We start from the raw sequence: 68,776 nt of genomic DNA, 5'->3' as shown, positions 1-68,776 counted from the left end.
CAGAACCTGCGTGGCTTTCTGGGTCAGCTGGGGACGCATCCTCCTGATGTTGTAAAGCGTGTATCTGCAGCAGCGGGTTGTAGCAGCGATGTTTGCAGTGAAGGACAGGTTGTTATCCAGGATCACACCCAGATTCCTTGCAGTCTGGGTCGGGGAGACAGCAGAGGTGCCGATGTTGATGGTCAGGTCAAGAGTGGGACAATCTTTTCCCGGAAGGAAAAGCACTTCAGTTTTGTCAAGGTTGAGCTTGAGATGATGAGCGGACATCCACTGAGAGATGTCAGCTAAACAAGAAGAAATGCGTGCGACCACCTGGGTCTCTGAGCGGGGAAAGGTCAGAATTAGTTGGGTGTCGTCAGCGTAGCAGTGGTATGAAAAACCATGCGGGCTAATGACAGATCCGAGCGAGTTTGTGTACAGGGAGAAGAGGAGGGGACCAAGAACAGAGCCCTGAGGGACCCCTGTAGTTAATTGACAAGGGTCGGACTCGGACCCTCTCCAAGTTACTCTGTAGGTGCGGTCTTTGAGGTATGAGGTGAGGAGGGAAAGTGCAGAGCCTGAAACTCCAAGTTCTTGGAGAGTGCGAAGGAGGATCTGATGGTTCACCGTGTCGAATGCAGCAGACAGGTCCAACAGGATGATGACAGAGGAGAGGGAGGCTGCTTTAGCAGTGTGCAGTTCCTCAGTGACAGCAATGAGGGCAGTTTCTGTGGAGTGACCTGCCTTGAAACCAGACTGGTGCGGATCCAGAAGGTTGTTCTGATGGAGATAACAGGAGAGTTGTTTAAAGACAGCGCGTTCAAGTGTTTTAGACAGGAACGGGAGGAGAGAGACAGGCCTGTAGTTTATAACATCAGACGGGTTGAGAGTGGGTTTCTTCAGGAGAGGGTTTACTCTTGCCTCCTGGAGACTGTTTGGAAAGTGACCAGAAGTTAGAGAAGTGTTGATGAAATGGGAGAGAAACGGTAGAATATCAGGAGCGATAGTCTGAAGGAGGTTTGAAGGGATAGGGTCCAGAGGACAGGTGGTAGGGCGGGCAGAGGTAATGAGGGTAAGAACCTCACTTGGCGAGAGAGGGGAAAAAGTAGTTAGTGTGCCGATTGACCGTCGGTCAGGTGATCCAGCGGTGAGTAGAGGTGAGTCAGAAAAAGACGAGCGAATATCGTCAACCTTTTTTTCAAAGTAGTTAACAAAGTCGCTTGACAGAAGGGAGGAGGGGGGAGGGGCTTTGGGAGGGTCCAAGAGGGTGGAGAAGATGGAAAATTGTTTTTTAGGATTGGAATAGGAAGATTGGATCTTGTCTTGAAAGAAAGTGCTTTTTGAGTGAGAGATCGAAGAAGAGAAAGAGGAGAGGAGAGCCTGATAGTTTAGGAGGTTGTCGCAATGTTTGGATTTCCACCGTTTCCGCTCTGCTGCCCGAAGAACGGTTCTATTAGCACGCAGTGCGTCATTTAGCCAGGGAGCAGGAGGGGACTGACGAGCCTGCCGAGATGTGAGAGGACAGAGAGAGTCCAGAGAGGATGAGAGAGTAGAGAGGAGAGTTTCTGCAGCAGAGTTTGGAGGCAGGAGTTGGAAGGAGTCAGAGGAAGGGAGGGCTGAGAGCACCGAGGAGGCAAAGGTAGAGGGGGAGAGGGAACGGAGGTTACGGCGGACAAGTACAGGATGCGAAGAGATTAGTTTGTTATGTTTGGAAAGGGGTAGAGAGAATGAAATGAAGAAGTGATCGGAGGTGTGGAGCGGGTTTACAGAGAGGTTAGAAGTAGCGCAGTTCCTTGAGAATATGAGATCAAGGACATTGCCAGCTTTATGAGTTGGTGGAGACGGAGACAGTGAGAAAGCAAAGGCGGTTAACAGAGATGTTAGTTCGTCTATCTTCCCCGTCTGGAGGTTGAAGTCTCCGAGAAGTACAGCGGGAGGGCCGATTTCAGGGATGTGTGAGAGGAGATGATCTAATTCCTCCAAGAAGTCCCCCAAGGCGCCTGGTGGACGGTAGAGAACAACAATGGTTAATTGTATAGGATGGGTCACTGTGACGGCATGGAATTCAAAGGTGGAAGAAGTGAAGTTAGGTAGCTTGAAGAGGGAAAAGCTCCATTTGGGAGAGAGCAGGAGACCAGTGCCACCTCCTCTGCCAGTGGGTCTGGGTGTATGGGAGAAGGAATATGATCCTGTCAAACGCTTCAGGGTAACTTAGCTATTCTTCTCTGGACATTATTTTGTGTTAATACTTGATGCAATGATGTCAATGGCTCTTTTATGAAATGATGAATGGCACCGAAAACACAGGAAAAACTGACACAAACTGACATATAAATGCACGTGGCGAATGGCAAAGGTGAATTCAGTCTGAATAAAACACGAAATTTAGATATAATACAACAAATATAAAAAACATCTATGTATAAATATAAACAATCACGACAGAGAAACTTAAAATCTGTGGAGGAGGAGGGGGGGTAACAATACAGTACAGTGAGTGTTGAGAGCAGTGCATTCAAACTGAAAAACACACATAGGTATGTAGAGGATATCCAGGTAGAAATATCTATCTGACCAACAGTGGTAATACAAGTCGTCTATAACAGAAATGTGTAATAGAACAGTAACTCACAAACACTGACTCCCAAACCAAATTACGTGGAATGAACAAAAGCTGAATTTTTTTGTCGTTTTTGTGTTTTTCGCTCACACACACAAATCACTGCCAGTGTCCCGGGTCAGCAGGGGGTCCTCGGGGTGCTGCCCTCTTCTCTCTCCTCCCCCTCAGGGTGAGCCACAGTGGGTGAGGGGGTCCATGTCAGGACGTCTTCCAGCGCCGGCAGGAAACCCATCTCCGTCATGTGAGCCTTCAGGGAGTTGGAAATGTGGAACAGGATGACGAGGTGCCATTTGTGTTCACCCTCCCGAGGGGCTGGGTGTTCACGTTCCCGGAGGAGGAAGACGACGAGGACGCCTCGGGACTCCCGCCTCAGTAAGGGAGCGATTATCCGGACCGCTGCATTGGTCAGATGCATAGTCTGATCCATGGGTGATGTCCTTGGCCACAGTGGCGTCGCGTCACGTGTGGCTAGGACTCACAGCCCTATCCAAGAAGGACCGAGAGGATCTTCTTGGAGCCCCCGTGTCCACGGAGGGGCTCTTCGGGTCACCCAGCGCTTCAGCCGCCAAGAGGACGAGAGGGTGCAGCTTAGCCGCATGCTACCGCTGGCTCTTCCTTAGGTGCCGCAGCAGACTCCTCCACGGGCTTCCCTGCAGGCGAGGGAGCGCAGCGCGACGGTGAGACGAAGGGAGAGTTCGGCTTCCGATCAATTGGAAAAAGAGCACTCCCATACCTCACCAACAGGTGTTTTATTTGGGAGTGATGCTCGATGCAGGGGTGCTGCGCGCCACCCTGTCAGAGAGCAGACACGCGTCCCTGCTTCGGGCAGTTCGCAGGCTGCGACACGGGGCAACAGTGACAGCTTTGACTATCATGCAGACTATGGTATATGTCTCTGTATTGTATACTGTTGTACAATACACATACATGAACGTACAAATTAAAGTGCATAATGTCCAACTAATGTACTTTACCCAGGATTCAAACACCTTTCCTGGCTTCTAAATTGCTGTGATGTGCCCTGGAAGTATCAGACTATTTAAACAATGTTTACCCAGGATTCAAACACCTTACCTGGCTTGTCAAGTGCTGTGATGTGCCCTGGAAGTTTGACACTATTTAATACACTTTCTCCAACATTTCAAACAATTTTCCTGCCTATTTAAACCAAATGTTAGACTGTCCAATTGGAGGACATGTTTTGTATTGAAAATGTTCCTGCATTGTACAAATCATGTCCAATACACGGATAATTGGCTGTATATAGTGAATTCCATCAATTGGACTAATGAATTATGCAAAAAATCCCGAAACATTTAATATTTTCTATATTTGAGGGAAAAGCTCGTCTGACCCCAATTTACTTTCCATGTGGAAGCCCCCAGCGGTGCCTATGCGTGGATCACCCAGCTTGTTTTAGGTGTACTCTGGGGAAAAGATAAGGGTACATTTTGGTCTGTCGAATTGGGCACCCGATGTAAAAGTCCACAGAATGTACATGAGACTTTTTCACTTCCCTAATACGAGGGATCATTCCGCAGGCGTTGCAGGCCAGCAACTGGCTTAGGCCATCCTCGGAGTGCTCCGGCCCCAGGCACAGGAAACAATAGCGGTGTGGATCAGCTCCCAAGTTCCTGATTATTGCAACGCTCTCAAGTTCCTGTTTATTGCAACGCTCTCAAGTTCAAGTTTTTCTGCATCGTTTTGAGGCAAGATATGCCTGATTTTTGCAATGTTACTTAGATGAAAGAAGGCGGTCCTTGGAATTGATTTTATGTGGGTGTTAAAGGACAAATCCTGATCAAATATAACACCAAGAAGATTCCTTACAGTCTCACTGGAGGCCAAATTAATGCCATCCATAGTTAATATATCTTTAGATAATTTGTTTCGTAGATTCTTTGGGCCGAGTACAATCATTTTAGTTTTGGCCGTGTTTAACATCAAAAAGTTTAAAGTCATCCACGTATTTAAGTCCTTGAGGCAGTCTTGAATTTTATTTAGATGATTAATTTCATCAGGCTTGATTGATAAATATAGTTGAGTATCATCCGCATAACAATGAACATTTAAAGAATGATTCCTTATAATATTGCGGAAGCATATATACAACCTGATCTCACCAGAATGCGTGACTCCACCACGACTCCTTAACACCACAATGCGTGGTGGAGTCACGAACTTTGTTACATTTGCGTGTCGGCACCATGCAAACAACCCCAATGTAAAGTGAATGAGGCTCCTTTGTCGTGGTGCACACACGCATTTCTACAACGGCCTGCAGTGAGCTTTTATTCTATACAACGTTTTTAAAATCTACTATAAGCTTGTAGTAACTCACGGGAGGCTTCTTATATTTTATTTGTATTCATAATAATTTTTATTTTTCGTCAGAATGTAAAAATTACATTAGTTACGAATTTGTGTTCTCAAAAAACAGTGCATTGTGTGTAATGCAACTGTGATTTTTATTAAATTAGTTAGTTTTTAAGGAAGGCCAGAGCTTCAGCTGTGTCAAATAGATTGTTCCCTTCAGTTAACGTTATTTAAAAGATAATGATCATGTCCTCTGTATTGTATTACGAGCGTCCATTCCCATTGGATAACGGAGAATTTTACACCCGGAAGTAAGTAGCCTATTCTCCTTACTGTCGATTGATTTTACAGTGATATCTGCACTACTCATCGACTAAAAAACACCAAATTGTCCTTGTTAATTACACAACATTGATTGGTTTGAATTGTGTGCAATGCTTTTGTATTTTCCCCCTTCGATTCGGAGAAACAAATATTTGTTCGGAGTTTTAGGATGGCCGAAGACACTACACTACCCAGAATCCTCAGCTATCGTTTGGGACTACACCATGTGCTTAGCTTGACAAACCCCGTGATCAGTCCTCAACCTCTGTGATTGGATGCGCGACGTTTACACAGAGCGTCCAAAAGGACTTTGAAATGGAATGAAACCCATCGACGGCACACTATTCAAAACAGGAATCGAACGTGTCCTACCCCCTCCCCCCCTTAGGTCACAGGCTCCTCCAACAGTGCTACGCAATAAAACAGATACACAGAAAAAATAGTGAAATAGTGCAATAAGAGTCTATATACAAGTGATTGGAATATGATATATTAGATAAATAATTTCTAAGTAGCAGCCAGATGAATGTTATTTCTAAGTTCAGGTGTCTTCTGGCCTGTGGGATGAAGCTGTCTCTGAGTCTGGTGGTTTTAGTCCGGATGCTGTACCGCCTGCCAGACTGCAGCAGACAGAACAGTTTGTGGCTGGGGTGATGGGGGTCTTTTATAATCCTGAGGGCTTTCTTTATGGTTAACCTGGTATTTTTACTCCACTACATTTATTTTAGTTACTTTACAGATTTGAATTAATGATGTGAAATATAAACAACCCTTAAATCAGACTTTAGTTACACCTGAGTGAAATTCAGTGAAGGTGATTGTCAAGTGCCAACAATCAGGCGAGATATTTGATAGTTGGTGCTTGAGAAGACTAAATATTTATCTGCAGATCCGTTTAAAGCATATTCATTACTCGTTATTCTCTAATAGTTCATTAAAGACTGTATATAATTGCTATTTTGCACATCCCTTTCAAGATTTCAAGATTTTCTAAGGTTTATTGACATATCATATACACAATAGCGTAGTTATGCAATGAATGACAATCTTGGGTCACAGGTTCATCAACAGTGCATTACAAGACATCTATCAATGTGTGTATACTTCCACCATTACACTGTCGTATTCTGCACATTTCTTTAAATAAAGCCTTATTAGTTAGCACATCCTCCTATCAGGCACTACACTGTTTTACTCTAGATATCATTTGAGTATCTTCTTGATATTTTCTATTCTATATTTATATCATTGACCTTCTACTTTCCCACTATTTTGTATGTACTCTTAATATTTGAATGTTTTCATAAAATATAACACATTCAAAAGTGCGTTACAAAAATGAAAGACATTAAGAAAAAGGCATTTTAAACAGTCATTAAAAAGCAACACAATCTTCCTGCATTGCAATTACTCTAAACGTGTAATAACGTGCTTTAAACCAGTAGGTGGTTTGGGTTAAAAGCATAGGTTAAAAGGCTGTCAAGTTTACAGTGTTAACAAAATAAAATATACTGCTGTTTCCGGTTTAGTTTACGACGAATATTATTTTGTTATTGTTTTGATATTTGTAACACAAAAGCGATGGAAAAAACTAGGGCTGTCAAACGATTACAATTTAATCAGATTAATCACAGTTTAATTAATCATGATTAATCACCATTCGAACTATGTCCAAAATATGCCATTTATTTATGTATATTGTTGTGGGAATGGAAAGATATATCCATTTAACATACAGTATCTATGTTTATTATAATATTTTTCTGCATGTCAAAATGAAAGACAACCCACACGCCTATCAATCATCAAACCGTGGGGTCTTAATTCATTACGTGTTGATTTCTATCAACGGGGGAGTACTTCAGGAAAGTCGACAGAGGGGGGGGGGCTAGTGGAGTACTTCGTGACCACAGAGTGTGAACGTTGTGATCAGCTGTTTTAGCGCAGTTCTCCAGTGATGGGAGGAGTCTCCCTCCGCAGCCGGTTGGCGTAGTTTTGGCACAGTTCCGTTGTACAGACCGACGTTAACAGCAGCCCTGTCTGTGCACACGGAGACCGACTCTGTCGTCCGGTGATCTAACCGCCTTCTGGAAAAGCTTCACAAGTACGTCGGTACGCAAATGCGCTTTGTGACACAAGTGACGGTACGCATTTCAGATTACGCACATAACCTGCGTACCAGTTATGTGCACCCCTGTACCAGAGCCATATTATTACTATTATATGGCTCTGCCCTGTAGCTACTACAGCAAGAGTATTCTCCGTCGGGACTTCCTGCAACAACACCACGCCGTTAATAAAGATGTTCTATTGAGAAGACGATCACTACGTGACAAAAGTTTTCAAAACCGTGGCTACTGAAATCAGTCTTACTAACTGCTGTCTGTGCAATTTACTCCGCGCGAGTTGGCAGACTTTATTTTGCTTACTTTAACATCATTTTTCATGGTGGGGCTAAGCCATTTCTTGGTATGGGTGTAGCCTACCCCAGCCATACCCTGGCGCTGCCACTGGTGGCACGTATGGGGCGGGCCATTCTGCACATGCGTTAAATGCGTTAAATATTTTAACGCAATTAATTCAAAAAATTAATTATCGCCGTTAACGCGATAATTTTGACAGCACTAGAAAAAACCCATAGCAACCAAAAAAAGATGGTCTTAACATGACCCAGTCGTCTAGTAGTTAATAAAAAACAATAATATCAAAACAAAATATTACTACTAACTTTATTGTGAAATTAAAACAGAACGGTAAAAGAATAGTTTCCAGTCTATTCTGATGCCCGATCTCTGTAGATAAATAAAGAACTAAGACAGATGTGTAATATTTAATGCAGCCAAACCATTTATTACAATGCATTCATGTGATGACTATCAAAGAGTAAAGCAAGCAAGCACTGCTGAATAAAGTATGATTTTCTCTTTTACGAAACGTTTTTTTTCATATGGAATGCAGTTGGAGGTCAACCAATCAAAGAGCTTGAGGGCTGATCATGGGGTTCATGGTGTAGTCCCAAACGATAGCTGAGGATTCTGGGTAGTGTAGTGTCTTCTGCCGTCCAAAAACTCCGAAAAAATATTTGTTTCTCCGAATCGAAGGGGGAAAATACAAAAGCATTGCACACAATTCAAACCAATCAATGTTGTGTAATTAACAAGGACAATTTGGTGTTTTTTAGTCGATGAGTAGTGCAGATATCACTGTAAAATCAATCGACAGTAAGGAGAATAGGCTACTTACTTCCGGGTGTAAAATTCTCCGTTATCCAATGGGAATGGACGCTCGTAATACAAGACATGATCATTATCTTTTAAATAACGTTAACTAAAGGGAACAATCTATTTGACACAGCTGAAGCTCTGGCCTTCCTTAAAAACAAACTAATTTAATAAAATTAACAGTTGCATTACACACAATGCACTGTTTTTTGAGAACACAAATTCGTAACTAATGTAATTTTTACATTCTGACGAAAAATACAAATAATTATGAATACAAATAAAATAAAAGAAGCCTCCCGTGAGTTACTACACGCTATAAAGTAGATTTAAAAAACGTTGTATAGAATAAAAGCTCACTGCGGGACGTTGTAGAAATGCGTGTGTGCACCACGACAAAGGAGCCTCATTCACTTTACATTGGGGTTGTTTGCGTGATGCCGACACGCAAATGTAACAAAGTTCGTGACTCCACCACGCATTGTGGTGTTAAGGAGTCGTGGTGGAGTCACGCATTCTGTTGAGATCAGGTTGCATATATAATGTGAACAAAATAGGTCCAAGCACTGAGCCCTGTGTCACTCCATGGCTAATTTTGGTTTGCATGGAAGATTCATCGTTGACACACACAAACTGAGAGCGTTCAGATAGATAAGACCTAAACCAGCCTAAAGCAGTTCCCTGTCTGCCAACTAAGTGCTCTAGTCTTTGCAATATGATAACATAGTCGATCGTATCAAATGCAGCTGTGACGCTGACAATTGAGCGGCCCAGACCAAGCAAGGAGGCAGAGGCAGAACGTCCAAAAATATAACCCGACGTGGGCATTTATTAAAATCATGGGCACAAAGTTCACAGCCTCAATCCTGCTGTCCTCCTTGCACACATCCTGCAGCCACAAGGATCTCACACACACACCCAGCCTTTCCAAAAGACAGGGAAACAGAGCCTAAATACACACAGTCTTATCAGTACAACAAGACACAGGTGAGGGGGGAGGAGACAACACAGGACACCAGGTGCACACAATCATCAGCCACAGACAACATATACAGTGCAATCACGCTAATAAAGTGCCATATTACCCGGCCTGAAGCCGTCAGTCCATAGTGATGAAGGTACCTTCGTCCCAGCAGCACTAAGATCGAGCAAGACAAGAATAGAGACAAGTCCTTTGTCTGAGGCTATTAGAAGGTCATTTGTGACTTTAACCAGAGCTGTCTCTGTGCTATGATGTGTTCTAAAGCCAGACTGAAAATCTTCAAATAAATCATTATTTTTTAAGTAATCACACAACTGTTTTGCGACTGCTTTCTCAAGAATTTTTGAGAGGAACGGAAGGTTAGAAATAGGTCTAGAATTGGTTAAAACCTCTGGATCGAGGTTGTGCTTTATAAGAAGCGGTTTTATCACTGCTACTTTGAATGATTGTGGAACATAGCCTGATAATAAAGACATATTCATAATATTTAATAAACAAGTGTTAATTAATGGAAAAACTTCCTTTAACAGCTTAGTTGGAATCGGGTCTAAGATACACGTTGATGATTTAGAAGAAAGTATCATTGAATTCAATTGTTCAAGGTTTATGGCTGAAAAGCATTCTGGTTTACTATCTAGTGTAATATTAGAACGTACGTTTCCGGGAACTGTTGATAACACTATACTGATCAAAGGCAAGAGGTCATTAATTTTGTTTCTAAGAGTAAGAATTGTATCATTAAAAAAGCACATCAAATCATTACTACTGAGTGCTATGGGAATAGAAGGCTCAATAGAGCTGTGGCTCTCTGTCAGCCTGGCAACAGTGCTGAAAAGATATCTTGCATTGTTCTTATTCTCATCTATTAATGAAGAGTAGTAGGCTGCTCTCGCTTTACGCAGTGCTTTCTTATATTCATTGAGTAATATGTGAAATTAAACGAGATTCTTCAAGTTTAGTGGAACGCTATATCCTTTCAAGTTGTCTCGACTTTTGCTTTATTTTGCGTGTTTCGGCATTATGCCATGGAGCTAATCTATGTTGTTTTATTTTCTTCTTTTTCAAAGGAGCAACAGAGTCTAATTTTATTCGCAGCACATCTGTAGCACCATCAACAACAAGATCAATTTGGGGTGGTGTACATTTTGTATAAGTTTCCTTCCTTACATACAGACATGCTATCGACTTAAGTATTGATGGAATCTCTTCCTTAAATGTGGCTATAGCGCTAACATATAGGTTTCTGCTGCAGGAACCTTTGACTAATGGTTTGTAGTCTAGTAACAGTCAGTGGCGACTGGTCATTAGGGGCAGAGCCCCATCTAGTGTCAGCAGAAAGTATTACAAACAATGATTACAAAAACATATATATGTAAAATATATTTTAAGATCATGTTTAATCATCTGATTTGTCTGTACATTGCTGTTTTAGTCTGTGTTCTTCTAATTAGTGTCTACAGTGTGTGCCTATTGAGCTGCTGAGAGCCATGTGGGACAAAACCCGATCATGCCCCTCCCTCTCACTGTCTAAGTGAATAGTGACTGTAAAAACTACACTGCGCATGCTCAGAGTATTTTTCTATATAATGTGTGTGCCAAAACAATTATTACCATAGGGGCACTGAGCTGCCATCCCCACCATACGTCATCTCACATAATTCAGAACTGATTGGGTGTAAGTACGTGTTCCGCGAAAAGTGTGGTGTGTGAAGAGGAGACGAGAGAGCTGCAGTGACGCGTCCTAAAACCCGGAAGTAAGCTGCGCATTGGGTTCCCTCGACAAAAAAGCAATGAGATTTCTCCATAGGATTTTAGAAAATAGCTCGAAATAAGATCTGTGGGAAACGTACCTGTTAGATAAATGCACATTTTGTTCAGCCGAATAATATCCACATGTCTACCCTACTTTTATAATGTATGATTCGACTTTTGCAACTACAAGAACATAAGGACGACTTTTACAAAAAAGTAATAGAGATTTTTGTCCAGAGGGATAGGCAAATGGACTTCATCTTCAAGTCAAGGTAATACCACAATTTTATTGAAAATGGGGTCTTAGAAAACAATTCAATATTTAAATGATAAAATTACATTTTTTTGGGAATCCTTTTGTTGAACTGTCTGTTTAAAATGAATCAAAGCATCAGACTAAAAAAGCTATTGAAAATAATATTATGATTTGATTTAGGTCAACATATAATATTTGTAAACCTGAAGAGTCAGTGCCTCACCAGCCATGAACCTCACTGCACGTCACTGCAGAAGCTTATATAAATATCTACGTTTGTTGTGCCCCACCACTTTTGTACATGTAAAAACGCCACTGGTAACAGTACTTCAAAAGTTACTAAGAAATGGTCAGATAAAGCAGGATTATGGGTTTCGACTAATAGTTGCTCAATTTCAATACCATAAATCAGAACAAGGTCGAGTGTGATTATAGCAGTGGGTTGGTTTATTTACACTCTGACAGAAACCAACATAATCTAATACAGAGTTAAATGCAACAGTAAGTAAGTCAAAGATGGCTGCAACTCAACCTCCTCCGCCTGTACCTCGAGCAATATGAGTATTGATATGGCTGGGTGGAGTGGCCTCATTTATGCTGATATATTCTTCATGTCTCAACCAAGTTGCAGTGAGACAGCATATATCAATATTATAATCTGATATTAAATCATTTACCAATATTGCTTTAGATGCTCGAGATCTTATGTTTAGAGAAGAGAGAAGAGAAGATGGACCTTTATTAATCCCCCGAGGGGGAAATTCAGTTTCCACTCTGTCGTACACACACACATTCGTTTTTATATGGGTCATGCAGTACACACTTTATAGAACATGCACATACATATACAAATACTCACACAGTTATATGCACACATGCACATGCAGTTGAGAGATTAGAGTGGAGGCAGCCAGTCTAGCCGGCACCAGTGAGCAGTTGGGGGTTAGGTGCCTTGCTCAATGGCACTTCGGCAGTGGCCCAGTAGGTGAACTGGCCCCTCTCCATTACCAGTCCACACTCCGTATTTTTTGGTCCTGGCTATCTTCTAGCTCTATTCAGGTTTTTTCTTTTTTTTCTAGCTCTATCCCTTCGAATCATAAATCTATCGATTAGATTTATGATTCAAAAATTATAAAAGTAGGGTAGACATGTGAATATTATCCGACTGAACAAAATGTGATCCGTCTCTTAAATGTGTGTCAACCACAGACCTTATTTCGAGCTATTTTCAAAAATCCTATGAAGAAATTGCATTGCTTTTTTGTCAAGGGATCCAGAAGGTACCCATGCGCAGCTTACTTCTGGGTTTTAGGACACGTCACTGCACCACTCAATATGGAAACTTGGAGCCCTCAATCCAAAATAAAATGGTTCATCAACAGTCAACTTATAGATCAGAAAATCAGTATGACGAAAACATTAAACATATTGTCCACTTATGTTGATAAAGATGGAGTTCATTTAAGTCTTATACGAATGTTGTGCAACAATGTTAATACAGTCAGGCAGTTTTTTCTCATGTGTGAAGTGGCATAATACTTATTCATTGTCCTCTCCATCAGCTTCTGTTCCCATGTGTTCAGCTGAGCTGCTGACTGGAGGCTCTGCCTCTCTGTTATCCTCAGTTTGAATTACATTAAGCTGTGAGGACTGACGACCAACACACTTGTGCCTTTTGAAATAACCATGCCATTTAAATCTTTTGTCACAAACATTGCAGCTGTATATTTCCTCTCCTGTGTGGACTCTCATGTGTGTCTTTAAATTTCCACTGTGTGAAAAAGCTTTCTTACAGAGTGAGCAGCTGTGTGGTTTCTCTCCTGTGTGGATTGTCATGTGTTCCTTTAAATGTATATTCTGTGAAAAAGCTTTCTTACAGACTGAGCAGCTGTGTGGTTTCTCTCCTGTGTGGATTATCATGTGTTCCTTTAAATGTACATTCTGTGAAAAAGCTTTCTTACAGACTGAGCAGCTGTGTGGTTTCTCTCCTGTGTGGATTATCATGTGTAGCTTTAAACTTCCACTCTGTGAAAAAGCTTTCTTACAGACTGAGCAGCTGTGTGGTTTCTCTCCTGTGTGGACTCTCATGTGTAGCTTTAAACTTCCACTCTGTGAAAAAGCTTTCTTACAGACTGAGCAGCTGTGTGGTTTCTCTCCTGTGTGGATTCTCATGTGTAGCTCTAATTTTCCACTCGATACAAAATATTTTGTACACACAGAGCAGCCAAATGGTTTCTTTACAGCAATACATCGTGAATCACTGACAGATTCATGTATATTTTGCAGTGAGTTTGAGCCTGACGCAGGTTCTCTGGTCTCTTTCCAATCAGCACTGTGTTCAGTGTCAGGTTCAGAAGAATCTCCAGCGTCAGGTTCAGAAGAGTCTCCAGTGTCGTCCTCAGTCTTTGGTTGTAAACTGCTCTCTGGATCTGAGTTCCTGGCTGGTTCTGGTCCTCGACAGTCATCTCCATCAGCTTCTGTTTCCATGTGTTCAGTTTGTCTTTGATGAGGCGGTGAGGACTGACGTTTCTCTTCATCATCTTCACTCTTCACAGGGTCAGGAGTGAAAGTGGACTTGGTGATATCAGCCTTCTCTCCCTCCTGAAGCTGCTCTCCCTCCTGACTGATCCTGAGTTCCTCCTGTTCCTGCTTAATGTATGGGGGGGACTCTGGATCCTCCTGGTCCAGACGGGTGCCCCACTCCTGCTGGTCAGGGAGAAGCTCTTCTTTAACCACCACCAGCTGCTGGACATCTGCAGGAATACAGGAAGCACAAAGTCAGAACAAACTATTAAGTGTTAGCATTTAAAAATCTAATCACCATTAACCTGTTAAGCCCCAAGCCTGTTTTTCAGGTCTCAGGCTCGAAAATGACATTCTCAGAACAAATGACAATAAATTCCCTTCTAAAAAGGGGTAAATTAATAATCTTTTTTCTCAAAGCAATGATAAACCTGTGAGTTGGATGTAGAAAAGTCAGAATCAATATAGATTTTTTTTATTTTAAAGTAAATTCAGATTGAACATAGTAAAAACATGTAAATTATAGTGTCACTGCTGTGTGTGCGTGTGCGATAGTTTGGGACGTGTCACGTGTGCCACATTTCACCAATGACGTCATCGGAGCCAAATTCTGGATCTGCTCGCTTGCACCATAGATATATATATAAACACTAGATGACTCACCCACGCTGCTGGCCAATGGAGACCGCCGTTGCCACATGGCGGCCATCTTGCCACAGGCAGCTCGCTTATTCATAGCATTATTTCTATGGTGCACTTCTGAAATAACCATAGCTTGCTCAATTTTCAACCAATTTTCAAACGGTTTGGTTTGTTATAAACATCAAAGATGTAGTTATGATACTGCATACTTATAATTATAATCTTGGACTTTTTTTCAACATGTCTCGTTGTCTCCTGTATCATAGCCATGATAATAACATTTATAATAAACCAAACCGTTTGTAAATCAGTCAAGATTTCAGCGAGTTAAGAGTATCTTTGTGCAGATCACTAACCTTAGTTGTTGACTGTGGCAAGATGGCAACCGGTGAGCTACGGTGGAGACTCCCCCTTGAGCCATTTAGCCTTTATATATATCCATGGTTTGCACCCCCCCCATTTTTCTTTTATAGATGTGGGTAAGGAGGAAAAAAGAGAGGGTTGGATTTGTTGGTTGGAGTCTCCTTACTCACAGTACACACATATTTATGTATAAAAGACATCAAACAGTGCATTTTGCATACATAACAAATATAAAAAACAGGAAATCTAATATAAAACACAAAATCTTGTATACCGCAATAGTATAAAATACAGTTAAATAGCAATTCAAATTAAATAAAGCAGTACTTTACATGGAAATAGAATGCTATGAATGCATTTTAGAATATAAACTATGAAATAAGAATATGTGCAGAAAGGAGTATAAACATTGTGTGCATTAATGTAATGCATATAGTCTATGATGTGGACTCGATGATGGAGGTGTAGAAGTTCACCATCATCGTCTTTGGCAGATTGAATTTCTTAAAAAAAAACGGTGCTGATGGTCCGGGGGTCAGAGACGTGTTTCCCCAGCCTCACGTGCTGCTTCCTGTCAGACAGGAAGTCTGTGATCCACCTGCAGGTGGAGTCGGGCACGTGCAGTTGGGAGAGCTTGTCCTGCATGATGGTGTTGAAGGCGGAGCTGAAGTCCACAAACAGGATCCTGGCGTAGTTTCCTGCTGTGTCCAGGTGCTGGAGGAGGAAGTGAAGGGCCATGTTGACAGCGTCGTCCACAGACCTGTTGGCTCTGTAGGCGAACTGCAGGAGTCCAGGAGTGGGTCTGTGATGGATTTCAGGTGGGACAGGACAAGGCGCTCAAAGGACTTCATAACCACAGAGGTTCAATCTGAATTTACTTTAATATAAAAACATCTATATTGATTCCGATTTTGATTCTTTTCTACATTCAACTCACGGGTTTATCATTGCTTTGAGAAAAAAGATTATTAATTTACCCCTTTTAGAAGTGAAGATATAGTCATTTGTTCTGGGAATGTCATGTTAAGGGGGCTTAACAGGTTGATTAAAAGTACGCAAATATTCTCACAAAAATGTACATTCCTTATCACTGGACTCGGAGGCTTTATATAACAAACTAATTAAAACGTTAATGCCCTGGCAGTGGCAAATAGCTTTGGTTTTATATTTGATTACATTAATGTTTTTTGAGATGTAAAAGACATATTTGAAATGCTACTCTATAAAGGGAATAGACTACTGTTAAAAATAACCTCATTTGTTTAAAATAAAAGTAAGCAATACACTACTTTTTAATTCATTATTGAATTGTGTGCATCACAATGCAATTAATGGCAGAAAATCATTTGATTAAAATGTGTAATCGTTGCCCAGCACTAATAAACAGTCAGAAGTGTTACCAAAGACTTTAACGTGTTACCAAAGAGTTTAAAGCAGGGGTGTCCATACTTTTTTCACCAAGGGCCACATACAGAAAACATATACGAAGGGCTGGGCCACTCATAAAGGTGAGGTATATCGCCTCATCAGTTAAGTTGTAAGTTAGCAACATGTAGGTAAATTAGGCTCGATACATTAATATGCTTTAAGAAAAATGCCTATATCACAGCTCTCTATTAGGGCTTTCACACCAACGCGATTCCTGTTATAGCTCCGTGCTAGAGCTTTTCTGGTTCGGAACCGTTTTTCTTTTCAGCCCCCGTTTTGTTCACACCGTCCAGAGCCCGACTGGCGCTGCTGCTGCTGAGTCATGACGTCACCGTTTACGTCGCTGATTTTCTCCCCAACGGCGTTACAGCGCTCACTACAACAATGCAGGACTGTGTCGGGTCGATGATCGTGTTGCTTTTAATCACACGATGCCAGATTAAATAAAATAACGACTTCTCCAACTTTATACTTTTCTCCAGAGTACCGCGGTTCATGTGCTAATGTGTTTCAGCGGCATTTACCGACCGCTGCAGTGCTGCTCTTCCACGGGAGTTTATTCTCCTGTTAGCTCCGGGTTAGCTCACACGGCAGCGTCCACTGTAAAGTATTCACTGTCTGACTGTCACACAAGCAGCTGATACATATCCCCAATTCCCCATCAGTGAATGCGTGTCAGTCTGAATTGACGCTGTTTGGCATCATAACGCCGTTATTAAAGTTTCTCTGGTATAAAATGGGTGATGTTAGCATAGCAACCAAAGCTAAACTGACTACTTGTTGTTGCTATCCTATTGTGGCATAAGCCGTTTTCTACAGGCACATTTTACCGGCGTATTTTTCATTATGATTCCACTTGTGATAGTCGGACATGACAACCTGTGCAGCCCATGTATTGATTCCATCCCATAGCTGCTATAATACAACACAAAACGTCTGCCTGCTCTCCACAATGATCAATAACAGCGAACGGATGGTCAAAGTAAGGTACGAATAAACAGAATCACACGAAGCCTTGTTAGTGTTGCCTGACTTTATAAAGTGTGTTTTTTTTATAAGTGTGGTGGCGTTCTAGTCACTTTGCTCAGCACTACTGCTTGTTACAACTGTTATTTGCTGTACTCGCCATTAACTGTTAGCTCAGGTTAATCTTGCCCCCCTCCGACGTAAGCGTGACATGCGGTTCTTGCTTCTAGACCGACAATTTTTTCGTGCTTGAAACGAACCGGATTCCGGAGCTTAGAGGCGACGGTGGTGTGAACAGGAAAAAACGGTGCTTTTCAGACTCTAGCTCCGAAAACGGCCCTGGAACCGCGTTGGTGTGAAAGCCCCATATAGGGTTTCATTCATCTTGTTGGCAGCTCAGCCCTTAAAAACAGAAGTCTCAGAGTGATTCTAATAAGATGAAATATGAAGGGTCTATTTCAAGCTTCTGATGAAAATAAGTTATTAGGCTTTTTTGTATCAACTAAGATTTGTTAGAAAATGTTATCATCAATTAATGTATGCCAACCAAGCGGCAAACTCTGGGGAAGAGCCGGGACGCCAATACGGAAGTGCCACAGACTGCAGTTCATATATTGGCCGATAGGGACTGACTGCAGAAAGGAGCAATTTCCATAGACCCCATGTTAAAATGCCCAACATCTTAAAAACCCCAAGCTGTTGGAAACCCTCAGCTTAACATATCAGTTAAGCTGAGGGTTTTTTTTCATGCAAAAAGTTACATTTAGATGTTAACAAGCAATATGACTTTGTGAGCTTTCTAATTTAATGTATTGAAGGCAAAGATATTTAACACATAGTGAGAACTGCTACTATTTATCTCTCAATATTGTCTGTAAAAAACGTGGTAAAAGTGATTCTTTCAGTGAGACAACAGAGCAAGCTTCTACAGTTGCACTACGTTTTGATAACAGTTAAATATTATTTTGAAAATAACATATTTCAATGTTGATGAGCTTCATACTGTTCATTCTTAATCTGATTGTAGCTCACTGTTGAAATAAAAAAAACATTACAATTACAAAATAATTATATCTACAGCCCCTAAACACACCGCTTTCATAAATAACACACTTGTTCTGCAATAATATGTTTTATGTTTCCTGTCATTTTTGTTAGGAAAGGACATGCCTGAAAGACACAACATGTTCTCCTTCTCTGAGGGTCAAGAAGAACATCCAAGAGGAACATTAAAAGCTGATGTTATGAGATTGTAATACCAGTACACTAAGAAACTACTTTTATTGTGAAAACACAGTCAGCTGATCGAATGCAGCTATTTCCACATCTACACTCCATCAGCTGATTATTTCTATTTGCCTCACTTTATGAGCTTCACATCACTTGTGCCTTGTACCGCAGAGTTTGCAACGTCACAAATAAATGGGGCCAATCTTCAGTCAGATGTGAATGTGTAATCTAACATTTTCAGTAAGAATAATGGACGAAAAGAATATAAATACAAATACAATTTATTGAAATGTGAACCAAAACTTAATCAAAAATGTTTTAAATAGAAAGCACATATGGACAGGTGTAAAACTATTAAATGTATAAGTAAACACATGTAGTCAAATAAAGTGACAGACTAGGCCTGTGCAGTTGGTATCAGCTATGCCCAGCATGGGCTCCTCCATCAGGCCTGGTCCTCCTCGCAGAGGAAAGACCCTCAGTCGTCTCCAAACCAACAGACGGGACATCCATCACACGGAGGTTTCTCCCTGAAGTCTCTGCTGCTCTCTGGACACCACGCTGTCTCAATCCGTCCACACCGAATATGAGAAGGGAAAAATTAAAACAATAAATGCTTTGGACAATAAGAAATATAAAGTTGACTGTTGAGTTGCTCAGTTTTTTTAGATTGTCAATACTATTACTGTATAACTAATATCTCAGGTTAAGAGGCACATTCAAATAAAGATTGGTCTTTAAATACATTTTGTCTTTTGAATTGTTTGTCTAAAGCAGGGGTGGGGAACCTCCGGCCTCCGGGCCGTATACGGCCCGCGAGACAATTTGGTACGGCCCTCGAGGTAATTTATAAACACACGCAAAAAATTAAAAAATTTAAGAAATCTAGACCGTAAAAAAAATTAAACAAGCGAGTGCCTGTTTTTCCTGGCCAAGGTCAGGGTCCTTGAACACAACACGAGCCTAACGTGTCATCACGTGGTATATGTCTCGACTGACAGGGGTGCAGTTCTGACGGAGAGCACCAGAACGCCACTTCAGAAATTGCAGTACCGATAAGTCCATACACATGCCGCAGTTTCTGCGTGTCTGTGTCTTTAGTTGAAAGCCCAGTGGCGATCTGCTCATCTGTCATACTGATCAGACAGTCAATAACTGTGTTGTTATCATTAGCATCTGGTTAGCTAGCTATGCTAACGAATATAAGAAGCTTTTTCTACAACCAGTGAGGTAAAGGCACATCTTGATCATTATAGTTATAAAAAAAAATAAGAGAATAAAGTAAACAGGTATAAAATACTATATGACAGTTATTAATAAAGAAGAATATAGTTCGAAAGGGGAGTGATTTGTCAAATATCCATAAATTAAAAGAAAATCTGCTTACAGTTGTGTTTGGGTGTTGAGAGATGTGTCCATAGATCTCCTAAGGTTGCTCTCAAAGTGCACCAGATTGATGCTTTTAACTTCAACATTTAAAAAAAAATCTTCCCAGGGGAGCACGCCACACCCTGCACGTGCATGCATACGCGAGTCATGGTGAGATATCTGGATTAAGAGGTTGCTTTTTCTTTGCACAGAATGAAATGAATGGGCTGTGATTTTAGTTTTTTTAAGCAGAGGTCAATAACTTGTACGGCCATCTGAGGATATTGTAAAAATTGAAATGGCCCTTGATAGGAAAAAGGTTCCCCACCCCTGGTCTAAAGTCAAGGATCTAGAACTGGTACTTAGTTTGAATGATACAGTCTGGTTATTATGCTGTTTGGAGGAGGCCTCACAGGTAAGAGCACTAACTAGCTACCATCACAAGTACCTTAGTTTGACTTAAATGTATTAAAGGTATAATTAAGTGATATCAAAATATAAATAACTAATGTCATGCAAACATATTAATATTTGCTTGATTCCAGTGTTGAATTTAGCACAATTGCATACAAACATTAAGGGGTTTTAAGATTCTGAAGTATTATGCTAAAAACTAAATAACTTAGAATATTATTTATAGTTTTGCTGAATAGTTTCATGTCTGCTTACCTTAGAAACGTAAAATGCGACGGCGGTGTGCAGATGGGGAGCATGTTAGCTTAGCTTGGTAGTTTCAGCTAGCTCTGGAACTTCCAGCTCGGTGGCAGCAGGTCCAGCCTCGGCTCCGCCTCTTTGCCCTTATTTGGAGCAGGCTGGAACAGGCGGGAGTTGAACTCTGACATTACTGTCGAGCCGTTAGTGGCCGACTCCGCCTACTACGTCCAATTATATATACAGTGCGGCATATGTGCAAGCCCAGAATAGGTAATCAGAAGAAATGGAACCCTAGTACTTACATATATAAACCATGTATTTAACATATTGCATCATTTTATGCATTTTTCAGAAAAGTGGTAGTTTGGTAAACAGTGACAACAACGACATGTTTGTTCTGTAAAATGCCCCAAAAGTTAAATAATGGGAGATAAATATCCCAAATCTCCACATTTTATTATATTTTTAGTGTGTTTCTGGTCCTCTTTCAGTTGAGACAGTGTAGATCAGGGGTGCCCAACCAGTCGATCGCGATATTCCCAGTCGATCGCGAGATTCCCAGTCGATCGCGAGATGTGTCTAAAAATAGAACAACAACATTCTGTTTTATCGTTAATGTCCTGTAACATAATCTTCCTGTGCCAGAATAATGCACTTGAACGCATCAAAGCTTTGTGATTGGCCGGCGTGACCCCATGTGTCTGGGCGTGGCTGTTGGGCAGTGGGCACTAGTTTGCTGACGTTGTCCGTGTCAACAGGAGTGACAGTCCGCACACACACAAGACCGCAATTACGGCAGAAGCAAAAAAGCCCAAAATATATAATGTTCACTCCGAGTGGAAGGATGATTATTTTTGTATCTATTCCAATTCAAAGTCCATTTGTCTCACCTGCAATGCGAGCGTGGCTTTATCGAAGGAGGGTCATTTAGGAGCGGCATTTCAAAACAGTGCACAAACGCTACGAGACGGAATTCCTTCCTAATTCTGCCCTACGCTCCAAAAGGGGAGGGGCCTGAAAGGACAGCTAAATGCACAGCAGTCCATTTTCACCAGGCCCAACAACAAGAGCAAGGCTGCTACCATAGCATCTTATCGGGTCAGTCACGTTCTTGCGAAACACATGAAGTCTTTCAAAGACGGCGAAGTTGTGAAAGAAGCATTCCTGCAGGCTGCCGACGCGCTTTTGGGGGACAGTAAAAATAACAGTAGCATTTCAACAGGTTCTTCATATAATCAAAACTCAAGTTAGATACCGTTATTAATCAGCTGTAAGTTTGTTTGAACTTATTCATGATAATTATTGTACAAAATGGTATAAGAATGCAAACATTAAGATCTGTTCTGTTTAAATTGATTATAGTCTATTATCAATTCAGGTTAAGAAACTAGTGTTGCTATTTTAAAAAAGGCGTTTCTTTTTATACTCTAATAAAATGCTACAAAAAAGGGTTTGATTCTATTAATTTTGTCTTTTTTATTGAACTTTGGAAGCAGATTCCCGAGTAGCTTCTGATCTGAGTTGTCTTATTAGTGAGCCTAATTTATACTTTTGTAGCAACACTATTTGTATATAATGGCAAAGAAAGGGTTCAGAGTCTTTTATTTTTTCCCTGTGTCATATGTGGCAGCACTGTTCAATGTTTCTTGAAAACATGACCCACTGTAGTATGTGACGTGTGAATAAACTCCAACTCTGTATCAACAACACTGTTGTGTAACTTCAGTTAAATACTTGTATGTGAGTATATTAGAAAGAGGTAAGATAAAGCATCTGCAGTATTTTATGAAGTATTAATCGTACAAAGGTCAGTTTTATACGAAGTAGAAGTGTGTATTTACCTGGTAGTAGGCTGTCAGTAATGGCTACGCCTCTCTATTTGGACTGGTATATCTTGGCAGACTGGCTACTTTAAAAGTAGCTCTCGGTTCAAAAAAGGTTGGGCACCCCTGGTTTAGATGAAGGATGTGTAAGGATGTAGGAAAGCCAGAACTCTTGTGTGAACATTGGATAAAGCCAGGTTCATATTCTTGTTTCATGTTGTTGACATATTAAAGTCAAAGGTTTGCACAGAGCGATATATCTTTGTGTTGCGCCATAAATCAGAAAATACTGCATTAAAAAAGTCATTTACTGCATGTTTTACTGATAAAGTGTGATATAAATAATGTACAGGCTTTCAGATTGCTGTGACACATTAACGACATGTTTGGTGTTGAAAATGTCAGAAAAAGTGAAAGAATGGGAGATAAATATCCCAAAATTGTATTATATTTTTTGTAGGGATGCACGATATTGGTGTTTTGAAACCGATACCGATAACTTCCTGCTTCTCAAGACCGATAACGATACCGATAATACAAATAAAAATTACGCCACTAATTATTTTAACGCGATTAACGCATGTGTATTTTTTTTCTTCGACCGCCCCGTAGCTTCAGAGCGCATCGAGTTTAAAATACCATCTACAAGCTGATGCTGACAGCCCCGCTCCTGCCGCCTGCTTGTGGCAGACCACACTTCCACGCTCACCGGCAGGCACCGACTGGCCATCTGGAGGACCGGGAGGGTGTGTGTCTGTGTGGCCCGAGCGAGCAAGAGAGAGACCTTAGTGCATTGTTGTTGTTAGCATCTGGTGCTAGCTAGCTGCGCTAACGGATATAAGGAGATGTTTAAATGAAAACAGAGGAGCGCTCTATCCACACAACTGCGCCGAGCACTTGACTTGATGCAGGAAGCAGACAGCGGGACATTGTACGAAAAGTCAGCACACTCAGCAACATGATTGCAGCGTCCAGGCAGCTCCGGTTCGAGCATATGCCTTGAGTTGCGCGCACACACACACACACACACACACACACACACACACACACACACACACACACACACACACACACACACAATATGGGATTAAAGTTATATTTCTGTCTTTGATATTTCCAATTAAAGTTGTCATTTTAAATGGAGAATTTAAGTTTTAAATGCCTTCTGACTGCTATTTTAGAGCTCAGCTATTAATGCCTTTTTAAGGGTTTCCTTAAGGCCGCTACACACTAACCTGAGAACAAAGAACGCGTAATGAAGGCATCCCGACTTTTACGTCCACTACGTCGCCCGCCTACGCCACCCGCCGCCCGCCTACGAACACACCGCAAAGACTTCAATTGACGAGTGGCAATAACTGTCCTTACCAGCAGGCAGCGGTGTATTCGTCATTCAAAAGAGGCAACAACCGGAAGACAGACTATACACTTACGGAGCGTCCACACAGCAGCGTGCGTTGACGCTTGGAGGTGGGCGTATCTGAAGCTTGGGGATTTTTTGCGAGCAACGCGACAATTTCTTCATATCACAGTTTTGCATGATGTCACTGAAGGACAATGTTTTAAGGATCTCTTGTCGAGCTAGGTTGTCAGTTTGAAATGTCTGGATGAAGATGTAACTGAGTTACAAATGTTAAAAAACAAATGCGTCTTTTCAGCCTCTGAGGGAAAACCCCAAAAAGCTAATGTATAAGTTATACAATTATTTCTGCAAGAAAATTACAATAAAATGACTGTTTAATCTTCACATCTTGTATTCATGAAAAATACCGATACCAATAAGCAGTACCGGTATCGGTATCGATAAAATCCTAACGATACCCATCCCTAGTAGCGGCCTTTATGCTCCACAGTGATATGTGCACACAAAGACTGCGATATAACTGCATATCTGCATATCTGCACTGAAATGTTGTACCTTTTTTCTATCGCCCACTTGTAAATGGATTGAATGCAAATGTGGATGTTTATCGGTATGCATTTTAGGCAAGGGTCATGTAATATACTGTGCTGGATTATAATTGTGTGCAATTGCGATCCAGAGTGGGGGTAGTGCTATGATATTAGGGTCATGCAGTGAGATCGCTATCCTATCATGAAAAATGCACTTTAGTAGGTATTTTATACATGAATGTGTCCCCGGTGTGTCAGGGAACCCACCAAGTGTCAGAAAACACAACCCTCTCTTTTCCTCCATACCAAAATCTCTAGAAACGGGGCTGCAACGGATCTGATACAGATTTGAAATATCTCTGATGTCAGAAACGAGGAGCTCCGCCTGTATGGGCAACTCTCCACCTATCAGGAGGAGACAGCCACGGCCATTGCCGTTCGAAAGCACTGGAGACGCTGTAGTACATATGCCAGGGATGTAGGTGGCGCTGTAGTCTGCCACAAAAGCAGCGAAGAAGACTTTTCACAGATTCAGCCCTTGCAAAAACAGGGCTAAAAAAGAGCAAATAGAGCAAAATGAGGCATGGCTAAAATGCATGATCCGTTTGGTATTTTGAAAAAAAAACTTTGCAGACATGTTTTATATAGGTATGGCCCTACAATATATTATTCAAATATAGCATGATAGGTCCACTTTAAGAGAGAGAGAGGGGTGTGGCACGTGCATGTGTGTGTGGGTATGGTAGAGCGAGAGTGAGCGAGCGTGTGTATGTTTCTGGAAGTGAAACGAGACAGCAAAAGATATAGGTCTGTCAAGTATTGTGTATAACAGAATAACTAAATGAATGCAATGGCCTCCTAAGAAGAGCTCGCCTCTCTCCAGTCATTTCAGTAAAGTGGGTTATTGAACCTGAAGCTTGTTGCTTCTGCCCTGGGAGACAACAGAGTCATCCCCCTGTTTCCTCGACTACGGTCTGGTAGCCGACTGTAAAGTTCAACATTGGCAAAAGTCCCTCCTGTCTGTTTTTCCTCTCCCGCTACTCCATCGCTATCAGAACCAGACATATGCCTACTTGGCTCAGAGGTGGCTTACAGGTTTAAAATAACCTGTAAGCTTCGGCATATTTTGTAATAGTTGCTTGTCTCGAAACTTATTTTCCCTCAAGAATTTCCTTTTCCGAGTGCCACTCTCAAACTTTTTCCTCTCCGACATTTTCACCTAAACAACCTTCATCTACTCGATCACTCGCATTTTGAATAAGTCGTATGTGAAACATATTCTCATTCTGAATGGCACGGGGGTGTCTTATAACTTGTATCAATCGCCAGCCACATGCATTCAGATCAAATGATGGACAGCACCTTTGACGAATTACAAAACAATGCATTTTGTATTGGCTCATGATAGGCCCCCGATCTCCGTAGGCCCCTGGGCTTCAGCCCAGGTCAGCCCGTGCATTAAGGCGGCCTTGGTTGGCAGGTATGTGAATTGACTGAATTTATTTGAAAAGTGGGCTTATTAACACATGAATACTACTGTGTAATATGTAGATGCATATTTAAGAAGTACAATATAAGAAAAGCACAAGTTTCATTTGTGGGCCATATTTCATTAAACTTTTTGAATGTGCTGAGTGCCAATTCAAAATGGCCCCCGGGCCGTAGTTTGGACACCCCTGGTTTAAAGTGTTATTTAAGAGTAAAGGGAACAGACCTGCTCTGTGTATCCGAAGCTGAGGCTGTAAAACAGCGTCCAGTAGTTTCTGGAGTCTCTCCTTCTCCTCTTTGGAAAGAGACAGCTCCTCCTCGTACTCTGCTATCGTTTTTTCAAACAGAGCAAATATATCTTCAGCAACAGCAGTGAATCGCTGCTTCAACGACAGCAGCATTTGGACTTTACTCATGTTTACTAGATCACCTTTTCTTGCAAACTCCGTTAAACACAGCGTTTCTCTCTCCATCAAACTCTCAATCTGACTAGTGTTGCTAACGTGTTTCCAGCTAGCATGCTAAGCTAGCTCCTATAGTCCGTGGTAAACGCTCCAGAAAAAAAGAGCACAGAGTCCATTCGGAGGTTTATCCAGACACACAGATAATGGATCAGTAGAGCTGGAGCTCACACACACTTTCTCAGGAACACACAGAGAGAGAACCGTAGCGACGAGACGCCATATGGATCCAGGTTCTTCTTCTTCTTCTTCTTTAGTGTTTATTGGCGGTTGGCAAACCAACTTGTAGGTGCATTACCGCCACCAACTGGACTGGAGTGTGGACAAGAGACTATGCAGAAAACAAGAAACAAAAGAAACAAAACAAAGAACCAAAACTCTAGATTATTTTTAAATGTATCAATTTCTCTTAGAGACGTAATAATCGCACAATATATATTGCCTGATGTTTTCCCTAACAGCCCTGATAGCGACAAGTCATGGAATGTTGCTTTCTTGAGTGTCTGGAAAAGCACATTTATCTGAGTAGTATATTTCCTGCAATGCAGTAAAACATGCTCAACAGTTTCTGGCTGGCTGCAGTGTATACACTTTCCGGTTGGATGCTTTCCTATTATACTTAATGTATGATTGAGACCTGTATGACCTATTCTCATCCGAGAAATGACATTTTCCTCCCTTCTTTTAAACCCTACCTACCTTCCATCCCCCACATAGGCTACCTTTGCATTTTATAAAGATGTCTTCCTGTATCACTAAGGTCCCAATGATCTTGCCATGTTGTTTGTGCATATTTCTGTATGAATGTTTTAACCTCCGCTTTGCAAAGTGGAACTTCTATGTCTATGTTCATAATTCTGAGTGTTTGTTTGGCCAGAATATCCACCTGTTCATTACCCTCCACACCAACATGAGCCGGAACCCAGATGAAACGAGTTGCTATGCCTTTAATTTGCATTTTATATCAAATTAGAAATATTTTATTTATTTTGTCCATTCTAAATGAAGATCTGCCTCATCGTGTACTCGATAATGCTGAAAAGATGCAATTACACTATTATGTATTTATTTCTGACACATGGTCTGTTACCCTTTTCTTTATATGTGTATTCCTCACTGGGATATATACTGCTGCCCCTGCACGCCCTGTCTCTGGATCTTTGGAACCATCTGTAAATATGATTGTTGAGTCTGAGTGATATCTTGCAAAATAATTCTGGACTATGCGCCATACTGGTAGTTCTTTCTTTTCCTTTAACTCCTCTCGTATATTGAGGTCTGCACTTGGCAATGGGAACAACCAGGGTGGAATGGACGAGATTGGAACTGTGGGCAATACTGTATTTGATTAAAACCTATACTTGCTGCTTTAACATCGCCAATCCATCCAACACTTGTTAAATGTGACTCATTGTGCTCCCAGCAGTCTTTCAAGATACTTTTCGCAGGATGACTATCACTATGCCTCTGAAGGTTTACCCAGAATGCCAACCTTAACTTCACTCTTCTTATCCTTAAAGGCATTTCTCCCATTTCCACCTGCATTGCTGATACTGGAGATGTTTTAAAAGCTCCACTACAAATTCTCAGGGCCTGAGCTTGTAGGACATCCAGCTTTTTAAGGTTAGATTCTGCTGCTGCCATGCACGCTACACACCCATCATCGAATACAGGTTTCATGAGTGCCCAATATATGTTCAGAAGTGATGACCTACTCGCTCACAAACACCGAAGTACATTGTTGACCTTTTTACATTTATTTTGAACTTTTCCTATATGACTGCTCCATGTTAGCTTTCCGTCAAACCAAACACCAAGAAATCTTATTGTATTAACCTGTTCAAGAGGTTGCTCATACCATTTTAACGATATAGGAGCAATGTTATGCCGTTTTGAAAAACAAATGACCTGCGTCTTAGCTACTGACAGTTTGAATCCCCATTTATTTGTCCATTTCTCCACTTCAACTATTGCAGCTTGTATTTTCTTTCCAACATGTGCTGCATTGTGGCCTCTTGCCCACAAAGCCCCATCATCTGCATTCAAAGATTTCCCCACACTTGGATGAACTTGATTAAAGATGTCATGCATCATTATATTGAACAGCAACGGACTGCACACACTGCCTTGCGGAGTACCATTTTCCACAGCATAAACACTTGAATATTCTGCACCTACTCTTACTTGTATTTTTCTGTCCAGTAAAACAATTATAACCCAATTATATGCTTTACCACCAATTCCCAATGATTTGAACTTGATTAGTAGTCCTTCCTTCCAGAGCATGTCATAAGCCTTTTCAATATCAAAGAAGACTGCAATCACTACTTCCTTGTTGGTCTGTGCTTTCCTGATGTCTGATTCTCAGCACAATATAGAATCCATTGTATTCCGACCCCTCTGGAACCCACTTTGATATGGGGACAACAGAGCTTTACTTTCTAAGATATGTCCCCTCTGCTCAAAACTGGCAACTCATAATTCCTTCAAATTCCCCCCATTCTCCTAATCATGCCGCAAACATCTGCAAGCTGTACTTCTCTTCCAATACTATTGCAATATTGCCTCCAAAAAGTGCGTTTTTGCGTTCTTTTTGTTCTCCTCACGATAGCCTGGGCCATTTTATACTTATTCAAAGCTTCCTGAGAATGGAGTTTTTTGAGTTGCCTGAATGCTTTATTCCTGTCTTTAATGGATTTACTGCATTCACCATTCCACCAGGGTACACTCTTGGTACGCCTAACTCCTGCACTCTCCGGAATTGTTTCTTTAGCTGAATGAATGATAACCTTAACCAGCTCATCATTGAATTTATTTATATCATCATAATTTTCCTCTTGAAGTGTTTTACATCTATTCGTACTTACAACTTGGAAGGCATCCCAATTAGACTTTCCCAATTTCCATCTAGGAATTGACTTTTCCTTTTCAAACCTTATATTGGTCCCAACTTTAGTCATTACCGGATAATGATCGCTGCCCACTGTAGTATGCTTTACCACATTCCATGTGTAAAGCACTAGATACAAATGTCAGATCGAGTACTGTTTCTATATTCTTCGTGCAATTATATCGTGTTCCTTCTCCAGTGTTAATACACACTAGCCCGTGGTCATCTATAAATTCCTCAACTACTGCCCCATTTGCATCCGTGCTACTGCTTCCCCATAGCGAGCTATGTGAGTTAAAACCCCACACCACATTACTTTGTCTTGCAGTGAACCCCCAGCATCCTCTAATATACTTTGATCTAATTTCCCACATGGATTATAATAATTTACTATATCTATAGGTCCTCTATCATTCCATACCCTTATAACTATTGCTTCATGATCTGTACTTACATGCATCACTTTGTAACTTATCCCACTCTGTATGAATGTTGCAACTCCTCCCCCTCTGCCAGAGTCCCTATCTCTTCTAACCGCAGTATATCCCTTTACAATCAAACCCAGTTGTGGTTTCAGCCATGTTTCCTGAATACAAAGAACATCAGGTTTCTCTCCCAGGTTGTCAATATATTTTTTGAACTCTTGTCCATTTGCAATTAAACTTCTATAATTCCTTCTAGAATTCCACTGCAGTACAATTAACAATTAACCACTGGATCAACCATCAGGATGATCCAGTCCATGTCTGAGGTTGTTGGACGTCATCATTTAGGATATCTTTCACGTGTCCCCAGTGCATCCCTTTCACATCAAGGTACTTTTCAGATGATTTGACAATTATTTTGATTCTTTCATTCCGGCTTGTAGTCTGCGCTGAACAGTTGATCATCTCTGCCATAAACAGTACAAACTCTCTTTTACTCACTATCAGAGTGTCCTCCTTCAACTGAACACAGTTGTGGACTTTTCCTGTTTCTTTGCTCTTATTGTTGTTTCCCATTTTAACCTGCGTTCCTCCTGAAACTGTCTTTGCTGCCTCTGCATAGCTAACTCCCTGCGTCACCCTGACTCGCTGAACCTCTTCTGCTTTCTTGCTAACCTCACATCCCCGGTACGCTGCGCTATGCTCCCCTCCGCAATTGCAACATTCCAGCTTTGCCCCTTTTTCACATTTGCCGTATTCATGATCTCCACCACATCTGCCACACCTTTGTTTCCCCCTGCACACTGCCGCCACATGTCCACATCTCTGACATTTAAAACATCTTAGTGGTGGTGGAACATACGGTCTCACGTCATAACACATATATCCAATAAGTATCTTTTCCGGAAGCCTTTTTTCATCAAAGGTGATCAGAACCGACTATCTTCTTTAATCCCATTGCGGTTTGCTTTCATGCGTTTGACATCACTTATTTTTTCAATTCAATTAAATTCAAAACCTTTATTTATCCAGGTAAAATCCCATTGAGATCAATGATCTCTTTTTCAAGGGAGACCTGCAGCAGTAGGTTCCACAAGAAGACATAAAAACATTAACAACAGAACAACAAAAGGACATCATACAGCAAAATGTACAGGGATTACAATTTACATATCTAACCACATGTACAGGTACCAACAGCATCTGATTGAGTAGCATCCAACCGAGCTTTAAAAACATGTAGTGGTACTAGCTTGGTAATTTTCCATTCTTTTTGCAGACTGTTCCAAGTTAGTGGAGCTGCACGTCTAAAAGCTTTCTTCCCTAAGACAGTCCTAGCACTTGGCACATTTAATAAAACCACAGCATGCGATCTCATGCAATAACTACTTTCAATTCGCAGAGAGATCAGGGAGCAGATACAAGATGGTAGTTTATCCAACATGGCTTTGTACATGAAAAAGTACCAGTGACTGAGCCTCCGTACAGTAAGTGATGGCAAAACCGCCTTGGTATACAGGGTACAGTGATGAGTAAGTGCTTTACAATTTGTCAAAAATCTCAGTGCACTGTGATGCGCAGCATCTAACTTGCTCAGGTAATTGGCAGGTGCATTCATATATAACAAATCACCATAGTCCAGCACAGGTCAAAAGGTCACAGAGCCTTCTCCTGGCCTCAAGTGACAAAACAGGACTTATTTCTGTAAAAGAAACCTAGCCTAACCCTCCGCTTTTTAAGCAGGTTATTTACATGAAATTTAAAAGTGAGACAATCATCAAGCCAGATACCCAGGTATTTGTAACAGGTAACCACTTCAAGTTTTATTCCTTGCGTAGTTACAATATCCAAAGCAGTCTCCGGTGTATTTGTAGCTTTAGAAAAGAGCATTTCCTTGGTTTTCTCAACATTTAAAAGAAGCTTAAGCTCAGAGAGCTGAGCCTGAATAGTGTTAAAAACAGCCTGTAATTTAACAACAGCCCCGTTAATCGAGGGACCTGCACAGTACATAACGGTATCGTACAAATGTAAGGTTGCTCCTTCGACATTTTCACCTAAACTATTAATATAGATCGAGAATAATAGCGGACCTAAAACAGAACCTTGTGGTACACCATTAGAAATGTTTAACCACTCAGAAGACAGTCCATCAAACTGAACACATTGGGACCTTTCAGAGAGATAGTTCACAAACCACCCACTGCATGGCTGGATATGCCAATACTGACCAGCCTCTGCTTCAAAATGCGATGATCGACGGTATCAAAAGCTTTGGATAGGTCAATAAATAGAGCTGCACAACTCTGCTTATTATCTAAAATACTCGTAATATCATTTACCACTTTCATTGTGGCAGTGATGGTGCTGTGTTGCTTTCTGAAGCCTGACTGATGTTTAGACAGGATATCATTTTTACATAAAAACTCCTTTACCTGTTCACTCACTAGGCGTTCGAGCACCTTAGCCAGAACTGACAATTTAGAGATGGGTCTATAATTGTTTAATAAGGTGGCCTCCCCTCCTTTTAGTAGTGGCAGGACATACGCTGACTTCCATACTTTTGGGATTTTGTTCGTGCTGAGAGAGAGGTTAAAAAGATTAGTAAGAGGTGGAGCAATACAATCTGCAGCTATCTTTAAAAAGAAAGGTTCTACGTTGTCCGGACCAGCCGGCTTTTTAGAATCTAGCTTGGTTAAGACTTCACGAACAACATCAACAGTAAAAGGAGTAAAACTGAAAGGGTTTTCCAGACCACATTGTTCTGAGTCACCGACTGTGGTGTTCTCAGAAGCAGAATTAGAAACAGAATGAAACAGAGAGCCACAGGACACAAAATGCTCATTAAAACAATTTTTGCATTTGTTATATTCCCTTTCACATCATCAGCTGATATTATGAAGGGGATTCCTGACACAACTCCCCTGACTAGCTTTTTACCACTGAACAGTGAAGATCCCACTTTCTTACCCTCCACGGTACTCATCTTTATTGCTCTCCCCTGTTGCTCTCTATTCCTACATTTGATCAACATTGATCCATTCCTCAATACTTTAGCACTCATTACCTCCCCGATTTCTTTACTGATGGATTTAGTTAACCGTATAGGGTTCCACATGCCGAACGAAGCTCCCTCTTGCGCAAGTTTCACAACCACCATGAACTCCTGTTGCCTATTTCCGACTACTCTTTCTCTCCTTTCACCCTCACTATTGCTCTCATCAGAATTAGTATTTCCTCCCTTTTTACGTTTATTTCTCCTCACTATATCCAATTTTCCATTTTCACAACTCCCGCCTGCTACGTCCATGTCTCCTAACTCGCTTCCTGCCTCGTCACTTCCCTCTGCCATCTCTCGTCCAGTCACAGTCCAGTGTTGCCACCTCCTACATCCACCAGATCCAGGCTGCAGTCGGATAGTTTAAAAATCAGCTCCTAAGTTCTAACCCTATCGTCTATTCCTTGACCTCTGAGTGAAACGTCACGGGGTTAAGGGATAGTGGATAGGAGAATTCAAAAGGACTTAGGAGAAGAGACTGCGGTACTTTAGAGAATCCGAATGCACTTTCACTATCCGACGTGTTTATGATGCGCCAGCGGACGTCATTGTGTGCGTCTGCTGCTGTGGGGGAACCATGGAAACTACAGTTTTCTATACAACGGACTACAACATGGATGTATAATAAGAACGAGGGACTCATCTAGAGACTCTGCACCGTGCTCTGAAGCTGCTGCTTTGCTTTATGAACGTGGACAACAGAGAAACATATTCTTCAGGACCAAAGTTGGAATTGAAATAAAAAAGGAAAGTGAAACTTATGCTCGTCACCCTCTCCCTCCGGTCCACATTAATACCAATGATCCCAATACGTATGATTGTATGAACTAAAGATCTTAAAATCAATACAAATGTATTTATTATGAACGTTAGTCCTTAACATCTATCACTGTGTATATCACCATTCAAACATCTTTTAGAAGTTGAACAAACCCCACACAGCCCAGTAAAGACTGAAATGTTGACTTTATTTGATAATTTCAGTGAAAACTAACGTTCATATTTCTCTCTTTGATTATAATACTGATGAACGTTCAAAACAAAGCACTTTGGCAACTTACCACCTATGTTTTAAAATGCTTAATAAGCACCGTAACTTTCATGATATAATTTCTCCGTCATAATCGGTTGTTTCCGTGAACGGCCGACTATTGAGTGACGGCAAATGCTGCGGCTGCAAGGCATTGTGGGGCAGCATTTTCGCTTCTCCTGTCGGTTAGGGAGGTCCAGTGGTTCCTAAGCTAAAGGAGGTTATAAAGGAAGTTTGAAACCTCCTTTCCTATCATTCTCATCATTCTAGAGAATTCGAACGGCACTTATCATGGCTGCCACTGACGGACTTCCGGGTCATTTCACTCCTTTAGGAAGGTTCCTAAGCTAAATGGACTATTCGACTTCAGCCCCAGGTTCTTCTTCTTCTTCTTCTTCTTCTTCTTCTTCTTCTTCTTCTTCTTCTTCTTCTTCTTCTTCTTCTTCTTCTTCTTCTTCTTCTTCTTCTTCTTCTTCTCTCAGTTATTGGCGGATTGCAAGCAACTTTAAGGTGCATACCGCCACCTATTGTACAAGAGTGTGTATCACCATATCATCCTATCACTACTTGTGGAATTATACCACTGTATTTACGTTGTTTTAAATTCTTCCAATCAATCCTGTTTCACTCAAATACTTAATAATGGCCTCCCTGGTAGCTCTTACCCCCTCACCTTCTGTTCCCAGTGTCCCCATCAGGCTCCACTCCCTTCTCTCTGAACCTGTCTCTTAGTTGTTCCCTCTCTGTTTTGTACATGTTGCAGTGTAATATGATGTGTTCCACATTTTCTTTCACTCCGTACCTCCTGCATTCATCAACTTTGCTTTTTCCCATTATAAACAGTGTGTCATTTAATCCTGCATGATCCAGTCTGAGTCTAGTGATGATGATCTCCTCCCGTCTGTTCCTTTCAGTATAGATCTTTGTTATGACTGATTTCTGTAACTTGTGGCATCTCCTCCCTTTCTGATCTTCCTCCACCTTTTCTGCCATATTTCCATACACTTCTTCTTAATTATTGCTTTTCCTTCTCCTTTCCCAAGTGAAACTGCTATTGCTATTTCCTTAAGTAACGTATATGTTGCTAACTTATCAGCATGCTCATTCCCTTGAACCCCCTCATGTGCAGGCACCCAGCATAATCTATTCCCCTCCTCTGAAGTCTCAGTAAGCAATGGTTAAGTTCAATGATTACATCTTCTCTAACAGTTATTGTCGAGTGTATGCTTTCCAAAGCAGATAGTGAGTCTGTGCGTATCACCACCCTATCTGACCTCTTCAACCCATTGTAGCCCAATAATTGCTGTGAGTATTTCTGCTGTATAAAGTGATAAGTTATTTGACACTCGTTTTGAGATTGATATTTTGAATTCTGGGATATACACGCCTATCCCCACGCATTCTTGCTTCTTAGAACCATCTGTATACATTTGTAGGTAATTGTAATACTTTTCGTTCAGGTACATACTTGTTTTAATTCCCACTTCATTTATTTGCCACTCTTTTTTCCTTTCTATGATACTCACATCTATGTTAGCTTCTGGAGAAAGCCATGGGGGAACACTGCTAAATAGGCTTGCTTTGGCAAACGTGATGGTCTCCACTCCATATGCCCTTGTTCTCTCCTTACTCGTCCAGCCAAACCCACGCCTCTGGAACTTTGTATATTCCCAGAAATCCTGCAGTATTCTGTTTGTGATATGTTCCTCTCCACTTCCTTGTAGCCTGACCCAGTATGACAGAGCAAGTTTCTCTCTTCTGATCTCCAGAGGTGTCTCTCCTGCTTCTATCAGAACTGCATTAATATGGGATGACTTTATAGCTCCAACACACAGCCGCAATGCTTTATATTGTACTCTATCAATTTTTTTAAAAGCGATGTTTTTGCTGCTGCTCCATACACTATACTGTACAAGCATAGTATATTGTGGACCTCATAATTGATCTGTATATGTCTATTAATGCTTGTTTGTCTGCGCCCCAGTTGCATCCAGCTACAGCTCGTAATAGAGTTAATACTTTTTTGCATTTTGTTTCCACTTCTTTAATATGCATTTTCCATGTGTATTTCAACGTTCAAGGTTCAAGGTTTCTTTCCTCACAGACGACAAAAAAAGTCGGACATTTTACTATTTAAAATAAAAACAATAATTGTGGCTTGATATTGAATAAGAACATGTTTTTATGAACCCCACAGCTTCCGGTCAAAAAGACCCGGACAAAAAGACCTGCTGCAGGCACGAAACATACTACCAATAGAAATACATTGCTTTTAAAATCGTTCTGTGTGACACGAAAAAAAGGAGAAAATCGTGTTGGTGAACACGAATCAATAGATTAAATGTTGTGACTATAACACGAAATGCCGTGAGACGGGTTGTATATTCAGCCAAGCCACAGTAATAATGATTTATGATTCATTTGTCTTTTTTGAGGTATAGCTGCAGCAATAGCCTATAGACTTATGTTTACATCGACAAAGCCTAGTGTATATTATTGTGAGGACTTGATAGATTACCACGGAGCAGGGCCAAAGCTCATTGTTATATATTTTAGGATTTTTCTACATATACATGTTTAATTGTGTTATTCTGTTGGTAATGTTCAGTGTAAGAAATGTGAATATAAGTGTAACATCCTCAGAGACAGCACCTAAGTCCTATACATTTAAAATGCTGCAGACAATTCGTAGAGTGGAGGTGGTGACCCTCGGCCCACGTGTCAGTGTCTTCAAGGAGAGATGGCCTGGTTTAATCAATGAGGCTCAGGTGAGAACGTTAATTTTATTTATTTTTCATTTCAACTCACTGTTTTCAGAGTTGTGAGTAATGAGTGTTGTCCCCTATGCTTTTTATTAGATCAAGGAGGAGTTCCGACACAGAACAACTCTTTCACTGGAAGAGACTTTGATGCTGAAACTGGATGGGTACACTAACACCACGTCACTCCAGCTGATGCGTGCCAAAGGAGGACACACTGGCTCTAGGATGCGCCCTCTCCTGAGCACAATTGATGAGGTACATTTATTTAAATGTTTCATTAAAAAATATGAAAATGCAGAAATAAGTCTTCTTACTAAAATGCATTTCCTCACAGCCCCAGAGTATTGTAAAAAAAAGAGATGCAGTGGCCATGTGCCTGATTGAGAGTTACCCTTATCTTTCTTACAGTGCAGACGCTTTTCTGCTTGCTCCTGCCTCTGCTTACTTTTTATGCTGATTTTCCTACTCTTATTCTCTGAAAACTTCGAGCAGCGGCTCATGGACATTAACTTATCACTGGGACAGTTCATCTTCGTAAATAGACGGAGGGTTTCAGCCATATTTCAACATTTTTACTACGACCTCAGTCTTACAGTAGCGTGGCCTAGCAACAGCTAAAGCCTGGTAGGCTACTGCATGCTATTTAGCTTAAGCTAGTTGGTAGCAAAATGCCTCCGTTCTCTACAGATGACTTCCACAAACTTCTACAGAAGATAGCTGTGTTGGAAATGAAAATGCAACGGTTGGAAGTTAACGTGGAAGTGAATGGACTATGTCGTGGGAATGACACCACTTTACCAGTGTTGCAAAATAATGGAGAAGGGTATGCTAACTCACAGCTAGTTAGCAGCTACAAGGATTCCAAGGAACAGGAGGGCATCTTTTTCAGGCAAATGGAGTTTGTCTGAACAAGTCAGGAGTGAAATTGTTTATCTCTAACATATTCAACTGCCTACGTCATCAATCTGTTCCCTCTGCCAAGGACAAGCGGCAAGAGGAATCAAAACAGGAGAAAGACACAACACATCGCGCAGAAAACCCTGAAGAATTATCACTGCACCCGCCTGAGGAATGTTCTGATTATGGGAGACCTATGAGACACATGGAGGAGTCTCCACTGCCCGTCACCCCCCCCCCCCCCCCCTGTCAACGCCTTTGAGGATACTCCGTTCACCCTTTCACCCTCGCCCACCATCCTGGAGATCGTTGAACACATGAAGGAGATACAGAGGGTTGGCACCGATTCCTTCCTGGATTTCAAAGACCAAACTAAGGCGATACGCAGGGCTGGCAGCATGTCCTTTACCCCCGCTCCTCAACGACGCCCACCAAAATCACCGCAGAAACGCGCACCATCTTCATCACCGCCCCTATGTCAACCACCTCCCCCCCCTGGCAGCATGTCCTTTACCCCCGCACCATCTCCCCCGTCTCCTGATAAGGATGTGTGTGTATAAAAGGCAACAAACTCTTGCCTCTGCATCAGGTACATCGAATGTGTTGTCTCTGTGTCCACTTAACATCAATTCAAACATCATGACACAATTCCATTAGATTAATGATAAAAACCTAGAGGACATTATACAACTTCTGAAATCCTCCTCCTGTTGCCTTGATATTATTCCAACAGGGTTTTTCAAAGATGTTTTGCCTTGCATGGCCTCAGATCTACTTCATATAGTAAATACATCTCTTCACTCAGGTGTTTTCCACAGGCCCTGAAAACTGCAGTCATTAAACCGCTCTTAAAAAAGAATAATCTAGATGCTTCAGTAATGAACAATTACAGGCCCATATCAAACCTCTCATTTCTAGGTAAGATCATTGAAAAAGTTGTTTTTCAACAGTTGAGTAATTTCTTGCATTTAAATAACTGTTTGGATGTGTTCCAGTCAGGCTTTCGTCCAAACCACAACACTGAGACTGCTCTTGTAAAGGTCTTTAATGACATCCACTTAAACACAGACAGTGGCAGAACTTCAGTGTTAGTATTATTAGATCTCAGTGCTGCGTTTGACACTATTGACCACAGCATATTACTAGACCGACTGGAAAACTGGGTGGGACTTTCGGAAACAGTTCTAAATTGGTTTGAATCCTACTTAAAGGACAGAAAAAAACGTTGTTTATATAGGTAAATACACATCTGAGTTGACAAATATGACATGTGGGGTTCCTCAAGGCTCCATCTTGGGGCCTCTTCTCTTTAACGTCTACATGCTACCACTGGCTCAGATAATGAAAAACAACAAAATAAGTTACCATAGCTATGCAGATGACACACAAATCTATGTAACAATTTCACCAGGAGACTATGCTCCAATTCAAACACTGAGTAAGTGCATTGAACAAATCAATGACTGGATGTGTCAGAACTTTCTCCAATTAAACAAAGCTAAAACTGAGGTAATGGTTTTTGGAGCAAAGTCAGAACGTATAAAAGTGAGCGCTGAGCTTCAGTCTGCAATGTTTAAACCAACAGATAAAGCCAGAAATCTAGGTGTAGTCATGGACTCTAACCTGAGTTTCAACAGTCACATTAAAACAGTTACTAAATCAGCCTACTATCACCTAAAGAATATATCTAGGATTAAAAGACTAATGTCACAGCAGGATTTGGAAAAACTTGTCCATGCTTTTATCTTCAGTAGACTCGACTACTGCAATGGTGTCTTCACAAGTCTCACTAAAAAATATATTAGAAAGCTGCAGCTGATTCAGAACGCCGCTGCTCGAGTCCTCACTGACACTAAGAAAGTGGATCACATCACTCCTGTTCTGAAGTCTTTACACTGGCTTCCTGTGTGTCAAAGAATAGATTTCAAAATACTGCTGCTGGTTTATAAAGCTTTGAATGGTTTAGGCCCAAAATACATTTCTGACCTCCTGCTAAACTATGAACCATCCAGATCTCTCAGGTCTTCAGGGACTGGTCAGCTTTCTGTCCCCAGAGTCAGAACTAAACATGGAGAAGCAGAGTTCAGTTATTATGCTCCAAATATCTGGAACAAACTCCCAGAAACCTGCAGGTCCGCTGCAACTCTGACTACTTTTAAATCTAGGCTGAAGACTTTTTTTGTCGCTGCTTTTAATTGAACTATTCATATCTTAGACTGCACTGTAACTTTTATCCATGTATTTTTTCTTTTAATGTTTTAAATTTAAACTTAATTAATTTCTCCATGACATTTATGAGAGGGACTGCTCGAAAGTAGGATATTTGGGATATCCATCGTAGCCAGGGTTTACGATCAGTTTTTAGGTGAGTTGTACTGAGGAACAAGTATCACAGCACCGACGGGTGAAAAATAGTGTTTTGGTAACACGGGGTGTTCAGGTAACACTTAAAGACTTTGTTATGGAACGCAAAGCAGAGTAGGGGGCTAGTACACCCTCTTGAGGGTCCGATTGTGGATGTCATGCGAGCATAACATGGTGAAAATAATCAGTCTAAATTAACAATCGGGACGGAAATGTTCGGATTTCCAAAGGGAGGTTCTGAGAATAAATTAAAAATCAAGAACCGAAATAATTGAACTATTCATATCTTAGACTGCACTGTAACTTTTATCTTTTAATGTTTATTTTATTAGCTTTTCTTTTTAATGACTGATTTTAAATGCCATTTTCTTAATGCCTTTCATTTTTGTTTTTCTTTTAATGTTTCTTTTATTATCTTTTACTGTTTTTAAATGCCTTTGTCTGAATGTCTTTCATTTTTGTAAAGCACCTTGAATTGCCTGGTGCTGAAAGGGGCTATATAAATAAACTTGCCTTGCCTTTGGGAACGCCAAGAAGACCTATTTCAAGACAGCCAGGTATGTCATGAAAGACTGATCAATTCAAGATTTTGACGGAGTTATTTCGGAGGTTGCTCATTGCTTTATTGCCCTAAATCTGTAAACATCTTGTTGTTTTTATAAATGGTTTAGCATTCACAGGAAAATGATTTAGGGATAATTTACTGATGTGCTTAGCTACTTAACATATAAAACTACCTAAAAACAAAAACCTTCTTTTGGTGTTAAAGTGAAATAAGATAAATAAAATCATGCACTGAAAAGTTATGTATATGGGAAAGAATCAATTTAATGTCATTGATTAGATCGATGGGCAATTTGACTGGGCCTGACATTTTTTATGTAAGTTAGACATTTTTTTTGTTTTTAATCAGTGCCACGCATTTTTTCAAATCATTTAAAAAGTCAATCCCTGGTTTTATTGATTAGGCTTAATAGCTAGACAACAAAGCCTATATTGTATAATAGCTTCTTGTTAATATGCCTAATTTAAAGTGAATATGCTTTGCTTTCTTTCTTTTCAACATGGAGGACGAGGATGACAACGTCGTGGACCAAACTATGAAGGTGCTTGTGATCCATGATGCCAGGGACAGGGGACCAGCAGATGTGTCCATTGTCATAGATGGAGACAGAGTTTTGAATTTGTGTGGAAACCTAACAAAGGCATGTGCATAGATTCATCTACGGCGCCCTCAACCTGGAATACCCCAACAAGCTCTGTTTTTGGAGTTTGATGGAGACTTGATGGAGCAGCCTTGATGGAGCTTGATGGAGCCAAGCTGCTCAAACAGGTCCAGAGCCTCAAATAAACAATTTGTTCTGAAGTGGAAGTGGATGTTGACTTGTTTTAGTGCTGAGTGACACAAACACAACATAACCTTTTTCTGTTGAAAGTGGACTGTTTACTGGGACGTAAAGGTTTTCATAGTTTAGTCAATTGCACTTGGAAGATTATTTTCAAAATGTTTACAATTTCCATGCACTTTACTGTTAAAACAATGTGATTTTATGACTATTTTGAAGATTCTGCTCATTGTTAACAATTGAAATGCACTTAACTGTTTTAATCTCAATGTATGACTATATTGCACTTAAACAATTTATCATTTGGTCAATAAAAAAAACATGATCAATAAATTCGTGTGTGTGGCAATATATTGTTTTTCTGGTAACCTTACTAATAAAGTAATATTAATTGGTAATATGGATAAATTATTACTTAAAATTATGAAGTAAATAGCTGCCTACGATTAGGAGTAAATATTACTCATTTATAAGTAATACATTTTATTAAGCAATTGAGTTAGATTTTACTTAATTTCTTAAAGTGAGTCTTATATGTTAAATATTAGTCATCTTTACCTAAACACATTGTGTGAAATCTACTCAAAAGAAGTGTGGGCAAATTGTTACCTCACTTTTATTGAGTAGATCTTATAGGTTGATTATTACTTGGGGAATACCATTTTCTATTTCAAAATCATTGGAAATATCTGCCACAACCTTTACTCTAAATTGCCCCCCCTCTACACACAAGGGGGGGCAACAGACAAGGCAACAGCGGTATTAAAAGTCTCAAAATGCTACAACTACTGTCACAAACTGGATGAATGTGAAGTATGTTGTTAAAGGAGGATGAAAGCGTAATTAAGGAGCACTATTGGAGTGACTTTGATGGTTATTGGACTCAGGATTAATTCATTTTGATTCCCGCTGTATGAAGAACTTAAAGTACTGCACAAGTGGAAACAATTCACAAAGGGATTAAACTGTTTAAAACACATGCTCAAAGTAAGCCGGATTTTGCCGATGTGTCTATGTGGATTCAAAAGTCGTAAATAATCTACAACATGGAGGAGACCGATCTGATCGGAGCAACTGTGACAAATAATCCAACTGAAAACGGCATGGACAATGACTATGTTTTAAAAATGCGCTTATCCAGACTAGCCCGGTTTGGACACTTTAGGCGCAGAAGAAACTTTTCTAGAAAAAATTATGCATTTCTGTCTTTTTATGCCTTTATTAGCTAACTTGAATTTGTATTGAAATTAATTAATCAATTATTTATTATACTTTATTGTAATGTAGAGACAAGGCCTTTAGTGACAATCATGTATTATATTATATATTTAATGTGAATGCTGTTTACAACCATTCAAATATTAAACTATTCAGCCTTTTCAGGAATCGATGGGAAACCTTCAACTTTTTAAAAATATGTTATACTTTTTGAAATATTCTCTTTTTCAGATGTTAACATTAGAGTGGATGGAGCAGCTCGTTAAGTCTAGAGTGCTTTGATCTCAAAACAGAGTGCAGGAGTGCTTGAAATTCTCCCCAAACTTTTTTTTAAACTTGCCATAATTCCCAAACCCTACACTCCTCAGACATATTTTTTCATGAAAAACGTAGGAAAACCTCTCCTAGGTTGGAAAATTAAAAACATTAAGAAAAAAACAAAATGCCTCTTGAGGGCATGAAGAGACAAAAAGTCCACCTAGCTCCCAATTGATTCCCATGTTACATTTTAAAGTACACGTTAGACCAGTGGTTCCCAACCTGTTTTTTTTTTACATATAATTGTAACGAACTACATGATTGTCACTAAAAGCCTTGTCTCTACATTACAATAAAATATAAAAAATAATTGATTAATTAATTTAAATACAAATTCAAGTTAGTAGCTAATAAAGGCATAAAAAGACAATTAAATAAAAAAATAAAATACCTCCTCACGACTTTTCTTGTTTAGATTTCACAGGAAGTGGACCGGCGTCTTAGTGTGACGTGTGCAGAGAGAGCTGCTGCTATAAAAGACACGTACCGGCCTCTGCATCCTCACGTCTACCACCTGCGGGTACAAAACGCCTCATCGTTATTAAAGGTCTCCTATCGTGCAAAATGCACTTTTTATATATTTTATACATAAATATGTGTCCCTGTTTTGCAGGGCCGTTTCTTCTTATAGGCCACTGGTTCTCAAGCTTTTTCTGTCAGGCGACAGAATTGGACATTGGACAGAATTGGAGGAATACGATGTTGGGCCCCTTCAACACAAATAGTCACGTAATGGGCCATGTTAACATTTATTAAAATACATCAATATGAACATGCATTGCTTTCAAAAAGATAAAAAAATCACTTTGCTAGAACAGTGATAATAAAACTATGCAATGAGCATTTTTTGCACTGCAAATGTTTTCAAAATGGGGTTGCAGCTTTGACCTTCAATCCTCATCATGTACAACTGTGTCCTACAGCGCCCTCATAGGTTTCTAAGTGTAACTACACAACAGAACAGTTAGTGTTCCGCGGGTCATGCCGACATCATAACAATTAAAAAATGTTTCTCACAACAATTGTTCTTCCTGGTCTCAACCACTTTGAGAAACACTGCTATAGGCGGACTGTGCGGATGCATAGGGCCCCCGCGGCCACTAGTGGGCCCCAAAGCTGAAAGTTCAGGTTCAGCTTAAATATATTTGGGGGACTTAAAGTATTTATTTGCAGACAGCCAAGCCCCCCCTTCTTTTATGAAATATTATGTTTATGTGTAATTTAGGCATTTTCTTATTAAATATGTTTTATTTATGGAGTATTCCAGAACAGAAATGTGAACATTTGGTAAATCCAGGTTAAAAATTATTGTTTTATTTTATTTGTATATTTAAATCACATTTTCACAAGTTTTCTGACGTTTCATGTCTAAATATGCAAATGAGGCTTTGTGTGATCCTAACTGTTGGTGAATTCAGGAGAAATCTACAGACCCAAACAGACAAAGTTAGTCAAATAAACTCCTGCATTTTAGCTGCTTTCTTACCTCTAACAATAACAGTGCAGAACATCTAATACACTTCACTATGAATCCAGGACAAAACAACTGCAGAAGTATGGATAAAGCGAGATATGTGCATGCATTTTGAGCAGATTTGGGCAGAATCCAGCAGAGTGGATCGTGTTGTTCATCCTATGCCGGGGCGCCACCAGCGATTTTGGGCCCCATGAAAAGATATCACATTGGGCCCCACCACCAGGCCACGCCAACCAAGCACAATGCTGTAACCACACCTCCAGAACCCAACCGACTAATGTATGCTTTAAATAACTCTACCTGTACAGGCTTGCATCTATCTTGTAGTCCAATACTAACTGTATAACACTGTGCAGACGTGCAATATTCTACTGCAGTATAATTCACTATTTGATATAACACTAACATTCCTGACAATAGACCTCAATAGTCATCTTTTATGGTGTACATGCCTTTTTAATAACATTTTTGAATGGAACATTCAAAACTCAAAATATATATAACTTAAATATACATGACCTCTTAAATAAAAATAAAGTGAACATTAACATTAACACCAATATCATCATTTATAAAATGCTATTACAAAAAAAATGACATAAGCAGCAGATTTTTTAATTAAATATACATACGAACTACAAAATAAGCGGGTATTAAAGTGTAAACGGACAAAAAAATGGAAATGGAAATGAAAAGTCTTTTTCTCATCATGCGTCTTGTGTCTAGTGATCCAATATCGTTACCATAGCCTTGCCCTTTAACAGTTATTACACTGAACAAAAATATAAATGCAACACTTTTGTTTTTGCTCCAATTTTTCATGAGATGAACTCAAAGATCTAAAACATTTTCTATATACACAAAATAACCATTTCTCTCAAATATTGTTCACAAATCTGAAAGAATCTATGATAGTGAGCACTTCTCCTTTACCGAGATAATCCATCCCACCTCACAGGTGTGGCATATCAAGATGCTGATTAGACAGCATGATTATTGCACAGGTGTGCCTTAGGCTGGCCTAAATAAAAGGCCACTCTAAAATGTTCAGTTTTATCACACAGCACAATGCCCCAGATGTCGCAAGTTTTGAGGGAGCGTGCAATTGGCATGCTGACAGCAGTAATGTCCACCAGAGCTGGTGCCCATGAATTGAATGTTCATTTCGTTTCAGAGAATTTGGCAGTACATCCAACCGGCCTCACAACCGCAGACCACGTGTAACCACACCAGCCCAGGACCTCCACATCCATGTTCACCTCCAAGATCGTCTGAGACCAGCCACTCGGACAGCTACTGCAACAATCGGTTTGCATAACCAAAGAATTTCTGCACAAACTGTCAGAAACCGTCTCAGGGAAGCTCATCTGCATGCTCGTCGTCCTCATCGGGGTCTCGACCTGACTCCGGTTCGTCGTCGTAACCAACTTGAGTGATTCACATTCGATGGCGTCTGGCACGTTGGAGAGGTGTTCTCTTCACGGATGAATCCCGGTTTTCACTATTCAGGGCAGAAGGCAGACAGCGTGTGTGGCATCGTGTGGGTGAGCGGTTTTCTGATGTCAATGTTGTGAATCGAGTGGCCCATGGTGGTGGTGGGGTTATGGTATGGGCAGGCGTATGTTATGGACGACGAACACAGGTGCATTTTATTGATGGCATTGTGAATGCACAGAGATACCGTGACGAGATCCTGAGGCCCATTGTTGTGCCATTCATCCACAACCATCTCCTCATGTTGCAGCATGATAATGCACGGCCCCATGTTGCAAGGATCTGTACACAATTCCTGGAGGCTGAAAACATCCCAGTTCTTGCATGGCCAGCATACTCACCGGACATGTCACCCATTGAGCATGTTTGGGATGCTCTGGGTCGGCGTATACGACAGCGTGTTCCAGTTCCTGCCAATATCCAGCAACTTCGCACAGCCATTGAAGAGGAGTGGACCAACATTCCACAGGCCACAATCAACAACCTGATCAACTCTATGCGAAGGAGATGTGTTGCACTGCGTGAGGCAAATGGTGGTCACCCCCCCAATAAAGCAAAACTGCACGTTTCAGATTGGCCTTTTATTGTGGCCAGCCTAAGGCACACCTGTGCAATAATCATGCTGTCTAATCAGCATCTGGATATGCCACACCTGTGAGGTTGGATGGATTATCTCGGCAAAGGAGAAGTGCTCACTATCACAGATTTGTTCAGATTTGTGAACAATATTTGAGAGAAATGGTTATTTTGTGTATATAGAAAATGTTTTAGATCTTTGAGTTCATCTCATGAAAAATGGGAGCAAAAACAAAAGTGTTGCATTTATATTTTTGTTCAGTGTACGAGCCCTGGCTCAGCCTTACTCACCAAGAGCCCAGCGCCTAGCCTTCTTACAGGCAAAGTCCCTGATCAAGTCCTTGAAGTCCAGCTTTCTAGCCAACTGGCTTTCAATGGACAGCATGGCAAGACTGCAAAGCTTTATGGGGGGGCAGGGCTGCGGAGCCTAAAGATGGATCTGTTGGTCCTGGCACCAGGGAGAGGGACTACTGATTTAGTATGAATAGCTGCTAAAAATGTACCTGCATTTATTAAATATCAGCTAAAAGAGGAGTGCAATGAAAAACCTCTGAATTTTCTGTGAAGATATAGTATTAACAGTAGTTAAAGGTGGGGTAGGTAATTTTGGAGAAACCAGCTATAGTGCGCTAGAATTTGAAAATACACAACCGGAAAAAATCTGCCACTCCCTTACAGAGGCCCTCCTCCAACACACAGGAACGCGCACATGCCCAATGAGGGCACGAGATAAGTTTGTGCACAGATGGAAGGCTGACAGGCAGGTAGGCCATCCAGTTACCGGGCCGGCTCAGATGATTGGTTGTGTTTTTTTACAGTACTACGGCTTCCAGAGATGAAATTGTTTTATGGATTTGAATGATTGATATATGAATATAATAAAAAGCAAAAATGTAAGTTTTTTTTAATTGGAATAAAAGGATACATGTTGAGATAGGAAGTTCAAATACCTTAAGAGAAGAGCTTGAATATTAAAAGATACAACATACAAACTCTTGGCTCCTTCCTGTCTTTCTACTGGGTCTTTCTTGGCTTTATACTGGCTATCTTTTAGCTGTATTCAGATTTTTGGAGTTTTTTTCTAGCTCTATCCCTGATAATTTTCAGAACCTGAAGGCTCTATATGGACTATATTCTGGTTCTCCTCTGGATCCATCCACTACCTCTTGTCTCTGTCCAGTGAATTACACTTTTGTTACTGGAGCAGGTAAAGCTTGGATGAAACACAGCAGACTTCTAAACAATGAACTCCCGCAAATTAGAAGAAATAAAGTTGGGTTTTATGCGTTCTAATATTGCAATGCAAACCCATGATGTAATGACAGTTATTAAGAATAATTTAGTTATTAAATGCTAATTTCAGTAGATTTAATCAAACAAAACATATTGGACATGGCCTCAAGACTGTAACCTCTTCACATTCTGTTGAAATAGTCAATTACTAGCAATATATTACACTTTTAATCATTAATATGTGGATGTTGAACAGTTGAACTGGATGAAATAACATTTATGCCATCTGCTGGAAAGAAGACGTATTGCTCTGTTGCCGTCGTTTGGACACCAAAAACAGAGTGAAGCTCTCATTTCATAAACAATCTTTGAGTACAGACACTGTCATGCAGAGAGCACACAACCCAACAGCATGTTTTTGGTCTAGCATCACTTTACAAAACGTTTGCATTCAGACACTAAGACTAGCTGGTCCATTGTAAAGGTCAGTCCACCTTGAATGAGCAGTGGGTGATCAGCAGGTGAAAGGCAGGACACGGGAACTTGGTCCTGAGGAGATGTAACGATCAGTGGCGGCTGGTGGAGAATATGTTTGGTGGGGCTGTTGATATAGTGAGTAAAACAATTTTTTTTGGGAGAAATTACCCCTTAAATTAGGACTTCTGGTGATGTAATGGCACGTTTCCAGTGCAGCGCGGAGCTCGCTTTAAGCGTGCCGATCCGTGCAGGGCCCGTTTTTGGTTGTGTTTCCACTTGGCCTAGTACCGGCTAGCGGGTCCTAATTCACAGTTTTTCTGGCCCCATAAAATCGTGGTTCTAGGGCCAGGGACAACCAGGCTGAGTCGGGCTGAGTATGCTAAACTAGAGAGAGAATCGCTGGCAAGGGGGCTACAACTACAACAAGATGAACATATTTTACCGTGATTTAATTGTAATACACGTTTCAAAATGATGCCGAAGTAACAACATACTGATACCGGTTAGTAAAAACCATGAATTAACGCTTTGACAAGTCTGCAGACAGACGGCAGGCGAAAAACCCTTTTAAAATGCGTGTTTTCTAAATGGAGCTTGGCTCAGCTAACGTTATATATGCTCCGACCGTCCACACTCACAACAACGGCCTATACAGACATAAATAAACCAGCGACTGTATTCTCCATGACACAGACAGTCTGTGGTTTGTACTTGTTTAACTTTTGTCTAGTTTCTGAACAGATCGTATCTGTCCCCGGCTGTTTGAAGAGCAAGCATGGGAAACAAAAGACAGCATTTACCTGTTTGTATCCAGCTAGCCATGCCTTCCTGGTGTACCAGCTACGTGAGAAGCCTTGTTGATACGTTTTGTCTTTTTCACGAGCTTGCTGCGATATATACAAATCGGGTTGTTCCGGTCCAATTGCAGCGTTAAGCAACAGTTTATCTCCCAAACTTCTCCTTTCGAAATGATTGGAGATTAGCTCTTGAACGGAATTGGACGGGGACCGAGGTCCGGACACTCCACCTGCACATGAAGCCATCCTCATCAACTACTGCCGTACTGCGTCACCCCACCGGATACGAGTCACTAGTGTCCAAACTACTCACAGACTGGACCGGGCGCTGAAATTGGCGCCCGGTGATCATCAGATTTGACGACGCTGATTGGCTGAAATTATGTTTCGGCATCATCTTTTACAGATAGCAACAGTCAGCTGCTAGTGGCTGCTGCTGCACTGGTTGAGGGCTCCTTTCTTACCGCCCAGACGAGAGAGGGTAATGACCATAGACTGTATATATAAAGTAGGGCTGTCAAGTTAACGCGTTAATAACGCCACTAATTATTTTAACGCGATTAACGCATGTGTATTTATTGTCCTCGGCCGCCCCGTAGTTTCAGAGAGCATCAAGTTTAAAATACATTCTCCAAGCTGATGCCGACAGCCCCGCTCCTGCCGCCCGCTTGTGGCAGACCACACTTCCACGCTCACCGGCAGGCACCGACTGGCCATCGGGAGGACCGGGAGGATGTGTGTATGTGTGGCACGAGCGAGCGACCTTACGTGCATTGTTGTTGTTAGCATCTGGTGCTAGCTAGCTGCGCTAACGGATATAAGGAGCTGTTTCAATGAAAACAGGAGCGACATTTCGCCCAGCACTTGACTTTATGCAGGAAGCCAGACAGTGGGACATTGTACGAAAAATCAGCACACTAAGCACGGATAGTGCGCACAACATGATTGCAGCGTCCAGGCAACTCCCGTTCGAGCATATGCCTTGAGTTGCACATAGCTCCAACGATCCATCACAGTGTGTCTCTCTCCACGCGCACGCACGCACACACACACGCACACACACACACACACACATTATTGTATGAGAGGTTCCAGGTTGAATTGAGGCGAATATTTGTAATGTTCAGAGGTTGTTGTGTTTCATATTCATGAGGATAATTGTCATTGTTCAAATGATAATAAACACACATATAAAGCATATTTGTCCACTCATGTTGATAAGAGTATTAAAAACTTGAAAAATATCCCTCTAAGTTACATTTAGAACAGATACAAAATGTGCAATTAATCGCGATTAACTATTTTAATCGACTGACAGCCCTAATATAAAAGGTAATGACACATGGGCAAGGCCAGGGAGGAAACATGTGACTTATCAGTAACTTTAGACATCGTCATAACACAATTTGAAAAGAGATTTTATTGTAGATTATACATTTGACTGATACCAATTATATAATATTTACGTTGTTTATTAAAAATAAAATAATATTTTAAAAAAATAATAAAATGTGTACGTGGGAAGAGGTGGGGCCACCACTGGTAACGATTATTAAACAAGAAACAGTCAAGTCAAGGGGTCAAATAAATTAACATTTGTGATTATTAGCAAATCGGTTGCAGTTGGGTGAAATCAGGCTTAGGGAGTAACGTATTACATGTAACGGCATTAGGTCATCAGGATACAAAATAGGCAATTGTATTCCCTTACAGTTACAGAAGCAAAAACAATCAGATAACAGGTACATTTATGTAAAACAGGGCTCATTAACAGGATAGCAATGATACAAAACATTTTGAAATAAAGAACAATACATCAAATCATCCTATATCTCTATATGGAAACTTGGAGCCTTCAATCCAAAATAAAATGGTTCATCAACAGTCAGTGGTTAACGTATAAATCAGAAAATCAGTATGACAAAAACATTAAACATATTGTCCACTTATGTTGATAAAGATGGAGTTCACTTAAAGGGGACCTATCATGCAAAATGCACTTTTGTATGTCTTTTATACATGAATGTGTCCCCGGTGTGTCAGGGAACTCACCAAGTGTCAGAAAACAAAACCCTCTCTCTTTTCCTCCATACCCAAATCTCTAAAAACGGGGCTACAACGGATCTGATACAGACTGATTGAGATTTGAAATATCTCTGACGTCAGAAATGAGGAGCTCCGCCTATATGGGCAACTCTCCACCTATCAGGAGGAGACAGCCACGGCCATTGCCGTTCGAAAGCGCTGGAGACGCTATAGTACATATGCCAGGCCTGTAGGTGATGCTGTAGTCTGCCACAAAAGCAGCGAAGAAGACTTCTCACAGATTCAGCCCTTGCAAAAACAGGGCTAAAAAGAGCAAATGGAGCGAAATGAGGCATGGCTAAAATGCATGATCTGTTTGGTATTTTGAAAAAAAAAATTGCGGACATGTTTTATATAGGTACGGCCCTACAATATATTATTCAAATATAGCATGATAGGTCCACTTTAAGTCTTGTATGAATGTTGTGCAACAATGTTAATCTAGTCAGACAGATTTTTCTCATGTGTGAACTGTCATAAGATGTATTCATTGTCCTCTCCATCAGCTTCTATTTCCATGTGTTCAGCTGAGCTGCTGATTGGAGGCTCTGCCTCTGTTATCCTCAGTTTGAATTTCATTAAGCCGTGAGGACTGACGACCAACACACTTGTGTCTTTTTAAACAATTACGCCATTTAAATCTTTTGTCACAAACATTGCAGCTGTATATTTCCTCTCGTGTGTGGACTCTCATGTGTGCCTTTAAATTTCCATTCAATGCAAAAGATTTGGTACAAACTGAGCAGCTAAATGGTTTCTCTCCTGTGTGGATTCTCATGTGTCGCTTTGCATTTCTATTCTCTGCAAAAGCTTTCTTACAGACTGAGCAGCTGTGTGGTTTCTCTCCTGTGTGGACTTTCATGTGTTGCTGAACATTTCTTCTATATGTAAAATATTTCGTACACACAGAGCAGCCAAATTGTTTCTTTATAGCACGACGGCTTGAATCACTGACAGATTCTTGTCTATTTTGCAGTGAGTTTGAGCCTGATGCAGGTTCTCTGGTCTCCTTACAATCAGCACTGTCTTCAGTGTCATGTTCAGAACAGCCTCCAGTGTTGTCCTCAGTCTTTGGTTGTAAACTGCTCTCTGGATCTGAGTTCCTGGCTGATTCTGGTCCTCGACAGTCATCTCCATCAGCTTCTGTTTCCATGTGTTCCGTTTGTCTTTGATGAGACTGTGAGGACTGAGGTATCTCTTTATCATCTTCACTCTTCACAGGGTCAGGAGTGAATGTGGACTTGGTGATATCAGCCTCCTCCAGCTCCTGAAGCTGCTCTCTCTCCTGACTGATCCTGAGTTCCTCCTGTTCCTGCTTAATGTGTGGGGGGGGCTCTGGGTCCTCCTGGTCCAGACTGGTGCCCCACTCCTGCTGGTCAGGGAGAAGCTCTTCTTTTACCACCTCCAGAAGCTGGACATCTGCAGGAAACAGGAAACAGTCAGAAAAAACTGTTAAGTGTTAGCATTTAAAAATCTAATCACCATTAAAATGGGAGACATTTTGCAGCTCTAATTAATGCCTTTGTTTTTATACTTTCATATTATATTTCTTAGTCCAACCTATTGTGTATTTTTGTTGTCTCAATTTACCTTCTGTAGCCCAGCCCCTTTCCACTTCCAGTTTAGCACTAGCTGCAATGTAAACAACGAAGTGTATTTGGCATCGTTCACGCCTATAGAATGAAAATACTCCGTTACAAATTAAAATCTTGCATTCAAACCTTATTTAAGTAAAAGTATGCAAGTATTAACATAAAAATGTACAGCACCTTCTTATGTAAAAGTAATGACACTGCAATAACATTTTCGCGGGGGCAAAATGCAACATCTTGCGAGAAACAGCGTCTGAGGTCTTCTTAACAATTAAAGGTCCCATGTCATGCTTTTCCGGTTATTACCCGTCCCCTTGTGTGTTATGTAGCTTTTTATGCATGTAAACGGTCTGCATAGTCAAAAACCCACAAAGTACACCTCTAACACAGAAAAGGCCCGTCTATGCTGCCCCAGAACGCCTCGTTGGAGATTTCTCTTTTCCTTTCTGGTACCTAGTGACGTAAAGACGACCCAAATGGACCCATCGGTCCAAATGGACCAATCAGTGGAGCCGTTACGTTAAGTCCGCGGAGCCGTTATGTTAAGACCGCGGATTGGTCCAAATTTACCAATCCGGACTTCCCCACACACACTCAATCTTTTCTCAGCTGCAGCTCCACGGATTTCTCAGCCTGAGACGGCGGGACGTGGCGAAGCTGTGAGTCTGTGTGAGCAGCAGCGAGCCTCGCAACGTCCCGCCAACACGGCACCCAGACCCCACATTCTTATCTGTTTGTCATTACTGGTGTCCTTTTCTGGTTGCTAACAAACGCCATTGTAATACATAATCACTGATGTTCCGCTGTAACGGTGGTGGACTCATCAGAACAGAGTGTGCGAGCTGACCAATCAGAGCACAGTGGGCTCACAGGGAGGGGGGGGGGGGGGGGGGGGGGCAGGAGCTCCAACAAGCCTGGTAGGACAGAGAGTGAATACACATACTATACAGAGATGCTGTATGAGAAACCAATGTGAGTTTGGAAAATTGCACAATGTAAATCTATTCTAGTAGACCTCAATAATGGAATTATGATCAGTAAAAATGGCCATGTCATGGGACCTTTTACAAACTATGATTTTGTCATTCCCACTTAATGGGAAGAAACTCAGTTATCAGACGATATTAACAATTTTTAGCTAAACGAAACACAAGGATAATAACAAAGGCTCTGAATTAGCCATGAGCGAAAAAATGCTAACGCACTTAGCACAGAACTCACTGTAAAATGCCCTTATTACTTATCGGATCTGCACAAATAAGATATCAGCTAGAAAGCTGAGATTCCACAGATTCTAGAAATATAAGTATCATCACTGAGCGACCAGGGGAAGCAAACCCATACATCACACCACGTAGCTTTACGGAGCAAAACACGGGAAAGATGTCTTACCTTTTGCTGTTTCTGATCAAAAATTGTGTTCAATGGCATTAAAATGATAAAAACGCTGCTGACGGTTAATCCAATGTGTCTGTGTTACTCTGAAATGATTACTGATAATCCATCACCATATTTATGTCAATAACGGAGTTTTAGCTGCTACGAGAGTGTATGGCAGCTTCCGGTTTTGGGCATTCTGGCTATGCATCACTCATTCACCAATGAGTAATGTTTAGATGGATTTTCGGAACTTCCCCTTGATTCTATTGGCACTAACGATTAAAAAGAGGTGTCAATAATCAAAATCGATTATTGACAATCCGCCCAAATGACCCCAAAACGTTTTGTTTTTTTAAAACCTAAAAAAGGTAAAACGTCGATTGTTTTACATCAATCCCGATACAGGGTACTTATTATATGTCATAGTTTGGATTCTTAAAGCTTTTAGTCTACTATCCTATCATGCAAGGGTGGTTTTCACTATAAGTAATGTTTCTTTTTGGACAGACAATCATTTACATTTGTTTTACTTAGTTCAATCTGACTTAACTTTCAAATAAAAAAACATCTATATTGATTCTGACTTTTCTACATCCAACTCACAGGTTTATCATTGCTTTGAGAAAAAAAGATTATTAATTTACCCCTTTTAGAAGTCATAGTCATTTGTTCTCGGAATGTCATTTTTCAAGCCTGAGGCCTGAAAACAGGCTTGGGGCTTAACAGCCCTAACGCACTTAGCACATAACTCACGGTAGACATATTTTATACTTAATCGGATCTGCACAAAAAAGATATTAGAAAGCTGAGATTCCACAGATTACAATTATATAAGTGTGAGAGCCAGTATTTTGATTTTATAAGATAGGCCACTTAATTGTGACGTCTGTAGTCAACGCACTATAAAGGACTACAATTCCCACGGCACCTGCGCTAAAGCCACAGTGATGGGCAATCTGTTTGAGAGACGCAGTCGAGGAACAGTTTTTAACCGTACACGTACAAATCGTACAAGTACCCTTTCATTTATGAAGTTATATAAGCATTATTAAGAAAGAAAGAATACCTACGTTGTTTATTTGAGTTTCTGCTTATTTATTTGAATATTGTAAAGGCCTATTTTCTTTGTTGTATGTGCAAAAGTTTGTTATTTTATTTTGAGCAAACACATCGCAACATCATCTAAAGTTTAACCATCGGAGGCCAAGCAACTCTTCAAACTGTGAGTAATTTAAAGGAAAGAAACAAGTTAGAACTGTCTGTTTAAGGCGTCTAGTGGCTTGATGGAAAGACAAGGAAGGAAGCCACAACATTGTTAAACACTCTCGTGACGGACAAATCCGTGTGTAATTAAATGGTTGCCACCATATTATAGAATTAATTAAATACTCTTGGAAATTAATGGATACGAGCGGATGTGAATCGTGAGTTTACAAATCACGGACTTCAGAGTGAACACGGAAGGACCGCATTGACTTTCTGGATTGTGACAACGTGGATTTCTGTGGAAAAAGTATTGTGCTGCATGTTGTGGATGTTGTAATACATTATAGTCTAATGCTGGAAGTGGAACAAATTAGCTTATGAATAAAGTGTGGAACGTAACTTGAAAAGCACTTTAATAAGTATGCCTATCTGACTTACTGCCGCGGCAGTCTCAAGGAAACAAATTAGATTGATTCACTCATGATTGATTGTGGGAATATCATTGAGATGCAAAGTTGTCATGGGGTTTTTCAAATACTCTCCAAAGAGTTTTCAAACTCACATTACTCAGTGCAAGAAATTCTGTGGGAGCAAGAACAAGACAGTGATCATGTTGACTGGTATCTCCCAAAAATTGCATATTTCAATGAGTTTCAAGATGTGACGAAGAAATGGTTAGCTAGAGCTGCCTCCTTTGAGAATGTGCCTCCTTGTTTTTTTGTAGCCTTTATTTAACCAGGTAAAATCCCATTGAGATCAACGATCTCTTTTTCAAGGGAGACCTGTATGGGATTAGTCTTGTATCATAAAGATAAAGCAAGACTTTCTCAGAATAAAGCAAAACTATGAGCTTAAAAGAAAAAAAAACTGAGTCAAGCAAAATAAAATAAATTTCAAAAATGTCTGATCATTGAGAAAGAAGAAACAAGAACTGCAAACAAAAACCTATGTTAAAACAAAGAAAAAAGACTTATAATTTACATGATTACACAAATGATTGGTTTGCAACTTATAGTTTTATTTTTGAAATGTATCTTATTTAGTTTGACTCAGTTTTTTCTTCTTTTAAACTCATAGTTTTGCTTTATTCTGAGAAAGTGTTGCTTTATCTTTATGATACAAAACTAATCCCATAGCCCTGCAGCACATTGGTTACACATAAAAACAACAGAAAAGAAAAAGAACATCATAGAACATAATTACAGGGGTACAAATTACAAACTTATTCACAATCACAGGTATCAAATAACATTTCATCTATCCAAGCTTTAAAATGATGCAGGGCGACCAAAATGCTCAGTTTCAAAAAATGTTGCATAGTGTTCCAAGCTAGAGGAGCAGCACACATAAAATGTTTTGTACCTAAGACAGTCCTAGCACTTGGCACATGTAATAAAAACACATCCTGGGATCTCAGGCAATAGCTACTTGCCACTCTCGGTGAGACAACAACATGGCTTTATAGATAAACATGTACCAATGACTGAGCCTCCATACAGTTAGTGAAGGCAAACCTGCCCTGGCATACAGGGTACAGTAATGAGTAAGTACTTTACAGTTAGTAACAAATCTCAGCGCACTGTGATAGGCGGCATCTAACTTGAGCAGGCAATGGGCAGGTGCATTCATATAGATCAGATCCCCATAGTCCAGCACAGGTAAAAAGGTCACAGAGACTAGCATTTTCCTGGCCTTAAGTGAGAAACAGGACTTGTTTCTGACAAAGAAACCTAGCTTCACCCTTAGCTTTCTAAGCAGATTATTGAACTGAAGTTTAAAAGAGAGGCAATCATCAAGCCAGATACCAAGGTATTTATAACAGACAACCACTTCAATTACTTTTCCTTGCGTAGTAACAATATCCAAAGTGGTCTCCGGTGTCTTTTTGGCTTTTGAAAATAGCATTACCTTAGTTTTATCAACATTTAAAAGAAGCTTAAGCTCAGAGAGCTGAGTCTGAATAATATTAAAAACAGCCTGTAATTTAACACCAGCCTCCTGAATGGAGGGACCTGCACAGTACATAACGGTATCGTCCGCATAAAAATGTAAAGTTGCTTCATCCACATTTTGACCTAAACTGTTGATATATATGGAGAATAAAAGTGGACCTAAAACAGAACCTTGAGGAACACCATTAGCAATGTTTAACCACTCAGAAGACAGAAGAAAGGTCCCACATTGGGACCTTTCAGAGAGGTAGTTCACAAACCACCTGGATATGCCAATACTGGCTAGCCTCTGCTTAAAGATGCGATGATCGACGGTATCAAACGCTTTGGAAAGGTCAACAAATATAGCTGCACAACTCTGCTTATTATCTAAAATACTCGTAATGTCATTTACCACTTTCATTGTGGCAGTGATGGTGCCATGTTGCTTTCTGAAGCCTGACTGATGTTTAGACAGGATATCATTTTTACATAAAAACTCCTTTACTTGTTCACTTACTAGTCATTCGAGCACCTTCGCCAGAACTGACAATTTAGAGATTGGCCTATAGTTATTTAAAATAGTTGCTTCCCCTCCTTTCAGTAAAGGCAAGACATAAGCAGACTTCCATACTTTTGGAAATGCATTTGTGCTGAGGGAGAGGTTGAAAAGAGTAGTAAGAGGAAGAGCAATAAAATCTGCAGCTATCTTTAAAAAGAAAGGTTCTACGTTGTCCGGGCCAGCCGGTTTCTTAGGATCTAGCTTAGATAAGGCTTCATGAACAACATTGACAGTAAAAGGAGTAAAACTGAAAGGGTTTTCCAGACCACATTGTTCAGTCACGGATTGGGGTATTCACAGCAGCAGAGTTAGTCACAGAATCAAACATAGAACCGCAGGACACAAAATGCTCATTAAAGCAATTTAGCATAGTGGCCCTGTCCGATATAGTGCCAGATGCTGTGGTAAGGCACGGAGGTAGCTCATTACGGATGTCACCGGTGGATATCGATTTTATGGCTTTCCAACATTTCCTAGGATTATTTAGGTTTTCTGTGGTAACTGACAAATAGTACTTCGACTTTGCACTTTTGACATTTGAAGTGAAGCTATTCCTTAGCTGCCTAAAACGCAGCCATGCTACCTCTGAGCCTGATTTACTAGCCTTTGCCCAGGCCTTGTTTCTCTCATGCAGGAGACTAGACAGCTCAGCAGAAAACCAAGGATTCCCCTTGGTTTTCGTCCCTTTAGTCTACAGTTACGCAGGGGTGCATGTCTATCAATGATCTCCATAAAACCAAGATAAAAATAACACCATGCAGTTTCTACATCAGCACACAGACCGATTTTTCCCCCAATCAAACCCAAACAGATCATGAGCAAAACCCTGCTCCACAAAATGTTTTATGTCTCTCTTAATAATAATACGAGGTTTAACCTTTTGAACCTTAGTGTCCCTAATTGTGGCTACAACACAGTGGTCACTCACATCATTCGCAAATACTCCCACAGATAAGTATTTATAGGGAGCATTAGTTAAATGAGATCAATTAGGGAGTATTTATTAGGGGACTTACTGTTAGGGCGAGTAGGACTGTCAACAATCTGAGTAACATTCAAAGAGATACAAAGGTTTTTAAAATCCTCTGACACTGCAGTTAACCAGTCCCAGTTAAAATCTCCAAGTAGCACTATTTCCTTGTAGTCTAGTTGCGATAAAAGATTTGCTAGCGAAGACAAGGAGTCCTTGCCAGATGAGGGGGGTCTGTAACATCCCACGACCATGACCTGTTGGCCCTTTGCCACTTCTATATTTGAGGCTAAAAATTCGAATTGCTTACTGATAGATTTGGAAACTAATGTGGTTACACTGAACTTATTCTTAACATAAATGGCAACGCCACCACCTTTATTAGGCCGGTCGGAACGATACATGTTATAACCATTTAAGGCAATGTCAGAGGCCAAAATAGATTTATTTAGCCATGTTTCTGATAAAACAATGACGTCAGCGTCAGTCGAGCTCGCCCAAATGCGGACAAAATCTAGTTTACCTAACAGACTGCGCACATTCAAGTGGATGAAACCCAACCCAGACCTAGCTTTAAAATCAGCAGGAGTAGCGATCTGACTACTACTACTGGGCGGACCAGGGTTAGGTTGAACATTTCCTGACAGTAATAACAACAACAAAAAACAGGCATCTTTTCCTCTTAAGGCGAGACACGGCAGGCAAAAACATCGTTTTTCAAGTACTGGTCAATTTTGAGATTTTGTGCTATTTTGATTCTATAACATGTTTTCTTTCAGGCCTTTGGAAGGAAAACGTACAAAATACACATTTAAGTGTTTATTTGACTATAGTTTGTCTATTTGCGTCTGTAGATTTCTCCTAAATTCACTAAAAGTTAGCATTCTAACGTAACATAAAGTACCGCGACCGCTGTGTGCACCATGTCAACAGAGATATCGCTGGAAAGCTCCGTCTCTCCTGCACAATCTCATCAGATCCAAATATGGTCATTTCCTTTGTATCAGCAACCAATCGTGAAAGCACAAAGGGGTCTTAAACCAAGAAACGAAATCTCATTGGCTGGTGTCAATTTCTGACAACGTGATTCGTTCAGATGCGTCACGTGGTGTGCTAAAACACTTCCTGGTTAGCTTTCCGCTAGCAATTTAGATCTCAAAATGGCAAAAGAACGGCGAAAAAAACTTTCACAGAGAAGACGACAACAATTGTCACTTGCACGAAGCAAGGTTATACAAAAGACAAATGACCCCGAACATGAAATACCTTCACGGAGTGCGTCGATGCGCAAGCTGTCATCCAGAGAACAGGAGGGTTTAGCTAGTGCCTCACTGCAATCTTTAAAGGTCGTTTTAGAATTTTGAACCTGGCTTTATCCAAAGTTCAGATTTCGATTACTGAAATGTGTTAAAATATGTGCATATTCCTTAACACAGCAGTCTCAGTGTGATTATAATAAGATGAAATATGAAGGATCTATTTCAAGCTTGTTATGTAAATAAGTATATTTTTTTGTATCAACTAAGATGTTAGAAAATTTTATCAACATGAATTGACTGAATTTATTTTAAAAGTGGGCTTATTAACACATGAATACTACTGTGTAATATATTTGTAAATATATATTTAAGAAGTACAATATAAGAAAAGCACAATTTTAAGTGGGGGTGGACCTCAAATCCTATCGGGGGGTCCGGGGGCATGCCCCCCGGTGAGATTTTTTTTTTTTAAATGTTGGAATTAAATGCATCAATCTGGTGCATTTTGAGGGGGAAATAAAGAGACTACACCCATATGAAACATAACTGTATACATTTAAATAATCATAAAATCATAAAAACATGGCCATAACCAATAACCGACCATATCCAATATGAAAAAACATTGAATCTTGTTTATTTATTTGTTTTTGGTTCATTTATAGTTGTGAGTGTGTCTTTGCTCCTGAACCAGCCTCACCTGTCTCCCTCTTCTCCCCCCTTCTCCTCTTTGAGGCAGCAGCAAAGACTAGTTTTAGCTCTCAACAAGTTTTTAAAGTGTATCTTACCTTTTTTCACCTAGTTAACGTTTTTTTTATTATTATTCATGCGTTTTTTACTAATCACTCCCCCCTCAAATGGAAATATGTGTTTACATAAATGGTGACCAAACCGTTTGAGACCCACTGAGATAACTTGGACTAAGTTAACTATCTAAACACTCAGAGTCCTTTGCCTCACCTGAGCTGTAGTTATCAGTCTCTCAGTCTGACAGGAGAGGACTCTCCTCCACCTTGTTGTTGAAAAAGCTCCTTATATCCGTTAGCGCAGCTAGCTAGCACCAGATGCTAACAACAACAATATACGTAACCGGTGCGCGCGCTTTATCTCACTCGCTCGCGCCACACCCTCCCGAGCTTGAATGACACACAGAGACCAATCGAGGGCATTAGTGTATGGTCTGTATGAAAGTGGCCATGTCGGCAGGCCACATCATGTAGACAGCCAGTCACCCTCTGTGAGGCAGAGTCAGACCCACATTTGCGCAGCGTTGCGTTCACAATACATACACACAAAAAAATCCTCAAGCCAGCAGGCCACTTAACAGGCCAGGCCATCGGGAAACCTCCCGGTCCTCCCGATGGCCAGTCCGGGCCTGCCACTTGTGGAATTATACCACTATATTTACATTGTTTTAAATTCTTCCAATCAATCCTGTTTCACTTGAATACTTAATAATGGCCTCCCTGGTAGCTCTTATCCCCTCACCTTCTGTTCCCAGTATCCCCATCAGGCTCCACTCCCTTCCTGCCTCTCTGACCCTGTCTCTTATACCTCATTCACACTAACGGTGTTTCAGGGCCGGTTCGGAGCTGGAGCTTGAAAAGCATCGGGTTTTCGTGTTCAGAGGCGGGGGCAGAGACAGGATCAACTTCTAAACAACAACAAAAAGCCCGCGTTTTATCCAGTTTGTACACAACGATGGAGAAACTGAGGTTACCTACTGTAACCCCAGCTTCTATGAGTAAATGGCGCAGCCCTCTAAGGCTATCGCTATTGGGTAATCCCCCTGCGCCCCCGCGTAGCACTGAAAACTTGTAGTACACGCCCACCCGCAAGGTGGGCCCCACCCTCGGGCCTCCTTCCGGTATAAATAGGAAGGAGGCCCGGCAATCTGCTCCCATACAAAATAACTTTTCTTCAGCTATTCGTAGAGCCAGTGGGGCCCGGCGCTTAGAGGGCTGCGCCATTTACTCATAGAAGCTGGGTTACAGTAGGTAACCTCAGTCTATTTCGTATATGGCTTCGCCCTCTAAGGCTATCGCTATTGGGTTAAGGGCGAAGCATGATGTAGTCTGCGCCCCACTGGGTCCGTCCAGCACTAGAAGCACAGACACACCTGCTCGATAACACCCCCTGCCTGTTGTGCCATGCGTAATGGCGCATCACCGTCCCTGGAACATAGCAAAACATGCCTATCTTCCCGACGGGGTGAAGGCTGGGAACAATACATACCAGCCGCTGTGAGAAAGTAGAGACGAAGGTCCCACCTTGTCCAGCGATCAGAGAGGGGGAACAGCAGCTCTCTGCGTGTCAGACAGGTAGGAGAGTGCCCAGCTGGATCCCTGACGTCACTCACTCTGACCAGGCACTCCGCACAAAGTGTGTCAGAGGAAAAAGGAACATCCCTCCTATAAGAGGGGAAAAGGCTGCTCTCCGCGTACCGAGAGGCAGGAGAGAGGCGCACAGCTGGCTCCCTGACGTCACTCACTCCGACACCCAGTACAGGTTGAGTCAGAGAGGAATGGGAGACATCCCTCAAATAAAAATGAATAAATGAACAGGGGGAAGACCAAGATGCAGCAGTGCAAATATCTTCCACTGACATTCCTCCGTGCAAAGCCGTGGAGGAGGAAATCCCTCTGGTGGAGTGCGCATTGATGTTCTCCGGGGGCTCCACCCCAGAGGAGACATATGCCTGCAACACAGCCTCACACAGCAGTGTGACAGCCGTTGTGCAGACAGAGGTTGCCCGATCGAGCGCTCTCTATAGTGCACAAACAGGCGCTGAGAACGGCGCCAGGCCGCCGTGCGCGCCACATACTGTAGCAAGACAGCGCGTGCACAGGACAGAGGAGATGAGACGTGGCTTCTTCCTCCGACCTGTAAGGAGGGAGGAATAAGCCAGCCAGGGTGATCACTCTTGACCTAAAAGAGTTGTGATGACCTTAGGCATGAAGCCAGGTTAGGGCGTAAAACAGCTGAACTGCCATCTCCTTGGATCCGGAGAGCTGACGGAGCCACAGAGAGAGCAGACGAATCACTCACCCTTTTCTCTGATAGAGCCAAAAGTAGTACTACTTTGGCTGAAAACAGTTTAAGGGTAACCTGATCAGGTTCAAATGGGGCTTTGCTTTAGTGCGCGTAACACCCAAGCCAAATCCCACTGAGGCGCCAGTGTGCGTGACACAGGTCTGAGTCTCCATACTCCTCGCATACAACGGCTGCTGCGTTCTGCGAGCCCCTCTGTTAATTTTGCCGGGAATATACATTCCTCTGATGGAGAGCAACGTGTGTGCGCGCCCAGAACAGCAGCCGCCTGGCTGCGTTCAGAAGCTGCACAGATCGTACTCCTCCCTGGAGATTGAGGTAGGCTGCTTCCAGAGCCGTGGCCTGTTGTCTGTGCAAATCCACACATGTTTGATTGTACAGCAACGGGGCGAGACACTGTTCCTGGGATGACAGGAGTGTTTCTTGTATCCCATGGAACTGCTGGGGGGAGAGGCTTCTCTGTGATGTGCCGTAATGGTCATCATGGTGACGAGCCACGCCATCACCGCCGCATGCTCGTGAGGCAAAAGGGCAGCGAGGGAGTTTCCACACTCTGCATTTCACTCCGTCTCTCATCATGAGGGGATGAGAGGTGTGTGCTGTCAACACAAGGCGTTATAACGGCGCTCATGGGTTTATTATGACCGTGTGTAGGAGGCGTGTCTCGGACAGAGGAATGCTGCGAGCTCTCCAGGTTATTAACCGAGGTTAAAACCGGCAGGTTTCTGCAGCGAGCCCTGCTTATACTTAATCAACAGGTTAGTGGCAGCCGGCTTAATTAGCGAGCTCTGCAGTTAATTAACCGATAGGTTAAAACCAGCAGGCTTCTGCAGCAAGCCCTGGCGCCGTGGCGCTGCGGGCACTGCCGCTGGGGGCACTCAGCCTGGAATACTGCTCATTCCCCCGTTCTAGCTTCTCTGTGATGTGCTGTAATGGTCGTCATGGTGACGAGCCACGCCATTGCCCTCGCCGCAGCTGCCCGTGAGGCGAAAGGGCTGCGAGGAAGTCTCCACACACTGCGTTTCACTACAGCTGTCATCATGAGGCGTGTACACGCTCAGGGGATGAGTGGAGTTGTGTGCAGTGCTGTCCACATGAGGCGTTATAACGGCGCTCATGGGTTATTATGACCGTGTGTAGGAGGCGTATCTCGGACAGAAGAATAAAGTGAGCCCTGCTGTCTACTTAATCAACAGATTAGTGGCAGCTGGCTTAATTACTGGCTCTGCTTCCTCGGAGGCTCTCGCGGAGCAGACCAGGAGCGGGGGAGCCTCACTCCCCTTTGACTCGCCGCCGGGAGACCCTGTCTCTTGGGTGGTGGGGGAGCTGAGACGTGTGACGGAGCCCCTGCAGCCGCCGAAGGGCGAGTCTTATGCCAAGGCGGTTGCTGTGGGCGTCTCTCCGCTTGCGGCCTCCTGTGGACGCCGCAGCTGCTGCGGGCGTTCGTGCCGCTGTGGGCGCTCAGCAGGCTGGAGCCAGCTGTACATGCTGGCGAATGCCGTCCACCTGTTCTGCGGCCGTCTTCATGGACTCCACCATGGCGTGGAACTGGGGTCCGAACAGCCCGTCCGGGCTGATTGGAGCGTCCAGTAGCACTTTTTCTGGCCTTCTCCGTAACAGACGCCTGCTTCCGCCAGAGGTGGCGCTGGATCTGTGTCACCCACGCGGAAATCCTCGCCTGGGAGACAGCGACGGACGCGCCCAGAATGAGCGCCATGCTGGCCGCCTTGCTGATTTCCTCTGCCTCGGTGGTGGACCGCTCTACCAGTGTCACCACCGAGTTGGAGAGCAGCGTGATGTTATTCACCGCCGCGCTGTGGTGACGGAGAGAGGGAAAGCATGTTCGTCCGCCAAGCTGGCACCCTGCTCCGACTCTGTCTCCCCCGCCCGGAGGAGAGGAGGGAGGGGAGAACCGAACGGTGAACCGTGGAGGGAGGCGGGGCAGGAGTTGCTTTTCTTCGGACTCCTGCCCGGCACTCGGCCCCAGGGACACGAGGCCCCGTCCGTGGCTCGTAAGCCTGGACGGGCCAATCGTCCTCCTCGGCCGCAGCAGCAAGAGCGTCCGCTCTCCGCTTCCTGTCGCCCGAGGGGAGACGGGCGCAGTGTGTGCATGCTACCTGCTGGTTTAGAGCCGCGTACGGGTGCTCTGACCACAGGCAGGATTCGCATACTGCTTTTATCTCTGCTGGTCATAACTCATTATGAACCCAGAGCCACATGAGGGACAATCACGGATGCAGTTGTTGCTCATGATGATTCTCAATGGCTGTGCTTCAGTAACTGTGCTGGTTTGCTGAAGAAAAGAGGGAGCAGATTGCGGGGTGGCCCACCTAGCGGGTGGGCGTGGACTACAAGTTGTTAGTGCTGCGCGGGGGCGCAGGGGGATTATCCAATAGCGATAGCCTTAGAGGGCGAAGCCATATACGAAATAGAACTTAACAAGAGTTTCACTGTTTCTGCCATAGACTGTATATATAAAGGTTTCTGCTCATGGTGAAGCAACGTGTCTGCATGTTAAGGTGGAACCTGAGCATTCACGTTGATCACCTCTCATTATAACTCATTATAAATCTATAAAACTATAAATATTAAACTTTACTTCACGTGTTCATTTGAGAACAGCTGTTACACACCTGGGTGAAGGTTACAGTTCATTTAAATGAAAGATACAACGTTACTCCACACTCATGCTTCAGTACACCTTATAAATAAGACCGACCTCGGAAGAAGTTGTGTTTTAAAAAAAACTTTATTGACACGAGTACACTTTTTTATAAGAATATAGTCTAAAACCAAAGCAATGAATCTGCAGATCGAGCCATAAGAAATGAATGCAACTGATTTCATCCGCGCGGTTTGGCTTTATGAAGCAGGCACGCAAACGGTTACGTAATGACGCAAATGATGACGCAATGACGCATTACCAGTCGGACTCTTGGCGGTGTGAAAAAAGCCAGAACTAAACCGAACAACCGGTTCTGAACCTGAAAAGCTCTAATACGGAGCTTGAACCGGAGTTGCATTGGTGTGAATGAGGTATTAGTTAACTTGTTCCCTCTCTGTTTTGTACATGTTGCAGTGTAATATGATGTGTTCCACATTTTCTTTCACTCCACACCCCCTGCATTCTTCAACTTCTCTTTTGCTAACTTATCAGCATGCTCATTCCCTTGAACCCCCTCATGTGCAGGCAGGGGGTGAAAAGTTAGGATGATTCTAAGGGCCCGTGACTGACAGCGGCCCCAAACATTTTTAGAACATTAAGAAGAAATGTTTAAGTAACCTTTCATCAACCATCAATAATTAACATTAATATAACGTTATATTGATAATGTAATCACTAAACTTACGATTCATTTCACTTATTTTCTTTGAAAAGTTAATTATCCAAAGCCTCTGAACACCCCCCTCTATTTACATGTAATGGTTTGATCCTGCCTACAAACGCTGTGCTGCACCGCACTTTCTGGCAGAGAGTGAGAGAATGTTAGGAGCAGGGCTGCTAGTACTTACGTGTGTACGATGTCTCAACGACTCACAAAGTCAGGCTTTCAAAAAAGGAGAGAAAGACAACATAGAGCAGTGGTTCTCAATTAATTCGAAATTAATATGATGCAGTACAGTACAATTACGTCTGGGTCTCTGTGTTTCATTAAAGCTCGGCTCTGTGTGTGTGGAACAAGCCATTTTGTGTGCGCGAGCGAGAGAGAGAGAGCGCACCGGTACCGGAGATTGTTGTTGTTAGCTTCTGGTGCTAGCGAGCTACGCTAACAGATATAAGGAGTTTTTTCAACAACAAAGTGGAGGAGAGCCCTCTCCTGTCAGACTGAGAGACTCAGTGAGCTAAAGGACTCTCTCAGTGTAATCTCAGTGGGTCTCAAATGTTTTGGTCACCATTAATGTAAACAATTATTTCCGAGGCACACGTTTATATGATCATTATAGTATAATGAGAGAATAAATGAAAAACAGGTATGAAATACTATATGAGAGTAAAACAAGAATAAAGTTTAAAAGGGTGGTTTGTAAAATATCCATAAAGAAAAAAGTAAATCTGTTTACAGTTCTGTTTCATATGGGTGTTGAGAGAGGTATCCATAGATCTCTTCATGTTGCTCTCAAAGTGCACCAGATTGATGCATTTAATTTAAATATTTAAAAATAAATCTTCCCGGGGGAGCTTTCTCCCGGACCCCCCTATGTGAGGTCCACACATCACCTATAAAAATAGCACTTGACCCCTGCTTACACCTATATGCCGTGAGCTGATTATCGAGCCTTCGTTGTTACAGTCACACTGTGTATTTGCGTGGGGATTGTTGCAGTAGAACATTCCTCTGTAGCGCCCGGTACCTTAATGGGAAACCCTAAATGTTTGAGCACCCTCTATGAAACGTCAAGCTATCCCACAGCACCCCCTAGAGAAATCTCTGGCGCCGCCACTGAACCTGACTATTTGTGTTGGGGGGGCCGACCTTTTTTTTTCTCCAAAGGGGGGGCCTGGCAGAAAAAGTTTGAGAACCACTGCACCAGGGGGAGGGACAACTGATTTAGTATGAATAGCTGCTAAAAATGTACCTCCATTTATTGAATGTCAGCTAAAAGAGGAGTGAAATGAAAAACCTCAGCAAAGATGACTATTGAGGTCTATTGTCAGGAATGTTAGTGTTATATCAAATAGTGAATTCTACTGCAGCAGAATGTTGCACGTGGCCTGGGCCTGGTGGTGGGGCCCAATGTGATATCTTATTTTCAATTCTGGGATATACACACCTATCCCCACGCATTCTTGCTTCTTAGAACCATCTGTGTATATTTTGAGGTAATTGTAATACTTTTCGTTCAGGTACATACTCGTTTTAATTCCCACTTCATTTATTTGCCACTCTTTTTTCCTTTCTATGATACTCACATCTATGTTAGCTTCTGGGGAAAGCCATGGGGGAACACGGCTAAATGGGCTTGCTTTGGCAAACTATGGTCTCCACTCCATATGCCCTCGTTCTCTCCTTACTCGTCCAGCCAAACCCACGTCCCTGGAACTTTGTATATTCCCAGCAATCCTGCAGTATTCTGTTTGTGATATGTTCCTCTCCACTTCCTTGTAGCCTGACCCAGTATGACAGAGCAAGTTTCTCTCTTCTGATCTCCAGAGGTATCTCTCCTGCTTCTATCAGAACTGCATTAATAGGGGATGACTTTATAGCTCCAATACACAGCCGCAATGCTTTATATTGTAATCTATCAATTTTTAAAAGCTATGTTTTTGCTGCTGCTCCATACACTCTACACAACCATAGTCTATTATGGACCTCATAATTGATCTGTCTATTAATGCTTGTTTGTCTGCGCCCCAGTTGTATCCAGCTACAGCTCGTAATAGATTTAATACTTTTTTGCATTTTGTTTCCACTTGATTAATATGCATTTTTCATGTATATTTGCTATCAAACCACAGTCCTAGGTATTTGAACTCATTCACCTTTGTCTACCTATATTCTCCAGTATGTATGGGGCATTTCTTCCCCTCATCCAAATAGCCCCATCATCTGCGTATATAGCCGGTTGGATGCATGTGTCTAAGCTTGTAAATATGTCATTAATCATGATGTTAAATAATGTTGGACTGACTGCACTCCCTTGGGGAATACCATTTTCTATTTCAAAATAATTGGAAATATCTGCTCCAACCTTTTCCGTCATCGTTAAAAAAAATCCGTCATCGACGGAATATATTCGGTTAATGCAACCTCTGCCAGGGACACATATTCATGTATAAAAGACGTACAAAAGTGAATTGTATGGGATTAGTTTTGTATCATAAAGATAAAGCAACACTTTCTCAGAATAAAGCAAAACTATGAGTTTAAAATTAGAAAAAAACTGAGTCAAGCAAAATAAAATACATTTAAAAAATGAAACTATAAGTTGCAAACAAATCATTTGTGTAAACGGAGTATTTTTTCTTTGTTTTAACATAGGTTTTTGTTTGCAGTTCTTCTTTCTCAATGATCAGACTTTTGCTCTCGCTGCAGCTTTCTCTTTTGCGCTCCCTCATTTTTTGTTTTCGATTTTGACACAAACATCCCAGG

General features: G+C 41.6%; 1 protein-coding gene across 2 annotated transcripts; it reads right to left on the bottom strand.

Moving 5' to 3' along the window:
* Nucleotides 1-9,270: 9,270 nt before the first annotated feature.
* On the bottom strand, nt 9,271-26,529 carry LOC117452650 (endothelial zinc finger protein induced by tumor necrosis factor alpha-like). 2 transcript variants are annotated; one of them, XM_071204460.1, is made up of 3 exons: nt 26,259-26,529; nt 26,055-26,156; nt 9,271-14,203 (listed from the first exon to the last, which is right to left on the bottom strand). In XM_071204460.1, exons 1-3 carry the CDS (start codon nt 26,299-26,301, stop codon nt 12,990-12,992), a joined length of 1,359 nt encoding a protein of 452 aa, XP_071060561.1. In that variant the 5' UTR covers nt 26,302-26,529; the 3' UTR covers nt 9,271-12,989. The 2 variants fall into 2 exon arrangements, with proteins under 2 accessions (XP_071060561.1, XP_071060560.1); XM_071204459.1 differs by having other exon boundaries at nt 26,055-26,529.
* Nucleotides 26,530-68,776: the final 42,247 nt, after the last annotated feature.

This window comes from Pseudochaenichthys georgianus, chromosome 9 (genome assembly GCF_902827115.2).
Source record: "Pseudochaenichthys georgianus chromosome 9, fPseGeo1.2, whole genome shotgun sequence".
NCBI classification, from domain to species: Eukaryota; Metazoa; Chordata; class Actinopteri; order Perciformes; family Channichthyidae; genus Pseudochaenichthys; species Pseudochaenichthys georgianus.
This window is presented reverse-complemented; position numbering and strand designations above follow the sequence as displayed.

Bases quoted from the DNA above. Each gene is read 5' to 3' on its own strand.
- LOC117452650 (XM_071204459.1), bottom strand. From the start codon at position 26,301: ATGGAGAGAGAAACGCTGTGTTTAACGGAGTTTGCAAGAAAAGGTGAT. The intron at 14,204-26,054 runs GTCTGTTCCCTT...GTATTCCTGCAG, and splicing joins GCTTCGGATACACAGAGCAG to ATGTCCAGCAGCTGGTGGTG.